At 47.6% G+C, this 70,138-nt stretch overlaps 15 protein-coding genes across 15 annotated transcripts; 10 read left to right on the forward strand and 5 right to left on the reverse strand.

Annotated features, from left to right (window-relative positions):
* Positions 1-1,824: 1,824 nt before the first annotated feature.
* On the forward strand, positions 1,825-3,895 carry B0H18DRAFT_959583 (uncharacterized protein; the record flags this gene model as incomplete). Its single annotated transcript, XM_048042824.1, has 5 exons — positions 1,825-1,883; positions 2,172-2,657; positions 2,811-3,024; positions 3,096-3,326; positions 3,380-3,895. 5 exons carry the CDS (start codon positions 1,825-1,827, stop codon positions 3,893-3,895), a joined length of 1,506 nt encoding a protein of 501 aa, XP_047886811.1.
* Positions 3,896-9,550: 5,655 nt separating this feature from the next.
* Positions 9,551-9,961, reverse strand: B0H18DRAFT_849609 (uncharacterized protein; the record flags this gene model as incomplete). The annotated part of the gene is made up of 1 exon (XM_048039590.1): positions 9,551-9,961. A coding segment is annotated over one exon (411 nt), but the record flags the coding sequence as incomplete, so codon positions are not given.
* Positions 9,962-11,122: 1,161 nt separating this feature from the next.
* B0H18DRAFT_959585 (uncharacterized protein) lies at positions 11,123-13,196 on the forward strand (the record flags this gene model as incomplete). Its single annotated transcript, XM_048042825.1, has 6 exons — positions 11,123-11,596; positions 11,823-11,881; positions 11,976-12,225; positions 12,326-12,505; positions 12,565-12,882; positions 12,957-13,196. The coding sequence occupies 6 exons, from the start codon at positions 11,123-11,125 to the stop codon at positions 13,194-13,196; spliced, it is 1,521 nt and encodes a 506-aa protein (XP_047886813.1).
* Positions 13,197-13,495: 299 nt separating this feature from the next.
* B0H18DRAFT_959586 (uncharacterized protein) lies at positions 13,496-14,427 on the reverse strand (the record flags this gene model as incomplete). The annotated part of the gene is made up of 4 exons (XM_048042826.1): positions 13,496-13,654; positions 13,705-13,989; positions 14,040-14,141; positions 14,188-14,427. 4 exons carry the CDS (start codon positions 14,425-14,427, stop codon positions 13,496-13,498), a joined length of 786 nt encoding a protein of 261 aa, XP_047886814.1.
* Positions 14,428-14,720: 293 nt separating this feature from the next.
* B0H18DRAFT_959587 (uncharacterized protein) lies at positions 14,721-16,552 on the reverse strand (the record flags this gene model as incomplete). Its single annotated transcript, XM_048042827.1, has 6 exons — positions 14,721-14,984; positions 15,126-15,353; positions 15,406-15,709; positions 15,778-15,902; positions 15,963-16,319; positions 16,418-16,552. The coding sequence occupies 6 exons, from the start codon at positions 16,550-16,552 to the stop codon at positions 14,721-14,723; spliced, it is 1,413 nt and encodes a 470-aa protein (XP_047886815.1).
* A 644-nt stretch (positions 16,553-17,196) lies between these two features.
* B0H18DRAFT_959588 (uncharacterized protein) lies at positions 17,197-18,174 on the forward strand (the record flags this gene model as incomplete). Its single annotated transcript, XM_048042828.1, has 3 exons — positions 17,197-17,318; positions 17,382-17,901; positions 18,034-18,174. The coding sequence occupies 3 exons, from the start codon at positions 17,197-17,199 to the stop codon at positions 18,172-18,174; spliced, it is 783 nt and encodes a 260-aa protein (XP_047886816.1).
* A 6,756-nt stretch (positions 18,175-24,930) lies between these two features.
* On the forward strand, positions 24,931-25,670 carry B0H18DRAFT_886508 (uncharacterized protein; the record flags this gene model as incomplete). The annotated part of the gene is made up of 3 exons (XM_048041128.1): positions 24,931-25,056; positions 25,353-25,482; positions 25,543-25,670. Coding segments are annotated over 3 exons (384 nt in total), but the record flags the coding sequence as incomplete, so codon positions are not given.
* An 892-nt stretch (positions 25,671-26,562) lies between these two features.
* On the forward strand, positions 26,563-27,323 carry B0H18DRAFT_1125239 (uncharacterized protein; the record flags this gene model as incomplete). Its single annotated transcript, XM_048034970.1, has 2 exons — positions 26,563-26,703; positions 26,760-27,323. 2 exons carry the CDS (start codon positions 26,563-26,565, stop codon positions 27,321-27,323), a joined length of 705 nt encoding a protein of 234 aa, XP_047886818.1.
* A 7,735-nt stretch (positions 27,324-35,058) lies between these two features.
* On the forward strand, positions 35,059-36,168 carry B0H18DRAFT_959590 (uncharacterized protein; the record flags this gene model as incomplete). The annotated part of the gene is made up of 5 exons (XM_048042829.1): positions 35,059-35,217; positions 35,272-35,486; positions 35,863-35,891; positions 35,963-35,997; positions 36,052-36,168. 5 exons carry the CDS (start codon positions 35,059-35,061, stop codon positions 36,166-36,168), a joined length of 555 nt encoding a protein of 184 aa, XP_047886819.1.
* A 6,245-nt stretch (positions 36,169-42,413) lies between these two features.
* On the reverse strand, positions 42,414-43,576 carry B0H18DRAFT_1125241 (uncharacterized protein; the record flags this gene model as incomplete). The annotated part of the gene is made up of 3 exons (XM_048034971.1): positions 42,414-42,698; positions 43,273-43,347; positions 43,394-43,576. 3 exons carry the CDS (start codon positions 43,574-43,576, stop codon positions 42,414-42,416), a joined length of 543 nt encoding a protein of 180 aa, XP_047886820.1.
* Positions 43,577-43,960: 384 nt separating this feature from the next.
* On the reverse strand, positions 43,961-44,918 carry B0H18DRAFT_1125242 (uncharacterized protein; the record flags this gene model as incomplete). Its single annotated transcript, XM_048034972.1, has 2 exons — positions 43,961-44,695; positions 44,739-44,918. 2 exons carry the CDS (start codon positions 44,916-44,918, stop codon positions 43,961-43,963), a joined length of 915 nt encoding a protein of 304 aa, XP_047886821.1.
* A 3,037-nt stretch (positions 44,919-47,955) lies between these two features.
* On the forward strand, positions 47,956-48,772 carry B0H18DRAFT_1125243 (uncharacterized protein; the record flags this gene model as incomplete). Its single annotated transcript, XM_048034973.1, has 2 exons — positions 47,956-48,219; positions 48,281-48,772. 2 exons carry the CDS (start codon positions 47,956-47,958, stop codon positions 48,770-48,772), a joined length of 756 nt encoding a protein of 251 aa, XP_047886822.1.
* A 5,604-nt stretch (positions 48,773-54,376) lies between these two features.
* B0H18DRAFT_959593 (uncharacterized protein) lies at positions 54,377-55,950 on the forward strand (the record flags this gene model as incomplete). The annotated part of the gene is made up of 9 exons (XM_048042830.1): positions 54,377-54,409; positions 54,493-54,506; positions 54,533-54,612; positions 54,681-54,820; positions 55,035-55,058; positions 55,182-55,218; positions 55,272-55,300; positions 55,359-55,410; positions 55,712-55,950. 9 exons carry the CDS (start codon positions 54,377-54,379, stop codon positions 55,948-55,950), a joined length of 648 nt encoding a protein of 215 aa, XP_047886823.1.
* A 2,273-nt stretch (positions 55,951-58,223) lies between these two features.
* B0H18DRAFT_1125244 (uncharacterized protein) lies at positions 58,224-59,779 on the forward strand (the record flags this gene model as incomplete). Its single annotated transcript, XM_048034974.1, has 3 exons — positions 58,224-58,244; positions 58,300-58,335; positions 59,528-59,779. The coding sequence occupies 3 exons, from the start codon at positions 58,224-58,226 to the stop codon at positions 59,777-59,779; spliced, it is 309 nt and encodes a 102-aa protein (XP_047886824.1).
* Positions 59,780-67,442: 7,663 nt separating this feature from the next.
* On the forward strand, positions 67,443-69,273 carry B0H18DRAFT_959595 (uncharacterized protein; the record flags this gene model as incomplete). The annotated part of the gene is made up of 8 exons (XM_048042831.1): positions 67,443-67,565; positions 67,638-67,832; positions 67,859-67,974; positions 68,043-68,358; positions 68,411-68,673; positions 68,759-68,849; positions 68,899-69,000; positions 69,133-69,273. The coding sequence occupies 8 exons, from the start codon at positions 67,443-67,445 to the stop codon at positions 69,271-69,273; spliced, it is 1,347 nt and encodes a 448-aa protein (XP_047886825.1).
* Positions 69,274-70,138: the final 865 nt, after the last annotated feature.

Here is a 70,138-nt window from a genome sequence, read left to right on the forward strand (position 1 = left end):
CAAGATGGATATCGGCCAGGAAAGATACCTCAGCTGATGCTCGGCTCATGCATTGTCTTGGGTGAGACAAGACGGTCGGCTGAATCAAGACGGTGGTCGGCTACAGATTTTCTCCAGCCGAGAGTCGGATAGTGCATTGTCTTGGGCGAGACAAGAAGGTTGGCTGGATCAAGACAGTGGTCGGCTGCAAAGCTTTTCCAGCCGACAGTCAGATAGCGCATCATCTTGGGTGAGACAGAATGGTTGGCTGGGCGAGAATGTCTGGGTCAGCCAATCATCCCACGCACTGCCTTGCCCACCTTGTGCCGCCTTGCCCGCCTTGTGCTCGGCCGACTCAATCACCTTCCATGAGACAGTTGCGGTCGGCTGAGGTCAGCCCATCCCATCCCATTCCACGAGACTGCACGTCGGCTGTACCATGGTCATCCATGAGACAGCTGAATGGGCTCCATGCCATGGGTATGGGTTTTGCATGGGTATCATGGGTACCCTTGGGTATGGGTACTATCATGGGTAGATCTATGTGCAGTTCATGGTACTCATAATTTTGCATGGTATGGGATGTGTTTGTCGGTATCATACTGGCCAGGTGAGTTTCACTGACTGCATGGTCAATCACAACATTGTTGGAGCTTCCACTTTTGCAAGCCAGGACACATTGCTTAGATGGGAGTCACTTACATGAGGGCAGTTACTGTACCTATATTTCCAACATATATGGATATTCAGGTGGGACAACCACAACATTTGGGGAATAGCAAGGCTGTATACACAAATAAGTCTTACACATCACAACACAAAATGTATAGTGATACCATGGGCAGAACCCTCTAAAGCTCATCATATTGGATCACCCAGATGTAGTGGGATTACAATGGTCAACATTGAGCAGAACAAATGTATCTCAGGGTATACAAAAATTGAACTGAAACACAGACAAGATGTTGCATTGTGTCATGAATATGATAATGTCTGTCAGACTAGCCCCTGAGAAGAGGATCATATTAGAATTATTTGAATTTATTTCTTGATCATCATCACTGAATCCTGTCTTATGTCACAGGCTTCCACTAATATATGATAAGTGGGGCCAGGGGATGAATGTGACCAGCCAATTATGCAATTACTTTCATTCAAGCCTAGTTAATACATTGCCAGGTGATAAGTGACACAATAAGGAGCATGATGTCTTATAAAAAGCATGATCATAGACCTACTGTATTCAATGGCCTGCCACCTGCATGTAACTGTGGCCACTGGTCACTCTGCTGAAATCCTGGATTTAGAAAATTAACTAACAAGGCATCTATGCTAAATGTAGTGCTGGAACTGCAGGTCTAGGCTCACCTCAAGGGGTCCATGACCAGTATTCATACTGATTTTTCAAAATTCTAGAGTGGCCCTGTCACATGTACCTAGCAAGAAATTAAGTATACAGTATTACTGGCTGTTCAGCATGGACAATTGCATGGTAAGATTCAGTATGATAATATTTTGTGCCAGTATAGTATCTCAGCTGCACTGGGCTACCAAGCGCATGGCACTGCATTTAATTGAGCATAATGGTACATACACTGTAATGCACTTGTTGTTGTCAATAGGACAACCTCAATAGTCTGTGTATCATTGGTTGGAGCATAACAATAAATGACAAAATCTGTCTTCTGGTTACTTATAAGAAGACAGGATGTGGCATAGGCAGGTCTTGCACAAACTTGGTTCCAGTCACTCAGGGTATTGCTTGGGTCAGGAGAGCTAGATAGGTAGATGAGATGGACAAGGAGAGAGTTAGGTTAGAAAGAACAGTGCATTGGTCTAACTACAATGTACAGAGTACTGTGGTTGTTAGTTGTGGGTCAAGATAGATGGTTTGTGGAGCAAAAGTGTGTCTTCCATGAGCAAGTTGACACTCCTTATATTCCTGCAGGTTGGCCTTGCTGAATCATCCTCATAATCATAAGTTGAACATTATTGAATGTTTGAAAATGGACTCAAATATATAATGCAATTCTAGCAAGTACCAACTGTATCTTGAAGGCTGACATTACGGAAAGGGAACACTTGTCAACTTTCCCATACTGCTATTGCAAAGTACTTTGAAGCAAGCTTCAGGATCACCATATAGCTGTTGAACTGTGAGAGAAACATAGCACAGACTATCTAATCAACAGTTGCCAAATTTTACCACAGAATTATTACCACAGAAGTCCATGGGTTGCATGGGTACATGGGTCAGATTTTGGCTACCCATACCCATACCCATGCATACCCATACCCATGACCCACATGGGTTATCCATACCCATGCAATGCACTAGTGAAGGTTATCTTTGCTCTACCGCGCAAGCTCCCTGCGGTGCAAGGCGGAGGGCCTGCACCTCCATGGTGGCCACGGGGTCCGCTCGCGTATGTAGAGTGGTACACTCGCTTCGCGCCTGCGGCTGACCCCTCCCACTTGATGTATTCGGTGAAGAAACCGCCGTCCTCAAGCAATGGTCTGCTGCAGGGGAAGATTATTCCCCTGTCACAGATCCGGCAATCCTGTCAGCTTACACCCATTTTCCCTGGCGGTCCTCGCGGCACTGTTCCCGACTCCTGGTCATCGGAAAATGTGTTAGAAATGGCTAGTACTTTCTACGTTAACAACTGGGGTGGATTGTATGCATACCAAACACTTTGGTAGCCTCTAATAACAAGTACAGTTAATCCCATGGTATCCGGCGCTAATCGCACTGCGGGCGTCACACACGTTGTTCACAAGCCTTATCAAAGACCACGTCTCTGCATAGAGTCTTCAAACTGTTTGGCAAGCTCTCTGCTTGGACTCTGCTCCCTCGATCTTCCGCACCACCCCGTCAACCTTCCACCATGCCTGCTCTCACCTCCGCTACAGTCTTCTACATGTCCACCTTCCTTCCATCTTTCCGCGATGTCTGCAGGAATACGGTGGCTTGTCGTAACGCCCCTCGGCCAGGTTGCGCCAATCATATCACTCTCGTCGCTGTATCCCGTTCAACCGGGCTGGGTACGCTATGGTGCTATGTACATTACACAGCTCTCTTGTGCTGCTGGATACTGACACCATCATACTGTCAGTGCCCCTTATCTCACGTATGCGGCACCCCACAGAGCTTGCCAGTGCTGCAGCCCGACCAGGCAGACATTGTGATCTCACAACCCTACATCAACGCAGAGCTACCGCGAGACTGGGAAGACGGGTACATCTTCCTCGGAGGGGTTCACGCCTGGCACCGAAGTGTGGGGTTCCCGCTGTGTCTGCGGGAGGAGGGAAAGAAGGCGGTTGTGGAGGTCTTTCTCTACTATGAGGTGTGTCATTATTTCTTCCCAAATGTTCCCCGACACTCAGGGCGAGCACACAGAATTTCCATGGGCCGATGATCCTGCCCCTTATGTGCCGCATGTACGACAACCACATCGAGTTTCCGTTCTGGCAGCCAGTTACGGAGCAAGCCCTCCCTTGCCTCAATCGCTGGAAGCGCGATCCTGACGTGTTCCCCGTCCTATTCAAAATGTTCAATGCCGAACAACGCAAGTGGCTGCCCATCCCTTCCATCAACGAGCTCATCTGCATCCCCCTTCCCTTGACCAACGTCATCATGATCAAGTACGCACAAATCTCTGCGACACCTTGGCACCACATGTACGGCTTCGGAATCGGACCCCGGGCTTCACGCCCATTGAGCAACCTGCTCGCCCGGATGTACGGCCTTCGGTACATCTGGCCGACAGGCTTCCCCCTCCCACGCAGCCAGATTACTTTGGCGCCCACCATAGTTACGCGCGGCGCATGCAACATCCGTCTCCTTGTAACCCTGTCGGAGGGCGAGCCGGGTTACACCATGGAGAATGTGGAGGGTGCTGAGACCGAGGACTGATCATGGGTATTGTAGTGCCGTCTCTTTAGCGATGTACTGTACCATATGTGTTTGGATATACATTCTATTGAATTACTCTACTCGTTGGAACCGCGCTGTTTGAAACCGTGCGTCTCCAGTGCGGGATTCTACGCCTACAAAATTGGGGCCCGGGGGCGCCAATGGGTCCGGTGTTCGGCGCTAGTGGTAAATTAAAAACTTCTCACGCCTTGTTCAACGCTCTCGCATCGCTTTCAAACTCTCTGAAAACGCTTTCTCTTCCTCTTATCCTCTTCACCATCCACCTGTCCACCATCATGGCTTCTTTGGATCCTCGTGTTCAATTCCACATCTCTACGCTCATTCCTTCCTTCAGCGATGTTTGCAAGAAAGTCAAGCGGTGCCCCCATGTGCCGAACGGTTCCCTCAACCACCTCACGGTGGTTGAGATATCGAGGACAGGTCTGGGGACCCTGTGGAGCCATGTGAGTGACAAATTCCATGATGAGTCTTGTTGGATACTGACAGAAACATACATAGTGCCTGAGGACTGTTGTTTTTGTTGTTGGTTCCCTTTATTGTCACTGAGGGCGAAGCCCTATGTAGACATTACATGCGAAGGTCTGGTCTATGTATTCGTGTCCGTTGTCGCGTAGCATCGCCGTCCGCCGAAGCTTCGGGCTGGTGGGTTTGTGTACCGTAATATATGCAATGAAATGGACTGGTGGGGAGAGGGAAATGGAAAGTTCGGAGTCCGAGGTTTGTGGTCCGTGCGCTGCGCGCAATCTCTGCATTAGCGTGTCCGTCCATCTCCAGCCTTTGCGGCCTTGTCCGGGTCCGAGTCCTTCAGCGTCAGGTCTCCGTAGGCGGCCGCGAAGCGGCCGGTGTCATGAATGTATCGGAAGAGGTGTGTGAGCAGGTTTGGCGCATTGAGAAGGTCTTTTATCGAGCGAGCTGCAGGACCTGCGTCGCGTGCTAGACGGTCTCTATGTTCGTTGTGGGCCGGACACTCCATGAGGAAGTGGTACACCATCTCGCGCGTGGTACGGCAAGACGGGCACAAGGGTGAGTCTTCCTTATGGATCCTAAACAGGTATTTCTGAAGCGGAACATGCTCAGTGCGAAGTTGAATGAGAATACTCGCCTGTCGTCGGGGCAGTCTTCCTGCCAGTTTTCCGTATTGCTTCGATGGCATCTCTGGGTCTATCCGATCCATCCTCGCCGCTCGGGGCGACTCCCTCCACTCCGCCTTTGCCAGTCGTGTGAACCTCTCGTTATGCATCTGCCGCACTCTGGCAAGACTGGCCGGGAGCTTCTCCTGCAGCCAGCCTGGGAGGTCCTTGACTGGGCTGCTGTCTCCTCGCACCGCTTTCTTCACCTCCACATCCGCCAGCTCATTCCCGTCAATGCCCTTGTGTCCGGGGACCCATCTGAGTGTTAGGTCGATGTTAGGATGTCGTCGTTCGAGTCGCTCGATTGCGCCCAGGAGTCTGTCGAGCATGTAATGCGCCGGGTGAGGTTTCCTATTCTTTGATGCGTGGAGGCATGCCAAGTTGTCTGCCGCCGCGGATGCTTTCGCGCACGAAATCTCCCAGTGTAACAGCGCGATGCCCAGGTTCAGTCCCACGATCTCTCCCTCGTAGACTGTATGTCTCGCTGATGGCCCGAGGTGATATCGCAGGACTTTGGGCTCGCCGTTTGGTACTACCAGTACCGCTGCCGCTCCGACTCCATCGTCAATGTCCGAGCCATCTGAGTATATCCTCCATCCTTCTTTCCTTGCCCAGATCTCTTCGTCAGCTGCCGCGTCTTCCTTCGAGGGTGCGATTGAGACTCTGAAGGGCGGCCGCCAGCTTGGGGGAGGCGTACTGCCTCGATCGTCTCCACGTCCTTGGGGTCAAGGTCGTATGCGCCCAGAATCTCGTGGAGAGGGCTGCGGTGTCGTTTGACCCATCGCGCAGCTTGCTCGACGTGACGGTGGAGGGGTGAGAGGTCGGTAGTGTGCATAACCTGGTAGCTTCGTGCATTATCAACTTATCAACCAACAGATGGAAGGGGAGAAGGTTCAGGTGCGCAGTTAGGGAGTCAGTGGGCATTGATCTCATCGCGCCCGAGATCATGAGGCAGGCTTGACGGTGTACACGCTCGAGCTTTCGGATTACTCCGACAGACCCGTAACGCTGTTTGCGGCCTTCCATTTGTCGCTGTGGGACAAGCCATACACTCGCCGCGTACAGCATCGCAGGTATGAGCATCTGCAGGTACAGGGACTTCACATGTCTCATCGGGATCCCATGTTTCGGGCGTGCAAGGTGGCCGAACTGCATGAGCCATGTCGTGCCCTTCTTCAGGGCATACTCGGCTTGCTTTTTGAAACACAGTTTACGGTCTATCCAGACCCCAGGAACTTAGCGTCCGCCGAGGGTTGCACTGACCCATCTGAGAGGTCCAGCGAGGGACCCATGTCGTCGTTCGCAAGGCTCGGGTCAGCGTGCATGAGGCATAGCTTCGAGATCTCGAAGCGAGAGTTCCGCGTGCGGGACCACTCCTTTGCGCCGCCTGCGCGCTCCATGTAGCTCCGTAGGGTCGAACACGTCGCGTCCAAGTCCTTGCCCACCGCTATTGTGGCTACATCATCAATGAAGCCCAGTGTGAGCTCTCCCCTTTTCTTGTCAGCACATTCCAGTAGCACCAGATTGTAGACTTTGTACAATAGGACTGAGAGTGGGCATCCCTGATCTATCCCACTTAGGATGACGAACAGGTTCAAGACAAAGTCGTCAAACGACAACCATGTCTTTCGGCCATGGAGCTTTTCTCGTAGCCAGTCGACGACTGCTTTGGGTACGCCACGCATACGGAGCTCATGGAACAAGCGCTCTGGGATAGCACTGGGGAATGCTGCCTCCACGTCCAAGAACAGGACAGAGGCGACCTTCTTTGCCCGCCAGGCATCTCGGATCGTCTTGGTCAGTAAGTGTAGTGAGTCAGTCGTTGTACGCCTGGCTCGTCCCCCAAAGTGGAGATTGGGGAACAAATTGAGTCTCTCGAACTCGTATTCGACAGTCTCGGCGACGCATGACGAGAGGATCTTGGCCATGCAGCTCATGAGCGCTATGGGCCTATACGACTTCGCAATCGAGTAGTCGTTTTTCCCCGGTTTTCGTAACACAACCGTCGTGGAGAGTTTCCACTCCTCGGGTAGTAACGCAAGTCGAATGTAGCACGGAATAGGGACCGAGAATTGGGACCAATAGATCCGCGCACCTTTTGTAAACCTCGTTAGGTATTCCATCGGGGCCTGGGGCTTTGAATTCCTTGAGGCGGTTACACGCTGCGTGGATTTGGTGGTCCGAGATGTGCGCAAATTCGAAGGCGGGGGCGGGTAGTGCTCAGTATTAGGGTCTGGGAGTTCGAGGTCAGGAGGGGCTGTGGGAAGAACATCTCATAGAGGACGCGACTCTTCTCCTCGTTCTCGTGTTCAAGGTGGGCGCTGCCCGGGCGATGTAGCGGCGGTACCCTACTCTTGCTGCTGTCAGACGATCCTGCGCAGATGAACTTCCCTATCGTCCAGACTGACTTTGCGTCCGCCTCTTCGAGCCACGCCTCCCAGTGCGCCTTCTTGGCTGCGCGTACCTGGTCGCCATAGCGGTTCCGTATTTTCCGGTACTCTGCATGTATGGGGTGCCTAGGGAACTCGCGTTGCTTGAATGCGCGTCGTCCCTGTCGCCCGACCTCTTTCCGCATTGAGTTGAGCTCCTTCGAGTACCATCGCTTGGCGAAGGGTGGCGGTTTAGTCCCGGGACTGTCTCCTGGATTGTTTCGGTGAGTGTACTCATGAGCAGCGAAAGTGTCTCATTGAAACTCTCCTTCGTGTTTAGGCAGCCGTTGGGGATAGGTACATCCTCCAGCCGGATTGCGAGCTCTGTTCGGAACTCATTCCAGTCAACTCTCCTAAAGTTCCGGAATGTGCGGGGGCTGATCGGGGATGTCGAGTAGGAATGTCGTGCGGATGGGGAAGTGGTCCGTGTTGGGAGGGCGCAGGTCCGCGGCAACATCACATGACAAAAGGCAGTCCTTCAGGCCTTCCGTCGCAAAGACATTGTCTGGGCGAGTAAGGTTTTTAGTACGCGAAGCTACGAGGGTGGGGATACCCTGCGGGAGGAGCATATGCATATCAAAAACACTCAGCATGTCAATAAGCTTGTCTGCTTGGTCCAGGGCTTGGTTCGTGAACAAGTGGGAGTTCCGCTCATCATCCCAGCACGGGTGGTGACGGTTGAAGTCCCCGAGCCAGAGTATGTGGCGCTTGGGGTCCTCGTCCTCGTCTTGCAGCAACTTTCGCGACTCCCTCGACAGGACGGCTTGCGCAAGATCGCTATCCTGGGGGTTGTACACGTTAAAGATGTGGATCGTGGACGTGGCTAGGCATAGGGTGACAGCTGTGATATCAGGGGAAGCAACTGGGATCGCTGTCCAAATATTAGTAGATACGCGTTTATTGATTAGTATAACAGATCTGGACGTAGCCTTATTATCCTTGTGTCCAGTAGGGTATGTCACGATCCAGTCGGAGGCAGCGCGGGTGTTATTTTAGTGATCTAGGTAGGGTTCTTGCAGGGCTACAACATCGAAGTCGGTGATGTCATGGAGCAGGGCCGACTGGGCAATGTTGGACTTGTTCACATTCGCCTGACAAACCCTTAGTTCTCTAGGTTGTTCCATCATCGTTTACCTTGTCGAAGTAGTCCTCACTTGTCGCCGACACGCGCGAGCCGGGGCACGTCGGCGGCAGGGAGCGGCTGGTGAAGCCGCCTTCGCCAGTCAAGGTGGACTGGCGACGACCATCCGCCGTGCGGAAGCTGGACGTTCGCGGCCGGGTTGGGCCAGCCGCTACACCTGGGTTCGAGCCCTGGCCGGCTCGGGTCCAGCCCTGGTCCTGAGTACGCTGACTCGGGCTGTCGCGACGGTGCGGTGGAGGGTCACGCAGACGGGGGTCGCGAGCTTGGGGATCAGGTAACGGCTCGTCGCTCCAGTCACCTCCAAGGCGGCTCGCCCTCGACGGGTGCATGTGTCGGTGAGTCGCGCCAGATGTCTCTGCACGTGGGGCCTCCGGAGGTCTCTGGGGTGCTGCAAAGTCGCGGAACGGGAATGTGGGCACGTCGGGCACGTAATGCTGCTCCCAGGATGCCGGGTCGTCAGCGATGGGGAAGAATCGATACTGCTCCAGCGTGTTTGCACGCTGGATCTTCCGGTTCGCCTCGATGAAGGCGGGGCAGTAGCGGGACCAGGAGGTGTGGCCCGCTTCATTACAGTTGACGCAGTAACACTGGAACGGGCCTGCCGGAGTGTCGCACTTTTGTGTCGTGTGCTCGGGGACGTGCACATTCCGCACTTCGGTGTTCCCTTGCAGTCGAACGCCATGTGGCCTGGTTCCAGGAGCTGGCACTTCATGCAGCGCCGGGCCTCCTTAACCAAGCGCCACACATTCATCTTCCGTCCGAGGTACGTGAGGCCATTGACGATCACGTCATTGGCCCGTCTTGCGTTGCTGAACTTCGCAATTGCATAGGCCGTTCTCTGATTAAGCTTTCTTTTGTCAATAGGTTTAATCCAGTGTACGACCATGAGGTCGCGTTCTTTCCATCCGTTCTCTTTTTTGAGCTGTCTGTACGCCTGTTCGCTCGGGACGAACGACATCGGCATGCCCTGCCAGACGACCGCATAATAGCGGGCTCGTACTGTTGCCTCTAGGCCAAACTTGCCAGTGAAGGCCGCCAGATGCTTCTCCAGCCTCAGCCAGGTTACCACCTCTTTGGAGCTTAGCTCATACAGGATGCCCCCGTTCTTGAGCTTTTGCGCGGATACGAATCTCGCGCCCCCTGGCGCAACCATTTCTCCCTCGTTCGCCATCATATCAAGAGCAAGGTTGGCCTTCGTGACCAACTCCAGTTCTGTGAGTGGAGTTCCATCCTCCCTTGTCCTCGACTTCACATCAATCAGCATCTGACGCCCTTTGACGCTCTCCCGCGCCATCGTCGTAGCATGCGTGATTGGCAGTTGGTGCTGGATTGCGGCCGCATAAGTGGGCCATCCTCCAGTACCAACTGGCTGGGCACCTCCCGAGTCCATCGGAGCAGCATACTCCTGGACAGGTGGGGGTGCCTTCCATGCCTCTCGTGTCTCTCTCAGTACGTCCTCCCATTCTCCTCGTCGCTCATCCACCATCTCCAAGTCCTTCGCCAGCTTCGTCTGAGACACAGCTAATTTGCGTACCTCCTCTGTCAACCTCCCCAACGTTCCATTGAGCTCCGTCGTCCACTTCGTCTGCTTGTCCGCCATCTCCTCGAGGCGGTCGATCTTGCCCTCTCCTAGTTCGCCCGGTTCACCATCGTCCTTCTCTGCAATCCGCATGAGGATGGGGCGTATGTTGTCCAAGACTTTGGCCGCCGGGCGGTTGTCGCGGATAGCCTCTGCATAGGTGGCGAAGGCGTATATGGCCGCCCGTACAGTCGCCTGATTACTTGTCTCTGCAGCAAACCTCAGTCCCTCCACCAGCGCGCCCAAGGAGGGCTGCGACTCCTTTGCAATCAGGGCTCGTCGTAGTAGGACCTCCTTCGCTTTCTCGTAGGTGTCTACTGTCTCTCTCTCTGGCTGTGTATCAGTCTGCAATGCTGAGGGGGTCGACCTCATATTCGGTCGCTCGCCGGCGCCTTTCGCGACTGTCGGTGACGCCGCTGTTTTCGCTGCCTTAGACGTCAGTCCACTTCTTGTGGAGTTCGACATTGAGTCTCTACTGTGTGTAGAGTTCTAGATTTATTGCCTAGAGAGCCTGTAGTGGCTCTTGCCGCTGTCCTGACGTCCGTTTACCCCTCCCGTCAGAGGTTCGGACCGTGGGAAAATTGCCAGAGTATGAGCGTTAGAAGCAAAGAGGGATCCCTGAGGACTGTAAAACCCTGCCGTACCTTGCCCAGCAAGTTGCAGCCGAACGACGATGATGTTGCCGCGGCGCGCCCATCCATCAACGCTGTACTGCCGGAGGAGGGCCCAAACTGATTCATTTTTGTCGGCGGCATCGAGGTGTGGCACAAGAGCCCCGAATTCCCAGAGTGCCTTCGAGGGACGGACGAGATAGGAATAGTGGAGGTATTCTTCTATTACCGGGTGAGTTTGTCAGTCTCTGCGCGTATGTTTACAGGGCTCAAAGTAACTGGGCAGGATCATGTTGCGCCCATCAAGCTGCCCCTCATGTGCCGTGTACATGGGGACTTGGAGATAGAGCTGCTGTTCCGCCAGCCGGTCACCGAGGAGGTCATTCCATGCCTCAATGGCTGGAAGAGGGATCCTAAGGAGTACCCGGCACACTTCGAGATCTACAACGTCCAGCAAGCTAAGTTCATTCCCCTCGGGTCCGTCAACGAACCCATTCACATCCCCCTACCCCTTCGGCACATCATCCTCGTTAAATACAAGAGTATCTATGACACCGTGTGGCCCCTCTACTGGGCTAAAGGGATCCACCCTTCTGGCGCTCTGGGCGGAATCCTCGCCAACATGTACCTCCGCCTGTCCATCTGGCCGGTGGGCTTCGCTTTCCCTAGGACCCGCATCAAAGTGTTGTCCATGGTCCGGGTTGAAGGCAACCACCGGCCTCACGTCTTCACGCCAGCAGAGGGCGATCCGGACTGTACCGTGGAGAGGATGAACACTGGAGAAGATGAGGTCTCAGTGGATGCGGACTCTGATGTGGACACGGATGTGGACTCGGATGCGGACACGGATGTGGACTCAGATGCGGACACGGATGCGGACACGGATGCAGAGGATTGGGATGGTGAGATGGCTGTCAGCGACTGAGGAGATCTACATACTTGTACATCCCAGTTCCGCCTTCTCTGTACCCTTTTTTGTAACTACCTGTGTATTGCTTATCATGAGGTCCATGTAGTATTGTTTTTTGAACGATGTCCTAGTGTACAACTACGAGAATGCAAAAAGAATACATGTGTATAGTTGAACATGTATTCTATTCATGCCGCCATCGAAACACCCTTTTGAAAGCTTTGTGACTTTCTTGTAAATGCCTGCTATTAATCTGAAGCTTAGCGCTGTGCGTCTCCAGAGAGCCGCTGTACACTGTCAAGCGTCTTCTTGTTCCCTTCTCTACTTCAACCGTTGCTCAATGTCTTCACCGCTTCACTCTGAACTGTGCTTTCTCTTCTCCATGTTCGTACCAAGCTTCCGGCAGATATGCAAGGCGACAAGGACATGTCCGTGGCACAGTCATCAATCACATTACGGTGGTTCTGGTGTCTACGGAAGGGAAGTATCTAGGGACATTATGGGACTTTGTGAGTCATATTTATATTACTCTGGCCATCAGTACTAACCCGCGGTCAGTGTCCGGTATACAATAAAGACCGCTGTGACACCGTACGAAGTCTGATCCAGCCACGTCCCAATGAGTTGAAGGCTGCCCGTCCTTACCTTGCTGTGTTAGAACCTTCCGACCGCGAGGACCGCCTGATCTATGTTGGGAGCATTGAATCGTGGAACCGGAGCGTTGGATATCCAGTGTGTCTGCAGGGAGAGGTGAGAAAGGGAGTGGTAGAGGCTTGCATTTACTACGAGGTGCGTTACAATCATTTTTGCCTACTAGTAATCGTACACACAGCTCACCAACGTTATAGGACCGCCATTCACCTATGACCCTACCACTCATGTGTAGGATATATGACGAGGAACTTGAGCTCCTGTTTCACCAGCCGATTACCGAGCAGGCATTCCCTGTGCTCAACCCTTGGAAGCATCATCCGGTGCAGCCCAAGTTCGAGGTCTTTGACGTGGAGCGTGAGGCTTTCGTTCCGTTCTCCCTGTGGGAACCACTCCGTCTTCCTCTCCCCCTGCGCCGCATCCCAGTGTTCAAGTACGCCAGCGTCACCAACATACATTGCCCGCAAGACATTGCCCTAGATGTTGGTGATCTCGGCCCTATTTCCAGCATGAAGGTTGAGATTGGCACAACCTTCCGTTCATATGGCCGACAGGCCTTCCTACGCCCCGCACCTGCATGCACTCCAAGAATGTTGTGAAGAGCCGCGGGTACCCGTTTCCGGACGTCTTGGAGGGCCCCTTGCAGGGCCAGAAGGTATATGGTGAGGAGACCATGGAAAGTGGAGAACTAGCGGTGGAGGAGATGCCCAATGGTGGCGAGAATGGCACTGAGGAGCGGGACGAGGTGCAGATCTGGGAGGTAACCTCCACCGGCAAAGAAATTCCGTACGTTCCTGACAGTGCTGGGGGGTACACTCGTGGGGCTTGAGATGCATTAGATCCACTCTGTGACACTGTATATATCATCATAAACCTGATCATGTTGAATCTTCATTGTGAAAAATGAATGGACGGCTGGTGCTGTGATGGCATTTTTGTGTTGACGTGAAAATCACACCAATGAGATATGAAGTCCAGAGTGCCTCATGGAAAAACTCTTTTATTAGATATGAGCTATGGCCACGAATAAGCTAAAGGGGTGGGCATCTACAGAGTGTCACAATAGACTCTCAGCAGGGCCAAAGCCGGTCTCAAGTGTTTTTTAAGACTCAAAGTGCATTCCGATACTTAAGAAAGAATCAAAGTCTGCTTATTGGTGCTTTGAAACATGGGCGTTTGCTTGGGCAAAAAAGGGTTTTTCCTGATGTCCCAGGCTGAATGCAGTACCTCGAGGACTTCTGTGTAGAAATTGTCCACAGATTCCCTGTCCATGACAATCTTTACTTTCTGCAAAAGACATACATGAGTATAGAGCACAGAAATTGAGAAAGACCGACCATATACGCTGTGCAACGCTTAATGATCTCCGCAGATGTCAAATGACTCGTCACAGCTTCTTCCAATGTGTGATACTGAAGGGGACGGTACAGGATGATGGTGACAGACGTGTCACCATGCATCGTAACGCCGTTGAAAGAGACGGCAGCCGATGTCTTGCCAGGTGGTGCAACAGCTACCCCACCGTTCATCACGTCACTGATGGGCGTGTCCAGCGGATCTGTCCTCTTTCCCTTCCCACTGGGCCCCTGTTCCAGGTGCGGCAGGCCCATGAGCCCCACTCCCTAGGGTTTCGGGGATTGTTTGCGATGGCGCAGCCCCAGGCAGCCAGTACCTCTGGGCTGGGTTTGGAGTTGCGCTGATGGCGATTCTCGTTCACAATGCCAATGATGTAGCCTAGGATGGGAGTGTCGCCCTGCGTGACCATACAGCCGCACTGTAAAGTGTTCAATTACACCGAATGTAAAGATATATCAACTCACCTTTCTTGCGGCATTTGGAAGGGTTTGACACACACAAATTTCCTGGCATACAATGGGACGTAGGGCAGATCCCATATACATGAGGTATTCGGCATCACTACGTAGCCCCTTATTCGCCGTATACTCATCGTAGACGTAGAACACCTTGCGGAGGCCAGACTTCTGCCCTAAAGCCTTGAAAGATGGTGCCAAGATGTCCTTGACACCGCTGTTAACACCGTCATGGATGCTGCTGGGCATGGTGTTGAGAGACAAATATTAGGATGCCATGAACGTATGCACCTCTGGTCTCTTGCCGCCGCTGTGCTTCTATCTACCTGATAAGCACCACATACCCAGGGCAAGAAGTTGCCTCTTGGTCAGCAGTTCCATCCAGTACGTTAAACACCGTTCACTTGAGCGTCTGGCTTCCTTATTTGGGTTCGCAACTCATTGCAAACCCTTTTATGGAAACTCGCAACATGGAACATCAAGCGTATATGGGATATCCTTGGAAGAAGTACATACATGAGTTGCAAATAGACGGCGCTACACTATGTATACAGCACACTGCGGAATGTACCACCCGGACCATATGGCCCAGATCCTACTGCGAGGTTCAAGACCCCCCGCCGCTCACGTCTCCACGTCATGTTGCCCGCGACCCATCTGACATTGAAATACACACGGAGAGCAATCTCGTCCGGCAACTCTTCGCGGCGAGTCAACACAGCTTCCTGTGTAGACAGGCGTCCAGGGCCCTTACGCTTCCGGAAGAAGCTCTCCGGTGGTTCACGCCCGTAGATGCGTGCGTGGTGCTGCACCATTGAAGAGATGGTCTCCCTGTAGAGCTTCTATCTCCCATATGGTAGACCCTGCACATCATCATCACGATCTGTAAGCCACTTGATGAATCTATCAGTACATGTACCAACATTGAAGCATGCCTGCATACTTACCATGAAGTGATCGTCTTCTTCCCACTGCCTCAACGTCATACGGCTTCCGGCGTGTTGTACAAAGCTCGTGAAGTTGTCGCGGGTGTATACGAGCATGCAGCTTTGCATGCGCTCACCAGTACCGGGAATCTTCAGAACACCATAATCATCGTCTCCATGAGTTGCTGGAGTGATCATGCTGAGGACGAAGCCATGCAGCACAGGGAGGTGAGGGAGAGCCTCCAAGAGCTATGTTTCACGTCAATCGCAACATCCCATCTCCACAAATTGAAATACACACCTTATCTATGTTGTACATGAACTCCTTCACGCTCTGTGCCACAAGGCAACAAAAGACCATGGTTTCCTGGGCATCACCTTGCCCAAGTGTGTTAGCGGCATGGACGGATGCGTACTTGAGACAAAAGCAAAGACGGGGTGTTGTGACCGTGCAACTGGGGGATGTTGTCACTCGTGAAGAGACGGTATCTCCCTCCGCTTCACGTAGCACGCGACTCATTGCACTTGTGATGCCAAAAGTGAGGTCTTCCTCAAAGGTTGGTGCTATCACGGTCGCCGTGTCACGCAGCCGCCACCAGTCGATCCTGAACGTACGAAGATCTCACACATTTAGCAGTGCGTCCCCTTCACAAAATGTGTATGGCCCACTCACCTCACGCAACATAGAAACACGCCCCATCGTTCAAGCTCCAGGTTGCCTTTAGCCTTATACTTCCACGTCAAATCGACTGTCAACTGCAGCAGATCGTAGGTCGTCTTGTCCATCCTGGCGAGGTCCTGAACGGCATAACCACCTGAGTTGGATGTGGTAACCGACCTAGGTAAAGTTGAGCTTACCTCGGTGATGAAACCATCCTTGTCGGAGCGGTCCCACTGGGACTGAAGCTCGTGGATCTGCGCAAGACAATGACAGAGATGATTGAACTCGTTGCCCTGTGAACCAAGAGTAGTCTTGAGCCATTGCAAGAATTCTGGGCGCACAACTTCTATTGTTGGCCTGGGAGTGATGGCGGCCAGCGATGAGACCATGACACCGTGCTTCGTATTCGAGCCAAGTGGCTCATCTAAGCCTGCATAGGAATATGGCACTTGAGAGCTCTCTCCCGAGATGGGGGATTGAGGCTGCGCGATCCTGTGCCTGTCGGGGAGGGATTGACCTGGGGATTGTATCTTCACTTGCGTGTGGTGATGAGCCTGGACAGGTGTGCTCGGTCAATTAGAATCGCCGGAGTCCGAGCCGCTCCCAACTGGTGTGTGCAGTGGGTCGTCTGTGTCCGAAATCAGCTCGGTACCGTCACGGCGTATTGAGCGCGTATCACATGCAGGGTGTCGGACTGGCCTATTCTCGTCGTCGAACAGCATGGTGTGGAGGCTGGAGGGTCGACGTTAACTGGTTCGGGGGGATGTGGAAGCTGGGAGTGAAGCATTATGTTAGCCTGAAGGGTGAGGTCATGGGAACAGCATTCAGACAACAGCGACAACTTGAACTGACCTTCAAAGATCCCACTACATGTCTTTGGCGGCCTTCGTTCTCAATGTCCAGAGTCCACAAAACTGGAGAGACGGTGACTCCTCACAGGTCTGTCGATCTCATAAATGACGAAATACTTGCCCCCTGCACTGAATGTCTGCAACTCTTAGAATGTCTATGCCATCCGCGTATGCGGGCTACACCCTTGGCTATGCCTCTGGACATAGGTGCCAGGTTCGCAATGTGTTGTGAACCCTCCATATTAGGGAATCTAAGCGCCGGAGTAATTGGAGGGCGTTCAGCATCTCAGTCCTGGGGGGAAACTGCTCACCGACTCAATCCTAGCAACAGTGATGCTGCACAAGCCCTCAGATTATCAGTACAAGATGAGTGAACGGTGCTGTAAACATGTACACTAGTTGACGCTATTGAATGAGGCGTGTTACATACCTTTAAAACAGTCTATGCTGGAGTTTGACTGACTGTACTGCATTCACCGTCTGAAATAATCGTCAAGGTGTGCACCATGAGACAGTGAGGTGTTGAAAGGGCAGTCTCAATGTAGCGGATAGAAGGCAAGTGCCCTTTACCTCATCTGTCATGGAAGCACTGTCAGACTTGGTTGCGAGCCGCTCAACGCCCGGTTTAGTGCACTCTGCACCAGATCTGTGCCATCTCTACGCCCACTTGCCTCAGTTTTTTTACAGGCAACCCCCACGTAGGTGAGTACATAAACTATTCACGGTCATGGGTCAACCGTTAAAACACGAACATCATTTTCACAGACGTCGTTTGCCCAGACCCACAGAGACCATGAAACCCTCCTTGACACTGTTTGTACGCCCGGGTGGTGACAACGACCGAACCTGCCCAGCATGCGACAAGGAGTTCCACACAAGTCAGGGGCTCATGGCTCACTTATCCAGTGCAAGGTTGTGTGCTTGGTACCGCAAGGGCAAGAATCGAGAGCTCAACGCGTTCAGCCTTCCGAAGGTCGTCGAGTCTCCGGCGCAAGCGGTCGCCAACACGCAGGTGGTGGATGGGGAGGTCAACGACTGCAAGGACATCCTAGAGGACAGAGATTTTTTCCGCTTTGAGCTTCCTGATGCGCCGCCGCCACCTGCCGACACTGATGCTGGCTCATCAGGCCAGCCATCCTCTAGCATGCGAACGGCAGGCAACTCACGGCGCAGACCTTGGACATTCATACTGATCCTCGACAACAATGAGGATACAAGGCTTTCCGAAGAGAATAAAGATGCAGGGGCGGTCATCAGAATAGACAAAAGCATTACGATCCCTGAGGTACGAAGGTATCGTTCTTATGATGGACGGGCCTGAAACGCTTCCAGTGGCGCCCAATGTGGCAGTTTTTTCCCACAGGTACAGTCATTTGCCCCCAGCTTACCATGTATAGTTAACATTTGTTATGGTCAGTTAGCGGAGTTCAAAATTTTCAGACTCCCAGATGACGCGACTTGCACCAACACCACCAAACAAATGCTGTGGCTCAGTGCTTTGTCCTGGGGTGAGGGCCCAAGAAACACTTCGAGTGGCACCCAATATGGCAACTGGTGAGCATGTCATGTGACTGGCAGCCAGGCAGCTCACTGCTAGCGCTCACACTTATAGGCTGCCCCATAGCCCTAGTTAGTAACAATTGTGAATGGACTTAGTATACTGATCTGATAGCCCTTCATTCAGAGAGTATACACTATCATTATTGAGTAGCTAGAGTGGCTGGCTGGTCCAGAAAATGCAAAATAAAAAAATCCACATGTGCCTCTGCAGATGTCAAAGTGCCTATTTGTGCCTCAGATGTGTTCCATATGTCTGTAATGACATACATATGTGATTCAGACACTGTACAACTCAGTGGGTGCTGCACTACAGCCAAAATCAGCCACAATGAGCCATTTGACCCTCTTTTCACATGTTGTAGTCCATCTACATGGTGTAGTGATGTCTATGATAATCCCAAGCACTCAGATTCTCCTATTGGGTACTTCTGTATATTTGACAGATTTTCTGCATTTTTGTGACCTCCATGGGCACCACATCTTGTCCTACTTCCTCTTTGGGCAGGACACCTACTCTATATGGTAGTTGTGGCATGTAGCTGGCATATAGACACATAGACACAATCTGGGGATATATAATGGCCATCCATACATATGTATCCATGCTACTATGATGTCAGGCTTTGTATGCTGCAGAGACACTGTCTGAAGTGTGATCATAGGCTTATATGAGCTCCCTGAATGTGAATTTCACTGTGTTATTGAGTATACTGCCCTAGTTGATGCAACAATTGTATCATGGAAGGCTATAAGGATTTGACCTCATTCATTCTGAATATCTTCTGAATATTCCGCTTTTTTTTTCAAGTCTATACAAGCCCTCTTGACACAGTAACAGTCTGCGCTGACACCGCTTACTAAGCGCTCATTAAGCGCCCATTGCCGAAGCGGACTTGTATACAACTGCAGCCCTGCATTTCTCTGCAACTCAGGTCACCCAAAAGGGATTTTGGAGCAATGTCATTGGTTGAACCACTGGCAAACCTTGCCTTCTAAGGGAATCATTCAATCTCAGCCGAGTTTTTTGATGGCTTGCCCAATGTGGTCAGCAGCACTGTCTAGACTCTGACTAGAGCACATTGAATGTGGAGAAATCTCGGAATATTGACTCCCATGCAATGCTCCTTGCACACAGGTATGGAGGTCCATATTAGGTATCCCAGTGCTTGTTCACAGTGTACTGACCAAGGCAAGTGATGCAGAGGCATATGTACAAATGTTGTTTTTCATTTACTGCCCTTACTGGAGAGTCCTACAGGCTGACAATCTTATGCAGGGGTCTATGGCTACCAGATATGAAAATCACCATATATGGTAGATCCTTGCCTGTTTGGGAAGTTGATGATAGATCACCTTTACAGTGTTGCATAAATGGCAGGAAAATGAGCAAACATTAGATAACACTATTGTCCCATTGTGGGTTGATAGGACTTATGTGTGATGCTGAGTACTTGTGGAGGAGATGGATAGCAGAAACACAGAGTCTGGTGCAATAGGCTCAGCCACATGCCATGTGAGGTTCACTGTCCACAGGTCAAAATTTTGACCTGTGGACGAGTCATCTTGCAGTGTAGTCTCCCAGACTCCACTGAAATATGCTGTTTAAGGGAATTAGCCTCTGACTGGCCTTGCTGTATTTGGCCAAAGGCTCTCAAGTCCATGTATCTGCTGTACTGTAGCCTTCACAAATACAACAAATCCCCAAAATATTCTCTCTGATAGGTATGATGTCATAGAGTCTGTAGCTGCTGTGACTTGCCCATCAACTTCAGTGGTTATGGCACAATTCACAAAACTCAAAAACCCACATATGCCTCTGTACACATGAGTGCACTGCTTTTAACCTTCAAAGTGACTCTATCAAAGCCTGTAGACTGCCCATTGATTCTCTGACATCTGGGATCTGCTATATAGGGAAGCTGGCCTTCCAAAAATGGCAGTTTCCATTCAGCTGCTCAGTCTGGGCTCAGAAAATGCTGATAAAATCTGGGAATATTATGTACAATTGAATTAATCCATGATGCCTGCTGTATGTAAGAAATTGATTCTGTATAGAGTCCTCAGAGTCTATAACCAGCATGCCTTGCTATATATTCATAATCCAGAAAAGAGAACCTCTGTGGACAATTGCAAAGTGATTCCAAATATGAATAGGTTGTTGTCTCTGAAACACATTTGATATGACCTGTATAGACCATGCACATAGTCCACACAGCATGAGTGTGTCTGGAATGTGCACAGCACTGCTATGAGTGGGGAAATATTGTCATAACATGCCTGTGTTGACTTCCCACTACTGAATGACCATGTATTGAGGTTCTCTCTATTTTTAAGATGCTTAGGGATATTCCACAGATCTTCTAGAACATTATCCGATTTTCTGGGACTTTCTTGAGCCCCAAACAAGTCAGTTTTGCTGCAGAAACAGTGCACACTTACATCGCTTACTAAGCGCGCAAATAAGCGCCCGTTGCCGAAGCGGAGTCGTCGACAGGCCGGAATTCCCGGCCTGTCGACGACTCCGGTCATTCAAAAGGGATTTTGGAACATTCCCATTGGCTGGGATGCTGACAAATATTCCCTTTTAAAGTAATCTTTCAATCTCAGCTCTTCATGCCGAGTTTTTTGATGGCTCTCAGCCACACTAACTCAGCTCTTACTAGAGCCCCATTAAATGCGCAAAAATACTCAAATAAATACCCAAATATTCCTTCTCCATGGGATACTTCATGGATACTGATGGGTGTCCATATTAGGTATCTTTGAGGGTACTGACCATGAGAAGTGATACTGAGGCATATGAGCAGATCTTGGTAAGCATGTTTACTAGAGAGCTCCACAGGTATGAGGGGAGTCTGAAGCAGACATGGAAACCTGCCATATATGGTTAGTCTCCTGCCCATTTAGGAAGTTGGCCATTGATGGCCTCTGCAGTACTGGATAAATAGCAGGAAAATCAGAGAAAAATCCAGGAGTACTATACATTCATATTGTGCTCACTATTGAGGCTCACATGTGGCAAAAACCCTATGATAGTGCAGAGTTTCCCATGCATGGCCTGATATAAGCCACTCTTTCAGTGAGTCTTTGTATATCTTGTAACCACCAGTATCACCTGGAATTGTCAGGAACTGGCAACTCCAAACAGGATCCTAAGCTGTTGTGTTTAGTTCAACAGCTCAACAGGCCCTGAACATGCAGGCTGCCAAACTTGGGAGTTGAGCTTGAATGCCAGCCACAAGCTCATCAGTGACACTGTATTTGCTGTGCTGTGGCCTCCCAAAAATGAAAAACCCGATTGGGTATATTCTCAGTCACATATGATGTGTCATAGAGTCTGTACATAGTATGCCTTCCCATACTTTCATATAAATATAGCCCCATCCAACAAAGAACAATAAAAAGCACATGCCTCACACTTATTCTTTTACATTGTTTGTGTTTCCTGTGATGCTTACCAATTACCTATGAATTATGTGAATAATATGTAGTAGCTGACCTGGAAAGTTTGAATTACTTGTTGAGTCTGGGCTCAGAAAATGCAGACAAAACAAGGAAATGTTATGTATGATTCCAACCTTGTACTACTTGCTGTAACTAGTAATTGGCTTCTCAGCCCCTTATGTGGACCATGATCACTCAACAATGAGTACCTGCAGCACAAAGGTACCATTCAATGCTAGAAACACTCATAACATTGACTTTGCTTTGCATGTCCCTTGTATAATGGCATAGCCATCACAAATATGGGTTCACACTGTACTGATCCTAGAAGTGACACAGAGACACAGTACTGTGCCCTTGCTACTCTTACTAGAGAACTGTATACACTACCAGTGTCATGAGGTGAGCAACTAGACATGCAGACTTACCATACATCCCAGCCCTTCATAGTTGCTGCAGTGCTGGACAAATGGTGGAGAATGAGATGACATCAACTCTATTCCCTCATGTGATAATTGCTTGGAGCATATCTAACCTCTACCATCATATTATAGGCTGATGTGTTACCAGGTCCTATTGTTCAAGTTATGCAATGAGCCTTGGGTGATATAATTGGCAGCTCTTGGCTTGCTCATATGGGCAGGGAATGATTGTACCATGTATTGATGATGTCTATTTGTACAATGTCTACTGTCACTCAGACTGCCACTAGGCAACCAGCAACAGACCATACTTATAGTGGACTTCTAGGCAAATATCTGACTGTCCTTTTCTAGATCTCGAGTCAATAATAAGTGACTTTGGATCACTCTCATTGGCAGCAACATTTCCCTTCACATGTTAGCATAAAATGTCAGCTACTCATGCTGGATTCTTTGATGGTATATGGAAAGTCACACAATAACACCATAGACCCAGGAGTGAACACGTGTGCCATTTTAACAGTGTTGTATATATCATGGGAGGGTCCAAGAAGCAGGTATTATTACACATGGTGCATTGTGGTAATATCTGGTGGAGTACCTGCCATTCCAAATAAACAGTAGAGAATCTGTATATATTGAGAGGGTGGTTGAACAAGAGCAATATGGTGGTGAATTGTGCATGCATACAAAAGAAGTAAGTGTCAGCCAGCAGATGAAACCAAAAGTTATCTCACAAAGGTTGAAAACCTTTGTGTTCATGGGACTTATGACTGGATACCATGACCATTGAGTAGGCATTTCTGGAATACTGAGCAAAGGCAATAATGATTCCATGTGCAAGTCTCAGTGTAAGTATGTGCTCTTCACAGACAGTTTCCTATGAATATAGCAATGACACACAACACATAGTGGCTTACTTTCTCAATTGTAATATTGCTCATGATGGAGCACTGAAATCAACAATGTAGATAACCAGGATGCATAGAGTATTTGGGCTGTCAGGCAGCAACTAGACAGTGAAAATGGGCAATAATGAATTCTTCACACCTCAATGTATCTAAACCAATGGGATCGTACTGCCAGCCATGGCCCTCTCCCCAGCAAGTAGTGAAGACGTGGAAGGCATACTTTGAGGTGGACAACCCAAGTGGAGAGGACACCATGGACGTGGACGGTCCTGAGGAAGACAGGATGGATGTTGATGGGGAGCCAAACAAATCCGACAATGGCCAGAAATGGCGGCCTTTTGCGTCAGAACTGGACTGGCAAGTCGCTCATTGGATCGTTCTCGAGGACGTAGGCCAGAACTCTATCAATAGATTTCTGAGCATACCGGGGGTGAGTACACCCTTCTAATTGAGACACTAGTCAAGCTAATCATGAGGGTTTTACGACAGGTTGTGGATAAGTTGGGTCTGACATTCAAGGACATCCACCAGCTATTCATCAGGTTGGACACCATTCCTGAACGAGCCGAATGGAAGACCACAGCACTGACGTTCCCCGACCACCTGGATGTGACACACCTGGTATGATATTGCGATATTCTTGAAGCCGTCAAGGCGCTGCTGGGAAATCCGGCGCATGCCAAGCACCTCATTTATTGACCGCGGCGGGTCTTTGCTGATCGCTCGAGGCAGAAGAGGATATTCTCAGAGATGTGGACAGGGGTTTGGTGGAACTCCATACAAGTACGCTACACGCTTGATGCCTTTTCACTCATCACTGACCAACGGTACACCTAGCAACTCCTTCCAGAGGGGGCAACCATCGCGCCAATCATCATCTCCACAGACAAGACACAACTCACTCAATTCTCCAGACACAAGACAGCTTATCCAGTGTACATGACACTGGGCAACCTTCCGAGAGTGTTGCGCCGCAAACCATCGGAGCATGCTTGCATCCTGCTGGGGTATCTCCCGGTTCCAAAGATCAGCAAGGTGAAGCTCACCAAACGCGAACGCAAGGCTAGATCGCAGTGTCTGTTTCATGCAGCTATGAGTATCATTCTGCGCCCGCTCCTTTGCGCTGGCGTGGATGGTATGGAGGTTACCAGTGGTGATGGCACTGTGCGCCGAGTACACCCTATCTTGGCTGCCTACGTGGCCGATTACCCGGAGCAGTGCCTCGTCGCCTGCTGCAAGTATGGCATGTGTCCCAAGTGCAACTGTCCATCAGACAAGCTCGGCAACAGCCATCCCAGTGAAACACGCACCTCCAAGACGACCGCGACAACCATAACCGAGGCCTGGGCGAGCGAACGTAGCGCTTCTGCTGTGGAGTCCGTCTGCATGGAGCAGAACATAAGTGGTTCAGTCAAGAAGCCCTTCTGGGAAGGCCTACCCTACACCGACATCCATATGGCGATCACGCCCGACGTCCTCCACCAGCTCTATCAAGGCATCTTCAAGCACCTTGTATCCTGGTGCCAGGATCTCCTTGGTCCTGATGAGCTCAATCGGCGGCTACGCTGCCTTCCACCCACCTTCGGTGTTCGCCATTTCAAGCATGGCATCTCCTCATTGGCGCAAATTACAGGAAAGGAACGGAAGGACATGGCCAGGGTCCTTCTAGGCTGTCTCATAGGCAAGCTCCCTCGCCCTGTAATCCTCACGTTTAGATCGCTGCTGGACTTCATCTATCTGGCACAGTATCCTATGCACGATGACGCAACACTCCAGTATCTAAAGGACGCACTCAAGACATTCCACGCGAACAAGGATGTCCTCGTCAGGCTTGGTATAAGGGAGCATCTCAATATACCAAAATTCCACTCGCTAATGCACTATGTCGAGTCCATTTGCCTCTACGGTACAACCAACAACTACAACACTGAAGCCTTCGAACACCTGCACATTGACCTCGCAAAGGATGCTTGGTGAGCCAGCAATCATCGCGATGAATTTCTGCAGATGGTGAGGTACATCTCTCGCCGCGAGAAAGTCACGCTGTACGAGGTGTTCCAGAATGAATGCCGTGCAGACGAGCAGCACGAACATGTCATTGCGGTGGATGATGAAGAAGATGATGATGACTCGCTGCCTAACGTACCGGATGTGAACGCACAGGACACAAATCTTGAAGGAAGCACCATCAAAATCGCTAAGTTCCCCCTTCCCCCCAGCTGCACTTGTCCAGGATCCAGGAATGCCATTGAGCTCCCGGTTTCACAACCGCCCTCGTACACCTCATCAACAACATGCAGCCAAATGAACTATGACTCAACCGCCAGGACCTAGCCCGTACTTGGTTACCGTTTGACCGCCTTGACGTGTACCACCAATTCAAGATTGATCATGCGGAGCTTCACGACGGCAAGGTGGACGTAGACGTTGTCAAGGCCGCACCAAGCACAGGAAGACAGGGGCGCAAGAGTAGGTTCGACACGGTTGTTGTCTTGGAGAATGAGCAGGCAGAATCCACCGGGGTATTAGGTGAGATTCTGTTTGCAGTGTGATTGCTGTTCAGTTGCGTATAACCAAGTTGCATCCCAGGTACATGTATTGGACGTGTTAAAGTGATCTTCAAATTACCAAATAAACTGTCAACAGTCCGCGGAAGCAGCCCTGCACCTTCATGGTGGCCTAAAGGCCCACTGGCTTATGTCGAATGGTTCACGTGATTCCCCCGCGCGGCCAATCCGGCACATATGATGTATGGTGTTAGTAAACCGACTCCCCTGGTGGATGGCCTGCCACCAAGCGGCGGCAAGCACCATCATTCCCCTTTCACAGATACGCCAATCATACCAGCTCATACCGGCCTTTCCGGATGGCGCAAGGGGCGAGGTTTTGGCGGACTGGATGACAGAGAATGTGCTTGATTGTGCGCATAAGTTCTGGCTGAACAACTGGGCTGATTTGTATGCATATCAGACCCTGTGGTAGACAATCATCCATTTCTTTGACCTCTACGCACAACAGACAGTAGCAACGTATCCTCCTCACAGCGGCCCTTGGTACACCAAACCCAAACCCATTCAAGCCCTCAAGATTTCACGCAGCTTGCCCGCAGACCGTATCAATCTACCGGCACTTCATTGGGATCTAGACGTGTGGCCGTTCCCACACGCTTCAACCAACTCTCAACCACTCTCAGAACACTCTCAGACCGCTCCCAGCGAATTCTGGCCGGCTCTACTCAACGCTTCATCATGGCAGCCTTCTCGCGCATCGACCCACGCCTCGTGAACATTCTAGTCAAGAATGGCATGCCATCATGGCCGCAGCTAGCCGGAAGCGGAACCACGCTATGCCCTTACAGCAACGGTATAGCGCACGTCACCATTGTGTGTCTTGAGAAGATACATATCAGGGAGTTTTACGAATGTGAGTGCTAGGAATCTACGTACAGGTGTCTTGCTAATGGTGTTATTTGTAAAGTGTCCTATGTCTGAGACGACCGGCTGTGCCACGCGGTGGGGCCCGGATTGGATGGAGCCTCGGCGAGAAGTACAGCGGACGATCTTGGATCAAGTGTGAAGCACGGGTAAGGGGCCTGGCAGGCCTATCAGGATGGGAGGATGGGTCTTTGCGGGCGCAATTGGCGACTTCTACCAGAACTGGGTGATTGTCCCGCGTCTCTTGCAGCTGTACCGGCCCGAGGATGCAGTCGCTCCGAAAACGGCTGTGGTGGAGGCCCTATTCTTTATCTCGGTACGTCCCTTACAGTCAGTGTTGCAATCATGCTGACGAGCTGTACAAAACTACAGGATTTCAAAGACCCCATCTCCATCCCGCTCCTGTGCGAGATAGACAAGACGTGTCTCCAGATGCTGATACCCTGCATTATGGAGCAGCCGCTGCTGGGCCAGATCTTCCCAGGTCTGAGCCCATGGAGGCCGTTGCCCCAAAAGGGCCTTGGGGACTCGGGATTCGATTTCTACAACTACGAGAAGCAAACATTCATTCCCACCACCATGCTTCCAACCAACCCCCTTTCCCTACCCCTCCCACTGCCCCACATCCCCACATTCAAGCTCAGACACGTCCGCGTCATGCTCTACATGAGGGACCATGCCAGGGGCACTTGTTTTGAGCACCCTCTCTGCTCCATGAAACATCAGTTCATGGACCAGGAGTACGTCTGGCCGGCGGACTTACGAAAGCCACGGACGTACGTGCAGGGCCAATGGAAGATCACGGGCCCAGGATCCCCACTGGGCATCATAGCGGTAAGGCCCATGCCTAGAGAGGAAGGATGTATGGTCCTACCAGGGGTGGAACACGGCGGCAATGGCAAGGATACGGATGCCAGGATGGCCTCCGAGGCGTAGTAGGATTCGACCGGGATGAGTATGATTAGTACATTGTGCAGCAGAATTGATTGTTCACGTCTTGCTATCTAATGTACTACTTAGTATCAAAGATTGTTTTACGCCCACTCACGCATGTCGGCGAGTCAAGCATTAACACATCACGGTTACATCTGCTCATTACGATCCCTGAGGTACGAAGGAATCATTCTTATGACTGGCGGAAATGTAACACTTAGCATGGAGCCCAATGTGGCAGGTTTTTCCCACAGTGCACGTGACTGTTTGAGTGCCAGATAAGCAGAGATAAGTAACACTTACTATGCTGTCATTAGCTCAGTTGCAATTTTCAGACTCTGAGACAACGTGACTTGCACCAACACACCCAAACAAATGATGTGGCTGACAATTCCCCATGGACTTGGGCCTCCTGTAATGTCTACCTTGGAGCCCAATATGGAAAGTGGTGAAGATGGCATGTGACCTAACCAGCAGCACTGCACTCCAATATAATCAATCACTTTTTGGAACAGTAAGCGCTCACAAATAGATATGGCAAGTATATAGTCAACTTGTCGCCCTTGTTTCGTAGAGTCTACAGTAATTTTGTTGTGCCCCAATAGTGGCTAGTTAGGCCAGGAAATGCAAAATACAAAAAAGAACAAGAGACTTTGCAGAATTCAAACTGCTCATTTTCACCCTAGATATGTAGCACACAACCCATACAGTATAGCCATGTGTGTCAGACATCATGAAAATGCTTTATGATACCACAACAGAGCTCAAAATGGGCAAGGACTGCTCATTTCATGCTTGTACATGGTATTATTGCTCACCTTCCATATATGGTAATATGTCGTCAACATCACAGACCTCATCAACATGCCATAGTGCTCTATGAATATCTTCTGATTTATCTGCAATTTATGAAGCATTGGACATCCACTTTATTGAGAATTACTGGATTTGGAAGGTTTCTCACCATTTAGGGCAATGTGAGCTTTGTGATACTTCTTGTGCAATAAGCCCTCCCACAACTTGCCTGAAATGTACATTTCCATGGTTCACATTAGCTACACATCACTGTCTTTGTATACATGTTGTACCAGAAAAGGCACAATGGCCACTGGGTCTGGCCAGTCACATGATCAATGACGTGGGGTCACAGCAGTTGCAGCGGTGTTTTCGCTGCATCTGCTGCGACCGCACGTCTTTGGTCATGTGACTGCAGAAATGCGGTCAAAAATGCGCAGAATATTCATTCCCAGTACAAAAACCACTGTTTTGGGGCCATAAAAATCGCATAAATCCCCAGTAAATTGCGACAACCTCAGTACAGCTATCCTAGAGTATTTTAAAGTCATTTGAGACCAACATCATCTCAATTGAAGGCCACAAGGCTGCCAGTTGGCTTTCAAAATACAGTGCCACATTGGGTTGTTACCTGTAGTCACTCCATGGTATCTGGGAGTGATTTGCTTATGATGAGAGCAAAGCTATCTGAGCATTCAGCCAATGTGACATTGAGGTATCCAGTACATACATGGCTTGGTGGGTTAGAGTATGCACATTATGATCCCTGAGGTACGAAGGTATCGTTCTTATGATGGACCACCATGAAACACCTTAGTGATTCCTCCGGAATGGCAGTTTGTTCCCACAGTGCACGTGACTTGCAGCCACCCTGATAAGCAGAGATAAGTAACTGTTAGTATAGGTTGCTTATCTGAGTCTGAAATTTTACACTCACAGACGACGCGACTTGGACCAACAGATACAAACAAATGCAGTGGCTAAGCACTCAGTTATGGATATGAGGCCCATGAAACACCTTAGCAGTTCCCCCAATAAGGAAACTGGTAAACATATCATGTGACTGGCAGCTTGGTGGGCCATTACTCCAAGCGCTCACACACTGTAGGGCCTATATAGCCTCAGCCAGTAACAAATCATAGTATACATAGTATGCTCATCTGATAGCCCTTCATTCAGAGAGTATACAGAAATTCTATTGAGTGTATACAATGGCTGGCTAACCCAGGAAATGCAAAGCAAAAAAATGCACATGTGCCTCTTCAGATTCAATCTGCTTGTTTATGACTCAAATATGGTCTATATGTACACTGCAATGTATATGTGTAGTTCAGACACTGTGGACTACTCAGTAGCTTCAATAATACAGGTAACAAGGACTATAATGGGTAATCTGTGCATCTTTTGCCATATTATGGCCCTTGCATACAATGTAATGGTAACCATTGCAACTCAAGGCAATCATACACTTGTCTTTGATGTGTCTGTATATTTCATAGATTTTCTGCATTTTTCTGAGCCCTACATGCCCCTGTTTGTGTATGATTCCTCTTTGGGAAGGTCACATACTCCATATGGTAGTTATGCATCCACTGCTGGCTTTGTCTTGCTCACAGACACGATCTAGGGATACATACCTGAATGTGTACTTACACTATGATCTTATAGGGTTGTCCAGTACATGAGCAGTTCCAAGAGTGAAGTAGCAGGCTTATATAAGCTCACTGGGGCCACAGCAACCATCTTACCAGGTTATTGAGAATGCTATCTTATCTGATGTCAAACCCATGCCATATACAGCTTTATTCACATTGCCTGGATCATTTTGAATATTGTCTCAATTTTCCGCTTTTTTCTGAGCCTATACAAGCTCTCTTAAGCACAGTAACAGTCCGCACTTACATCGCTTACTAAGCGCCCAGATGCCGAGCTGCTCTGATTGGTGCAACAAGCCCTTTTCTGCCCTAATCAGGCAGGCTGCCGAGGTTTTGAGCTGAGTTTGAATCTCAGCCACAGGCTCCATAGTGGCACTGTACCTGCTGTACTGTGGCCTCACTAAAATGCGGAAAATTCCCAAAATAATCTCTGTGATAGGTATGATGTCATAGAGTCTATAGCTGCTGTGACTTGCCCATTACCTTCACTGGTCATGGCACAATTCACAAAACAAAAAAACATGCAAATGCCTCTGTGCACATGAGTGCATACATTTTCACCTCAAAAGTCTCTCTTTTGAAGCCTATATGCTGCCCACAGATTCTCTGACATCTCAAACCTGCTAAATAGGGTAGCTGACCTTCCTAAAATGGTAATTTTGCTTAACCTGCTCAGTCTGGGCTCACAAAATGCAGATAAAATCAGGGAATATTATGTGTAATCAGACTCATCTGTATTGCCTTGTATATGAAGGCAATTCATCTTGTATGGAGGCCCCCACAATATATCACTAGTATGACTTGCCCAGTTGTTTGAAATTCAGGAAACAGAGAAACACATGCATGAATGTGTGGCATTTGACTGGGATACACTGACTGAAATCTAATCAACTCCTATAGAGGTTATAGAGATGATAAACTCATTTGATAGCCCATCATTTCAAGGGTTAATCATACATTGGAGGAATGAAGAACAAAGGACAACATTTAGAGAATCACAAGTGACTGTGCAGATATGAATGGCTTGTTGTCTCTGAAACACATTGCCTATGACCTGTATAGATATGTGCATAGTTTACAATGCATGGATGTGTCTGGAAGTTGCACAGCACAGCTATTGGTGGGGAAAAATGGTAATAACATGCATGTTTTGATGTCTCAGCACTGAATGACTATATAGGGAATGTTCTCCACTTGTAAATATGCTCAGGGATGCTCTACATATATCCTGGAATATTGTCTGATTAATCCGCATTTTCTTGACCCCAGAACAAGTGAGTTGTGCTGCAGTAACAGTGTGCACTTACATCGCTTACTAAGCGCTCGACTAAGCGCCCGTTGCCGAAGCGGAGTGTCACTCAAAGGGGATTTTGGAGCACTCCCATTGGCTGGAATGCTGACAAATGTTACTCTTTAAAGTAATCTTTCAATCTCAGCTCTTCATGCCGAGTTTTTTGATGGCTTCAAGCCACACTAACTGAGCTCTTACTAGAACCCCATTAGATGCGGAAAAATCCCAAAATATTGCTTCTCCATGGAATGCCCCTTGAGTACTGACAGGGGTGCCCAGATTAGGTGTTCTTGTTGTTTTTTCACATAGTACTGACCTTGGCAAGTGATACTGGGGATATAAGCAAATGTTGGTGTGTGTATGATGCTTGTACAAGACAGTTCCACATGTATGGGCTCTGTGAGGTGGAGGATATCAAATATACAAAACTGCCATATATGGTTAGTCCCCTGCCCATTTGGGAAGTTGGCCATGCATGGCCTCTGCAGGACTGGATAAATAGCAGGAAAATCAGAGAAAAATCAGATAGTACTATGAATTCATATTGAGTTGACTGTTGAGGCTCCAATATGGCAGAAAACATATGATAGTGCAGAATGACCCATGCATAGCCTGATACAAGCCACTCTTTCAATGAGTCTTGGTCCATCTTGTAAGCACCATTATCACCTGGAATTCTCAGGGACTGGCAGCTCTAGACAGGATCCTAGGCTATTCTGTTCAGTTCAACTCTTCAATAGGCCCTGCAAAGGCAGGCTATTGAGCTGAGTTTGAATGCATGCCACAAGCTCATCAGTGACAATGTATTTGCTGTGCTATGGTCTCACAAAAAACAAAAACAATTGGGAATATTTCCAGTCATGTATATGATGTCAGAAAGGCTGTACATAGTATGCCTTCCCATGGATTCATATAAACATGGCACCCGCCATACACAAAGCCAAATAAAATACATATGCCTCTGTACACACTGGTTCTTTCACTTTGTTTGTGTTTCCTGTGATGCTTGCCAACTGCCTATGGATTGTGTGGCTATATGAGACCTGAATGAAACATGCCATATGTGGTACCTGACCTTCTCAAAATGGAAAGTCCGAGTTATCTGCTGTGTCTGGGCTCAGAAAATGTGGATAAAACAAGGGAATATTCTGGATGAGTCCATTCACCTTGTACTGCTTGCTATAAGTATTGATTGGCTCATGTCTAAACCCTTTGGCAGGCAATGGCATATGCAGAAAATGGTGAACACCTGTGGCACAAAGGCCACAGTTAATGCTGAGTATGTTCATAATATTGGCTCTGTCTCACATGTGAATGGCATAGCTATCAATATTATGGGTTCGCAGAGCTTTATGACACTGTACTGATCCTAGAAAGTGATAGAAAGACATTGTACAAGTTGTGTTGTGCATCTACTACTGTTGCTAGAAAGTCTATAGGCTAGCAATGTCATAAAGTAGGGACACCACACATAGGTGATCAAATGCTTTGATGGTCTCTGCAATGCTAGATAAATGGTAGGAAATGAGATAAAATCAGATGATCCCATGACATCATATTGTGCTGACTGTTGTAGGCCAATGCATGACAGTACATCTCAGATGTGCTAATGCAGAGTTCACAGCCTGATGTCTGCAGCTCTATTGTCCCAGTCCAGTATAAGCATGTCTTTGACTGATTGTATCAATATGAAGCAGTGCCAATTATACAGTATGATGGTGCTATGCTTGATTGTTAATTGCTCATATAATTTTTGCCTGGAGCATATCTAATGTCTGTATGCACTACCATCATCCTATTCTCATGCAATGGCCCTTGGTATGTGAAGATAGAATAGGCAGCTCTTGGCTTGTTCATATGGGCAAAAATGTATTGACAGTGGTGTCTGTTTGTGCAGTGTATGCTGTGATTTCTTCCTGATTGGGCTCAGAAGAAGTCATGGTTGCCATGGAAATAATGCAGACTTGCATTGCTTACTAAGCAACAGTGAAGAGGCCATATTACAATGGATGTCTGAGCCAATATATGGCTGTCCTTTTATAAATCTCTAGTCAATAATATGACTTTGGGAGTACTCTCATTTGCTGCAACTGTTTCCTTTTACATGTGATGATAAAATATCAGCTACTCATCTTGGGTCCTTTCATGTTATATGGAAAGTGGAAATATAACACTTTAGACCCAGGTGTGAACATGTGTGATATTTGAACAGCATTGGAAATTTGTGGCACTGTGCCTACCAGTACACCATTTGGCAGTTGATCCTGGGTGGTATCTGCCATGCCCAAGGAATGTCAACATAAAAATATAGTGTCTAATCCAAATATAGTACCATACATTGTATGTGCACACAAAATAATGAACAGTCAGCCAGAAAATGACACTGGTGATTATCTTGGGAGTATGTCTGAATCCTTGGACTTATGATCAGAGAGCATGACCATTGATAGTATGCATTACTAGAATACCCAGGAAAGGCCCATGTGCAAGTCTTAGTATGCAGTCTGTTGTTAGGACAAGGCATTGAAAACCCTTTTTTTTACAAGAAATTCCATAGATATGGTCTTTGACTAGGGTAGGCAGCAGGAATTGTTATCACTCCTGGGCTTTGTTATCTTTATTCTAGATTCTTTTAATGGACTTCATTTGGGGTTCACAATGCTTTCTGACCAGATTTCAGTGATCTTTTTTCCCCACATTGTTATTCTTTGTGGCACCTATTGGTGTATGTTCTGACTGGACTATTACCAAGCTTCTAGTGCTCTCCTTAGACCCCTTGTGACCAGATGCTTTGAAAGATATTACTGGGGTTCTATTAGCTCAGACTATGTTATCTATTGATATATTATCTCAGCTGGTAGGTAATCTATGAGTGACTTGACAAGCTGTACACTATTTCTGAGTGTTCATAAGGCTGTGCTAGTGTTTCAGGATAACATGCAAGTGGTGTGTCATGAATCACAGAGCACATCCTTGATGATCAGTGAGAATTATTGGCACATCTACCCTTGCCTTACAATGAGCCTGTGAGCTTATTGTGCATCTTGAATGGCCTTGGAAAGTGGTGTACTGAGTCTTCTACTATTTTGTAGGATTCTATGAAGTATTTTATGTAGCTAAAAGGCTGTGCATGAATGCACAAAAGGAGCATCCCTATGAGCAAGTCCAAACATTTATCTCATCTACCACTTGCTTCTGTACTCTTTCTTATGCCAGTGTACCTTCAATTCATCAGTGATCAATCCTGCCCATGACTCTATCAGTCTTGATGGCACTTACTATGGTGATACATTGCTTCACATTGTACTACATGAGCCCATTACTATTGACTCAGGAGCTGAGCTCCAATCCAGTAACATACCTTAGTATGGCTTTGTACTACTGGTCAGTGTCTGGTAACTGTTCACTTATGGTGAGAGCAAACTGCACATTCTTTGGTTGTATTCCTTGTATAACACATCAATTCTTGACAGGCCTTTTTCAGAATTCCTTACTGGTATACTTCTCCTCTGTATATTGGTTCCATCCTCCACTGTTACTTGGTTTGGACTTGGGGAAGTACTGTTAACAATCTACTGAAAGACATCCTTTGGTATCAGAATTTCTCTGATCAAGGGCTAATACTTGTACAACAGCACTGACAGCAAGTCCCAACTGAGTAGTGGTTACTGTAGTCAACCCCCCAGATTCCCCTTCCTTGAGTTCTAGTTGATCTAGAGGCTCTCCTTACTTCTTTGCAACATTCCCAAGCTATTTGCTCTATGTTACTATCAATACAAACCAGTAACACTGCTCATTAGTATTCAGATCATATTGATAAGCAACTTGGCAATTTACCAAGTAAGAAACAGATCCATAATGTCTGTTGCTCATGATTGCAAGCTATGATCCTCATATTACAACAACCTAATAAATTAGCAGGCTACTCTGAAGTGCAAAATGTGGAAGATATGGCAGTACTCTATGCATAGACAATATACTAGCAGTCTTGCCAAGCATGACTTCTGATGCGGGCAGCATGAAGTTGTTCATAAATGTTCATAAATTGACATATCTCCTACCAAAGGGATCATACTGCCAGCTATGGCCCTCTCCCCAGCAAGTGGGTGACAGTTGCCTCGGAGCCCGCAGATTCAGTGCACGGAATACCTGCTGGGTGAGCGGTTATTGAAGAGGATCAAGTTCAACCGCATCACTCTGCACTGTGCAGATGAGCGGAAGAGAGATGGGCGGATACACATCCTGGAGTGAACGTGAGGTAGTAAGACCTACAAAACTAAGTACTAGGCTGGAGCCACCTGTGAAGCTGGGAGGATGGATCCTAGCCAGGTCCATCAAGGAGTTCTATGCGGCAGAGAGCACAGTGCCACGGTGTCTGCAGGGACCCAGAGTCAAAGCTGTTGTGAGGTACTCGTATTCACTGAGGTGTGTTGCCACAAGTTCCTATCAATCATCGAGTGAGCAAGGATGTGTTTGTTGTATGGGATTTGAATGTTGCATAGTTGTGCCGGGCAGCACAACATATCATGCATGACACACTGGAACACCCAGATGTCCTGTGAATATACTGTAGAGACAGTGGACAGGTACTCACATAGTGGAAAAGTACGCCCAGGTTCCCCCTCTCCAGGCAGACCACGGTTGCGAGGTTGCCTTCGGACTGGATGAGACATGATCTTGGGCGGGACAAGGCTTTTTCATAAACCACAAGAAGTGGCGCGAGGATGGCGAGGACACAAAGATCAGTGAGAGCAGACATACAAACTTGGGTCGGTGGATGAGGCGGTCAAGTTCTGCGTAGTCTGGGTGGTGATGAAAGCACTTTCCAAGGTAAGCACTCTCTGTTGCAACTCCGTGCCTCACTTGTCATAAACTCTAATAAGATGATCATCTTATTGTAGATATATGTGTGAGTGCTCTACTACCAGAGTGTCTGGTATGCGTACATGCCCGCCCAATTATTGAGGTAAAATCTATCTGCGATGTCAAGGACACTGTCCAAACTCCATTCACTAGGTACCATCCCGCAAGGGCGATCAGGAAAGGAGGGAATCAATTGACAGGACTGTCTGATTTGACTCAGCGGGATTATGGCCCCCTGAGGTAGGCCATCACCGCGCCTGGGGGCTTTCTTCAGTGAGTACATGAGGTGGACTGGATCTGCTTGCGGGGCGAAGCGGGTGTACCACTCCACGTATGCAAGTGGTGTTTGCGGCCAATAAGACGGTGCTGGCGCACCGTGATATGCATTGGACAGTTTTTTGGGGAGGCAGAATATTATCTTGACCCGCCCTCCCCTTGTACCTAGGATATCGTAGTTAGAGTTGGGACTTGTAGTACGTAGGACCGGACAGAATGATATCTTACCGAGAACTCCAGTAGACTCACTTAGTCTCAGCCTCCCCCTTCTCTATCACAACTACTGTGTCAAAGTGGCTCATGCACCTGACGCGTGCCGTGGTGGGTATTGTTGGCTGCAGTGCACCTCAGAGCGATTCCAAAGGCCTAAGTCGAGCTCTGTAAAGTCTTTTTATTCAAAGAAGCAAAGATACACACCTAAGACGAGCTCTGTAAAGTGTTAGGGACTCAGAGCTCGACGAGGCGGACTGTCTACGGTGTGCGTTACATAAGGTGACCATAAGTGTACAGTAGAAACAGCCACAAAGTCGAACTCAACGAAGCAGTGAAAAATCGGATCAGTGCAGGGGTTCAAATCCCTGAAGATGCAAACATTATGGAAAATGGTAGACTGAAGGGAATGACGTCGGAAAAAGTACAATATGCACGGTATAGTGATGGCGTCCATGTAGAATAAAGGAGAACACACCAGGACGTGTTCCACAACTTGGACAGGGCAATGGAGCTCAGAATAATTCGCAGAAATGCGGAATAAATTCCGAGCTCAACACTCCACCCTGACCTGTCAAGTCCCCAGCCCAAGCATCTTCACCATCTCCAGCACCTTCGGTTTAGCCAGCGACTTCGTCAGGATATCAGCAGGCATGTCAGAAGTGCGAAGGTGTATGATCTCAATTCGACCTTTGGCGACTTCGTCTCTGAGCCAGTAGAAGTGCAAGTCGAGGTGCTTCATGCGTCCGTGGTGCTCGGAATTTTTCGCAACGGACAGCGCGGGAAGATTGTCAATTCGAAGCTTGGAGGCAAGGGAAACGTCGAAACCAAGCTCTGTGAGGTGATTGCAAAACCAGAGAATTTCCTGGCCTACTGAGACCGCTGCAACGAACTCTGCCTCTGTTGTAGAAAGCGCCACAATCGTCTGAAGATGACTCGACCAAGAAATCGCACCTGTACCCATTTTAATGACGTATCCAGAGGTGGATCGACCAGTGTCAGGGCAGCCAGCATGGTCAGTGTCGGTGTAGGAGGCGAAAATCTCGGAATCGGACGAAGGGGAATAGGTGAGCGTGTAGTTGAGGGTTGATGTATCGGAAGAGGTGCCTGACCACTTTCCAGTGCGTCATGCCAGGGTTCTTTGTAAAATGTGCCAGGTTGCTCACAGTGCGTGCAATGTCTGGACGAGTTGCCACAGCAAGGTAGAAAAGCGAACCCACTGCCTGATCATATATATGGGATGTTCTGCATCTCCCTGACCTCGGACGACATCTTGGGAGCCTTGTCTGCACTGAGACGAAGGCCAGGCTCCATCGGAGTGCCCACAGGGTTGCAGTTTGCGAAGCCATAGTGCTCCAGGATGTCGAGAGCGTACTGCTGCTGCGAAATCGAAAGCGAATGCTTCGCTCAATCACGCTCAATATTGACTCTTAGGATCCAGGACGTCGGCCCAAGGTCCCTGAGCTTGAAGTGTGTACGAAGGTCGTCCTTGACGCGCTGGATTGTGGTTTTCGACTTCGCTGCAATGGTGATATTGTCGACAAAGACAGGGATGATGCTGCGCACTCCATCTCGCAGGTAGACCCAGACACTGTGCTCACAAATCAGCCACGAAAATCTGAGTTTTGTGAGTACCTCGTGCAGCTTTTCGTGCCAGCAGCGTCCAGCCTGCTTCAGACCGTAGAGGGCCTTCAGAAGACGCCATACCCGGTTCGGAGTTTTCTGCTCAAAGCCCTCTGGCGGCTGCATGTACACCTCCTTCTTCAGTTCGCCGTTTAGATAGGCTGAGGAGATGTCCACAGACTCGAGCTCGAGGTCCTCCAGGGCTGCAAGCGCAAGAATGGCTCGAATTGACGCCCACTTCGGTGTAGGAGCGAAGGTCTCATTGTAGTCGAAGCCAGGACGCTGGGAGAACCCTTTGGCGACGAGGCGGCCCTTGTACCGCTCAATTGAGCCGTCAGCATTGCGCTTGACACGGAAAACCCACCGGGAACCAATGGCTTTGCATCCAGGAGGCAGCTGAACGAGCTCAAAGGTCCCATTTTCAACGAGGGACTGGATTTCGTCCTGAGGAGCCTTGAGCCACTTCTCTCGCTCATCTGGGGGTCGCTTCATCGCGTCTGCAAAGGTCCTAGGCTCGCCGAAGTGCTCCTGGTGCGCCTTGAACGCATTCTGGGCCACAGGCTCGAACGCAAAATCGAAGGCTTTGTCGTAGGACAAGAAATCCTCGCTTTCAGCGGAGTACACGTGCTCAACGCCTGCGATCATCGCGTCAAGCGAGCAGCCAAAGGTGTCCTCATGTCCATCTCCACGCAGGAAATTGAGTTCGTCATCGCTCTCCGGAGGTAGGAGAGGGTGGATAAACAGGCTCTGGAAGCGGAGCAGGTGCAGCAGGTGGACTCAGTGGCGCTTCAATGAGAGGATCAGGCGACGGAGAATTGCGCTGAGGCGTTTCGTCGTGTTGGCCAGGCTGGGGCGTCGAGGCAGGGGACTGAGAGTCGACTCTAAAACACTGGGGCAAGAGATTTCGCCGCTGCAAGTCGTCATCATTCAGGGAGCCTTGAAAACACGTAGAACGAGCTGGGAGTTGACGTGAAGGCGCAGGATATGGCCTGTATCTGTCATAGTTGTCAAGTTGACAATGAACTGCGGGACACTGTGGTGCCAGCGGAGGTGCAGCAGGTGCTGGGCGAACGTGCTGGATGGTCAGGGGAAGTTTTGTGGAATCCTGGGGTGCAGGGAGCTGATTTGGCGGTGGAGATGCAGGAGGTGCAGGATCATCAGAGTCGTCTCCCCCCTGATCATGCAGCTCTGGCGCATCAGGGGCATCTTCAGCGGGTTCGCTGTCGTCGAGAGGGAGGCCGAAGACATGTATGAAGGACGAATTCCTGGGAAATAGCATTCATCAAAGACAGCATGCGACGAAATGATGAATTTCTTCGCAGCAGGGTCCCAGAATTGCCAGGCCTTGGTGCCCTCAGGATAGCCGACAAAAATACACTTTCTCATGTGCGGCTGCATCGCGTTGCGGTCCCTCTTTCGTACCAACACATAGGCAAGGCAGCCAAAAATGCGGAAGTAGGAGACATCTGGCTTGCGCCCATCGCCTTTCCAGGCAGCCCAGGGCACACCTTGCAGGGACAACGTAGGCATGTGGTTCCTCATGTGGACGAAGGTGGAGAAGGCATGGCCCCAAATCGACGGAGGGAGCTTCGACTGAACAAGGAGGGCAGTCCCACCCTCAGCAATTGTCCTATTAACTCGCTCTGCAACACCGGGGTTTGTCTGGTTCAGTGTGCTGACGCTGGATGCCATGCTGAGCGCAAAAGTCGACGAACAGCTTGCCCATGTACTCCCCACCCTTGTCATTGTGTGTAGCCTTCAGGACGAGGCCTAGAGCGTTTTCGGCGTACGCCTTGAACGCCTGGAACACAGAGAATGTGTTGCTTTTGCACTTCAGGAAGGCCACAACCCAAAACCTCGAAGAGTCGCAGATAAATGTCATCCAATAAATGTGCCCCTCCGGCGTAGGCGTTGGGAGAGGCCCTTGAGGTTGGTGTGGACGAGGGTGATGCAGACAAAGTTTCTGGACGCAAAATGAGGGATACAGTGTCGATGCAGCTTAACAGCTAGGCAAGGCTTGCAGATGGGATCAGGTGTACACTTCGAACGGATGGTGAGGCCGGAAACGAGCTCCTTCGAGTGCGCCATTCGGAGGTCGTCGAGGTTGACGTGTGAGCAATGCTGGTGCCAAAGCGCGAGGTCCAGATCGCAAGTCGTCGAAGCGGACAACACAGTCTTCGTTTAAGACACAGTCTGGCCTAGCAGGTAGCCGACGTTGTGCTCGTTAACTCACGCCTCAAAGCGGAGTTCTCTCTCCTGGTAGAAAAACGCGTTCGCAGCTTGCAGCTCGACGACATAGCCCTTCTCGTGTGTGAGGTGAAAAACGGATAATAAATTTCTGGCAAGTGCAGGGACATGAAGGACGTCATGCAGTACAACAGCTGGCAGTAGAACTCCGTCCCTCTCCACAGGTTGAACGACCACAGACCCTAGTCCAGCCGAATAGACTACGTGTGAGTTGGCGAGGCGAATGGGGATGGAATGGGGAGAGTAGGAGTGAAACCAGTAGAAAGCCAGGAGGCACAATCCGAGGTGGATAGGAGGGCAGAGGCGCAACCAGCACTCACAGTGGCCGCTCCAGCGGACTCCTGGGACACATCCTGCGCATCCTGGACGGTTTTCGACGCTTCCTTCGCCTCCCTCGTCTTGTCCTTGCCCTTTCCAGGGCGAAACTGCGTGTGCTGCGACACCTTCTCCTTCGCTTTGAAGCTAGCATCGCGTTTGGAGAAGTACTGCTCCTCGGAGTGGCCAGAGCGGCTGCAGAAAGCGCAGATGATGGCGGCAGCGACCTGGGATAGGACCGGGATTGTCGATAACACACCAGGCTGATTTTCTAGGGCGACAAACATGTCCTGGAGCGTCTCAAGCATGAGGGTGTCGTCCAGCAAGAGGGTCTGGCGAATTTGGCGGGCAGGGCGCGGATTAAAGCCATCAGAACGAGCTCATCGTTGAGTTTAGCGATGTTGAAGTCCTGGGGACGAAGGGCTTTCATCTCGGACTTGAGCTGCGAAGCTCGCGTCGAAAGCGTCGACAGGGACTCATCCTTGGCCTTGGAGAGGCTCAGGAGCGCATTGTAGGTGTTAAAAGGATCGTCTCTAATCGCCTCCAGATGCATCTGCTGCTCCCTCTCCACACACCCCCAGATCTCCCCAGCTGCCAGGTCCCTCCTGTTCTCAAAATTGCGCCTATCTCGGCGTTCTGAGGCGTCCAGGGGCTGAGTGAATGAAGGCCTGGTCTCTGAGCCCTTCTGAAGACAATGCAAAGAGCTGCAAGAGTTTGAAGTCTGGCCTCCATGTCAAGCCTCCCCATATCCATGCATTCTGTTCTCGGAAGGGCCGCAGGTGGTGCCTCCCCTTTCACACCGCTATCCTGTCCTCCTGCATCATTGTCATCATCTTCATCCCCGTGAGCTTCTTCTGTGTCCTCCCAATCAGCTCCATGCTGGAACTTCTTGTACATCACCATCTTTTCGTTCTGCAACACCCACTTCATCATCTGCGGGAACTCATCATGATGGTTTGATGTGCGCCACGGATGCTCCGGCGAAGTCAATATGCAGGCGCTCAAATAGCTCGGTGTTGTAGTTGTCGGTTGCACCAAACAGGTGGATTGACTGGACGTAGTGGAGTAGAGAATGTATCTTGGGTATATTGAGATCTTCGCATATCCCAAGGTCGACTAGAACTTGCTTGTGCTTGTGAAACATCGTCAAGGTGTCTTCTAGGTATTTGAGAGTGGTGTCGTCGTGAGTCAGGTACTGGGCAAGATAAATAGAGTCTAAGAGTGAGCGGAATGCGAGTAAGAGCGGCTTGGGTATACCACCTATGAGGCAACCAAGGAGAATGCGCGCCATCTCCTTTCGTTCCTTGCCAGATATCTGTGCCAGAGAGGAGATCCCATTTTTGAAATGTTGGGTGCTATGGGCCAGGGGAAGGCAGCGGAGGTGATTGTTAAGCTCGGATGGCGTGAGGAGCTCCTGGCACCAAGTGACCAGGTGCTTGAAGATGCCCTGGTACAACTGGTGGAGGACGTCAGGTGTTATGGACATGTGGATGTTGGAATAGTCCAAGTCCATCCAGAAAGGTTGTTTCACCATGCCACTGACGTCTTCCAGCATGCACTTGGCCTTGGTCGCACCCGCACCGAGGCCCTCCTCCCAAGTGTTGTGAATGACATCCTCTGTGTGCTCGGACATGCATTGATCACTTGCTCGCTCAGCCTCCAGCTTGTCTGAGGGCACTTGCACTTAGGGTGCATTCCATACTTGGAACAAGTGACTAGGCACTGCTCCGGGTAATCAGCCACGTAGCATGCTAGGATGGGGTACAAGCGCTGAACTGCACCATCACCAGCAGTAATTTCCAGCCCCTCTGTGCCAGCTCAGATGAGAGGCTTCAAGATTATGCGCATGGCGGCATGAAAGATCTTTTGCCCTCTGGCTTTGCATTCACGTTTGGTGAGGTTCTTCTTTCCGATCTTCGAGACCGGAAGGTACCCGAGCAGAATGCATGCATGTTCCGAAGGTTTGTGGCGGATAGCTCTGGGAATGTTGCCTAGGGTAAGGTAGACAGGGTATGCAGCTTTGTTGCCCAAGAACTGCGTAAGTTGTGTTTTGTCTGTCGCTATTATGATGGGTGCAACAGCCGCACCCTCCGGTAGATAGCTCTGAGAAATTCATGGCGAAGATATGTTAGCTATGTGCGCCAGCACAGTCCCGTAATCTTTGGCTTACCTGGATTGTGTTCCACCACAGTCCAGTCCACATTTCGGTGTAGATTTGGACCGCTCAGAACAGACCTGCTTTGGACGATAGACAATGTGGCTGGCATGCGAGGGATTGCCCTGTTGAGCTCGGAATTTATTCCGCATTTCTGCGAATTATTCTGAGCTCCATTGCCCTGTCCAAGTCGTGGAATGTGTCCTGGTGTGTTCTCCTTTATTCTACATGGACGCCATCACTATACCGTGCATACTGTACTTTCTCCGACGTCATTCCCTTCAGTCTACCATTTTCCATAATGTTTGCATCTTCAGGGATTTGAACCCCTGCACTCATCCGGTTTTTTCACTGCTTCGTTGATTTCGACTTTGTGGCTGTTTCTACTGTACACTTATGGTCACCTTATGTAACGCACACCGTAGACAGTCCGCCTCGTCGAGCTCTGAGTCCCTAAGACTTTACAGAGCTCGACTTAGGCCTTTGGAAATCGCTCTGAGGCGCACTGCAGCCAACACAAACCTCCTCCATGACCTCGTGTTCCGGTTGCACCTCGCTCAGAATGGCGGGGCACTCTGTCCCGTGGTAGGATGGACACTAAAGGGTGTCAGTAGTAGTCAAAAGCAAAGATTAAAAGACTTACGTAGTCAAAGACCTTGCCAAAGTTGCTCCTGCTGTTCTCCAGGCATACGACCGCGAGATGGTACACCTCCAAGCTTTTCTCTAAGCTGGGGCATATGGCGGTCAACTTTGCAACCACTGGAAATGGCGGGAGTACGGGCGGGAGTAGGCTGATGAGTCTCTTATCAAATCCGAGACCAGCCATTGAGACGAGAAGCGGTTGAGTGTGGTGAGTGAAGCGTAAGTGTGGTACGCAAGTTGAAGGAAAGCAATCTTTAAGCGCTAAAGAAGCGGTGACTAAGACTGTTTTGAGGCGCCCACGCTCACGCAGCACGGCTAGTAGGTGGTACAAACGATGTTATTGTGTATACGGGCTCAAACACAATACAAAAATGGTACACAGCAATGAAGACTAATAGTACATTTGAACAACTCCACGTAACCTGAATCTCCCGGCAGTCAAACGTGAATGTACTCGGACATCTCCCAGTTGTAGTACGGGGCCCGACACACCCCGTATCCATTCTCCCCAGGCCCGGGACGCATCACTACAACACCCAGCGGCATCCCGAAGTCCCTCACAGTCCAGTCAGCTGCCACGCACTTGCGCAGAATCTGCCGCCCAGATGTAGGGCTGCTGCGTGAAGCTGTGCTTCATGGGGCACGTAGGGGCCGAAGCAACGGCACCCGTGGCGCGGTCGCTCGCGCGGAAGGTAACACTGACGTTGGTCAGCTTGAAGGTGGGGATGTGGCGGAGGGGGAGGTGTAGGGTGAGGCGTTCGTTTGGGAGTGTGGCGGTCGGGATGAACGTCTGCCCTCTGACGTCGTAGAGGTCAAATCCTGCAGCCCCGAGGCCCGTGTGGGGCAACGGCTTCCATGGGCTCAGCCCCGGGAACATCTGCAGCAGCAGAGGCTGCTTGGCGGGACCAGGAATCTCCATCTCATGTCCTGTCTCATCCACCTTGCACAGGAGGGGAACGGACACCCGGTCATCAATGTCCTGGTAAGTTCCATTAGAAACAGAGGTGACATGAGGTGTAAGGGATGTACCAAGACGATGACTACTGTCTCCACTACCGCCACTCTGGGAGCCTCCTCCTCCGGGTGGTACACCCGCAACAAACTGGGGATTCTCCCCCCCATCACTCCGGTGGAAATCCTCGAACGCCCCCACGTAGACCCACCCACCCATCCTAAAAGGCCCCTGAAGCCCAAAGTATGACTCGTGGACTTGGTCCAGGATGACCCTCTGCATCTCCAGCGAGGGCTGCCACCAATCCGGGCACCGTACCATGGTACAGCCCATACTCTCATGCATCATGCACTGTAGTACATCAGCCACGTCGCACCTGTACATAGAAACGGACACTCGCGAAATCAAACAGCTCTCCAATGTGCTCCCTCTCCAGACACACAACCGTGACATGGTTCAGACCGCTTCCATGCGGGCATTGCCTCGTGCAGCCTCGGGTTATCTTTTGATAGGACGGGAGGCCATTTTGCACCAGTATGTTGATCAGGTGCGAGTCGATGCGCGAGAATGCCATGATGAAGCAGTTGGGAGTGACTAATGCATAGTGGGGGTGTACCCATGGGTGTCTGAGGGCATACCCATACCCATACCCACATGGGTTGCATACCTATGGCATGGGTATGGGTTTTGCATGGGTATCATGGGTACCCTTGGGTATGGGTACCATCATGGGTAGATCTATGTGCAGTTCATTGTACTCATAATTTTGCATGATGGGTAACATAATTGGCAAGATATGGGGTGTGTTGATCAGTATCATACTGGCCAAGTGAGCTCAGACCAGACTCACAACTGGCTTGCCAATTGGATGAATAACACCACAGAGCTGACACTGGGCCATGGAGATGGATGTGACTAGGGGCTGTTCTCTCAATGATGGGGTGGCAAGGCAGGATGTCATTATGGCACACATTTACTGCTACCATTATGAGAACAACCCCACTGACTGCATAGTTAATCACAACACAGAAGTTGGAGTTTCCAGTTTTGCAAGCCAGGACATATATCAATTAGATGGGAGGCACCTGCATGAGGGCAGTAGGCTGTTATGCAAGCAGCTTATATACATGCAAGAACAATGGAGAGGAGAGGTCAATTAAATGGGTCAAAGCAAAGTAACATAGGACAAATCCATCCAAGATGTGACAAAGGATTAAAGAACCTGATAAACAGTGACTATACCTTTATTTCCAGTACATATCACTACTTAGGTGGGGAGACCACAAGATTTGGGGAATAGCAAGTCTGTATATACCCCTTTACATGTGTTTGTTTTTGTTTGTTTATTTTCTTTTGCATCACTGAGGGTGAAGCCCTATGTAGACAGTACATACACTAATCCCAACATGTGTCTCTCGGGCTGTGGTCGCTTAGCATCACTGTCCGCTGAAGCTTCAGGCATGTATAGGAAGGGAAATGCAAGGATGGTTGATCAGATCAGGGGGAGTCTCCACCATTTCAAGGCCCATCTCCTGCTGTCTCGACAAGATCATTGCATTGCGCCTATGTCAGTGCCACTTTCGCCTTTCTCCATCCTTCGCTTTTACATGTGATTATAAAATGTCAGCTACTCATGCTCAATCATTTCATGTTATATGGTAAGTGGGAAATAACACTTTAGACCAGGGTGTGAACATGTATGAATAACATTGGAAATATTTCCTGCCATTTGTGGCAGTGTGCCTACTAGCACCCAATTTGGAAGTTGATCCTGGATGGTATCTGCCATGCCAGAGGAATGTCAATATCAACATATGGTGTCTAATGCAAATATAGTACCATTGTATGTGCACACACGGTCCCCCAGAAAATGACACTGGTTATTAAATACCTTGGGAGTGTGTCTGAAGATATAGAAATCCCTAGACTTATGACCAGAGAGCATGACCATTGTTACTAGGCATTACTAGAATACCCAGGAGAGGCAACAATGACCCCATGTGCAAGTCTTAGTATGCAGGCTGTTGTTAGGGACAAGGCATTTTTACAAGGAATTCCACATATGTGATCTTTGAATAGGATAAGCAGCAGTTGTTATCATTCCTGCACTTTGGTATCTTTATTTCATTTCCTCTTAATGGACTTCACTGTAGTATTCACAATGCCTTCTCACCACATTCAGGTGATCTTTTGTTTCTCACATTGTTATGCTTTGTAGCACTTGATTGTGTATGTACTGACTGGACTATTACCAGGCTCCTAGTACTTTCCTCAGGCCCCTTGTGACCAGATGATCTGAAAGCTGTTACTGGGTGACTATTAGCTCAGAATATTGATGATAATATTCCAGCTCATCAAGCTGTACACTATTTCTGAGTTTTCATAGGGCTACACTAGTGTTTCAGGTTATCATCCATGTGGTCCCTCATGTTTCACAGAGCACATGCTTGATGATCAGTGGCAATCATTAACACACATACCCTTGCCTTGCTTTTTCCCTACTTTTTGAGCCTTATTGTGCATCTTGAATTGCCTTGGAAAGTGCCATGGTGTACCAAGTCTTCTACTATTTTCCAGGATTCTAAGAAGTATTATATGTAGCTAAGAGGGAGGGAGTGCACTTGGGAAATTCAACAAAAGGAACATCCCTAAGAGCAAGTCCAAACATTTATCTCATCTACCACTTGCTGCTGTACTCCTATGTACCTTCAATAGTCCCTGACATCAGTGATCAATCCTTCCCATGACTCTATCAGTCTTGATATCATACATTAGCCCATTGCTGTTGGCTGAGCTCCACTCTAGTAACATACCTTAGTATGGCTTTGTACTACTGGTCAGTGCCTGGTAATCATTTATTTCAGTGTACAAATGGTGAGAGCAAACTGGACAGTCTTTGGTTGTATTCCTTGTATAACATGACAACTCTGGAAGGGCCTTTTTTCAGAATCCCTTACTGGTATACTTCTTGGTCTACTGTTGATTGGTTTGTCCTTGGGGAAGTACTTCTATATCAGAAGTTCTCTCTGATCAAGGGCTAATAATTGCACAACAGCAAGTCCCAGCTGAGTAGTTGTTACTGTAGTCAACCTCCCAGATTCCACTTCCTTGAGTTCTAGTTGATCTACAGGCATACTTCTTTGCAACATTTCCAAGCTATTTTCTCTTTGTTATTAGCACAAACCAGTAATACTGTTCATTAGTATTCTGATAATGATGGTCATTGACTTGGCAATTCACCAAGTAAGAAACAGATTCATGTTCTCAATGGAGAGCCTCATATGAATATGCAATTACTTACTCAATTGGGACATTGCTCATGATTGCAAACTATGATTCTCACATAAAAACAACCTCATAAATTAGCAGGCTACTCTGAATGTTTATACCATGAGATGGCAACTGGATGGTGCAAGATGCGGAAGATATGTCAGTACTCTATGCAGACAATATACTAGCAGTCTTGCTGAGCTTAACTTCTGATGTGGTCAAAATGTTTTACTCACAAACTGACACATATCAAACAAAAGGGATCGTACTGCCAGCTATGGCCCTCTCCCCAGCAAGTAAAGGCGGCACACTCTGGTGGTTGGCATAGAGATTATGATTTGATGACCCAGTATATTGTCGACCAGCCATTCTTGCTGGTCGTTGTTGCCGAAGTCGTAAAACAACTTGGCTTCCTGGTTGGGAAACAGATTGTCAAAGCCTGCGCACGCTCGCACTTTGTCCAGGCCCTCCAGCCCCGTCCGACCTTCAGCCACCCATGGCTATTCATCGGCGGTATCAAGGATGTGTTCAAGCTGGACAACCTGCCAAAATGCTGGGAGGGTACCAGAGAGAAGCAACTGGTGGAGGTTCTGGTGTTTTACCAGGTGCACCATGTCATTCTGATCTCTCGCAAGATTTGTACTTACACTTGTGTATTTTGCGCAGGATTCGAACATGCCGCTTTCCCTGCCGCTGATCAGCGATGTTCAAGGCAACGAGCTCGTCGTTTGGTTCCAAGCCGATCACTGCTCAAGTATTCCCCGGATTCCGCTGGTGGAGTTGCGACTACACAGGCCCAAAGAACATCAATGTCAACGCGCAGACCTTCGTGCCCAACTACCTGCGGCCGCAACCCTATTGATTCCCCCTTCCCCTGTGCCATGTCCCCATCATCAAAGGCAGGTCGGTCACTATGGTCAGACCATTCACACCAAGAACTACACCCTCGGCAAGCATCGGGAGATCATCCCGATGTGTTCGATGAAGGCGAGCTTCATGCCGAACATGGAGTTCGTCTGGCCGACCAAGGTCATTCTGCCGTGGCTACGCTTTCGCGTGAGCTGGAGGGTGGGGCATGACCGTCAACTCGGTGCGACTACCACTGTGTGCCCTTTGACGGGCAAGGATGGATGTACAGAGGAACCGGTCAGAGGGTAGGGGCTGGAGGTCCGGTGTTGAGCTGTCAAAACTTTGGTGTGTAGTTACTTGTATGATCTGTATTTGTTGTGCGTCTCCTACTCCATGTGTACGCTAAGTTAATAGATGGTGAGCACCGCACCAAAAAAGCAGTCGCATAAAGAGGACCCACCCAGACACTTTGTCCATTGACTCTCTTTGTAGTTGGAAGTATGTGGGTGCTCCCTGTATCATGGGCTCAGAAAATGTATGATTCCACTGACCTTGTACTCCTTGCTGTAACTAGTAATTCCCCTTATGTGGGCCATGATCACTCAATAATGGATACCTGCAGCACAAAGATCCCAGTTAACACTGAGAGTTTTCATAAGATTGACTCTGGTTTGCATGTCCATTGTATAATGGCATAGCCATCACAACAATGGATTCCAGATTTTGTTCACACTGTACTAATATTACAAAGTGAAACAGATACATTATACAAGTTGTGTTGTGCATCTACTCCTCTTACTAGAAAATTCTATAGGATAGCAATGTCATGAAGTGGGGCCACCAGACATACAAACTTACCATACATGTATATCACAGTCCTTGATGGTGTCTGCAGTGCTGGATAAATGGTAGATAAGATCAAATCAGATCTCCCCATAGCTTCATCCTGTGCTGACGTAGTCTGATACATGACAGAACATCTGTGCTGATTCATGCACATAGCCTGATACTAATATAAACATGTCTTTGCCTCATCTTGTCAGTGTGAAGCAGTGCCAATTACATGGTATGATGGTGCTATGCTTAGTTGTTGATCCCTCATAGATAATTGCCTGGAGCATATCTAACATCTACCCCATATATGGGCAGATGTAATACCAGATCCTATTGTCATGCAATGATCCTTGGGATATGGAGATATAGTACTAGGCAGTTCTTGGCTTGTTCATAGGGCAAGGAATAATTGTACCATGTATTAATGAAGTTGTCTGTTTGTTCAATGTATACTGTCACACATAGTGCAGTGTATACTGTTATTTCTCTACTGATTGGGCTCAGAAAAAGCCATTGTTGCTCTGGCAGTGGTACAGACTTACATTGCTAACAAGGGGCCATACTATAGTGAATAATTCTCAGGAGATATAGGATGGTCATCTTCTAGATCTCTAGTTATGATCCCTGAGGTACGAAGGTATCGTTCTTATGATGGACCACCATGAAATGCCTTAGTGATTCCTCCAAAATGGCAGTTTGTTCCCACAGTGCACGTGACTTGCAGCCACTCCAATAAGCAGAAATAAGTAACTGTTGGTAGGGGCTGCTTATCTGAGTCTGAAATCTCAGACTCCCAGATGACTCCACTCAAGGACTGCATATCTTTCTGATATTTATATTGTACTCTTCAGGTGTTTTAACATAGCTATGTACAAGACTTTGGGACATTAAGGCCCACACAGAATGAGGAGAGCTTGTTGAGTGCTAAGATGGCCAAGATTGTGACCCAATGTAGTAATGCTTCCCAAATGGCACACATATTCACCCCTGGGTCCATATTGTTATTTTGCTGCTTTCCACATACAATCCAAGAAACTAGCATAAGTAGCCAACACTGACTGAAACAGATAAACTTTGTAGCCAATGGGAATGCTTCAAAGTTACTGATCAGTGACTGGAGGCATAGACACATATAGTCTCATGTTTGCCTACAAGTTCAATGTCAGAATGGCCTCTTGATTGCCTTTGTAAGTCTGCATGATTTCCAGCGCAACAATGGCTTTTTCTGAGTCCAGAAAGTAGAGACAACACAGCATACACATTTAGCCCAACTTTGAAACTGCAATACTAGCAACAGTAGACATCACACAAACAGACACCATCATCAATGCACAGTGCTGATGATACCCATATGAATAAGCCAAGAGCTGCCTATTTTGTCTGTACTTTGGGTCATGTTTCCACATATCAAGGGCCAGTGCATGGCATTGAATGACAATGGGACCTGGCAATACATCAGTGCATCATGTGTTAGTAATTCATATGGAGGTTAGATATTCTCCAAACTTGCTGGGGAGAGGGCCATAGCTGGCAGTACGATCCCTTTTGTTTGATATGTGTCAGTTTGTGAGTAAAACATTTTGACCACATCAGAAGTTAAGCTCAGCAAGACTGCTAGTATATTGTCTGCATAGAGTACTGACATATCTTCCGCATCTTGCACCATCCAGTTGCCATCTCATGGTATAAACATTCAGAGTAGCCTGCTAATTTATGAGGTTGTTTTTATGTGAGAATCATAGTTTGCAATCATGAGCAATGTCCCAATTGAGTAAGTAATTGCATATTCATATGAGGCTCTCCATTGAGAACATGAATCTGTTTCTTACTTGGTGAATTGCCAAGTCAATGACCATCATTATCAGAATACTAATGAACAGTATTACTGGTTTGTGCTAATAACAAAGAGAAAATAGCTTGGAAATGTTGCAAAGAAGTATGCCTGTAGATCAACTAGAACTCAAGGAAGGGGAATCTGGGAGGTTGACTACAGTAACAACTACTCAGCTGGGACTTGCTGTTGTGCAATTATTAGCCCTTGATCAGAGAGAACTTCTGATATAGAAGTACTTCCCCAAGGACAAACCAATCAACAGTAGACCAAGAAGTATACCAGTAAGGGATTCTGAAAAAAGGCCCTTCCAGAGTTGTCATGTTATACAAGGAATACAACCAAAGACTGTCCAGTTTGCTCTCACCATTTGTACACTGAAATAAATGATTACCAGGCACTGACCAGTAGTACAAAGCCATACTAAGGTATGTTACTAGAGTGGAGCTCAGCCAACAGCAATGGGCTAATGTATGATATCAAGACTGATAGAGTCATGGGAAGGATTGATCACTGATGTCAGGGACTATTGAAGGTACATAGGAGTACAGCAGCAAGTGGTAGATGAGATAAATGTTTGGACTTGCTCTTAGGGATGTTCCTTTTGTTGAATTTCCCAAGTGCACTCCCTCCCTCTTAGCTACATATAATACTTCTTAGAATCCTGGAAAATAGTAGAAGACTTGGTACACCATGGCACTTTCCAAGGCAATTCAAGATGCACAATAAGGCTCAAAAAGTAGGGAAAAAGCAAGGCAAGGGTATGTGTGTTAATGATTGCCACTGATCATCAAGCATGTGCTCTGTGAAACATGAGGGACCACATGGATGATAACCTGAAACACTAGTGTAGCCCTATGAAAACTCAGAAATAGTGTACAGCTTGATGAGCTGGAATATTATCATCAATATTCTGAGCTAATAGTCACCCAGTAACAGCTTTCAGATCATCTGGTCACAAGGGGCCTGAGGAAAGTACTAGGAGCCTGGTAATAGTCCAGTCAGTACATACACAATCAAGTGCTACAAAGCATAACAATGTGAGAAACAAAAGATCACCTGAATGTGGTGAGAAGGCATTGTGAATACTACAGTGAAGTCCATTAAGAGGAAATGAAATAAAGATACCAAAGTGCAGGAATGATAACAACTGCTGCTTATCCTATTCAAAGATCACATATGTGGAATTCCTTGTAAAAATGCCTTGTCCCTAACAACAGCCTGCATACTAAGACTTGCACATGGGGTCATTGATGGGTATTCTAGTAATGGTCATAATCAATGGTCATGCTCTCTGGTCATAAGTCTGAAGATTTCTACATCATCAGACACACTCCCAAGATAATTAATCACCAGTGTCATGTTATTATGTGTGCACATAAAATGGTACTATATTTGGATGAGACACCATATTTTGCATGTTGACATTCCTCTGGCATGGCAGATACCATCCATCAACTGCCAAATTGGATGCTAGTAGGTAGGCACACTGCCACATATTTCCAATGCTGTTCAAATATCACACATGTTCACACCCTGGTCCAAAGTGTCATTTTTCCACTTTCCATATAAAATGAAAGGGCCCAGCATGAGTAAATAACATTTTATAATCACATGTAAAAAGATACAGTTGCAGCAAATGAGAGTACTGCCCAAGTCATATTATTGACTGGAGATCTATAAAAGGACAGCTTATATTGGCTCATAAGTCCATTGTAGTTCTTCACTGTTGCGTAGTAAGCAATGCAAGTCTACGCTATTTCCAGAGCAACCATGGCTTCTTCTGAGCCCCATCAGGACGAAATCACAGCATACACTGCAATATGAGTGCTAGTAGACATTGCACAAACAGACACCACTGTCAATACATTCTATATGAACAAGCCAAGAGCTGCCTACTCTACCTCCACATACCAAGGGCCATTGCATGAGAATAGGATGATGGTAGTGCATACAGAGGTTAGATATGCTCCAGGAAAAAATCATATGAGGAATTAACAACTAAGCATAGCACCATCATACTGTATAATTGGCACTGCTTCATATTGACAAGACCAGTCAAAGACATGCTTATACTGGACTGGTACAATAGAGCTGCTGACATCAGGCTATATGCATGAACTCTGCATTAGCAAATCTGAGATGTACTGTCTGTCATGCATGAGCCTACAACAGTCAGCACAATATCAAGTCATGGGATTTTCTGATTTCATCTTATTTCCTACTATTTATCTAGCATTGCAGAGACCATCAAAGACTTTAATATACTATGTGTGGTAATGTGGTGGCCCCACTTCATGACATTGCTAGACTATAGATTTTCTAGCAACAGTAGTAAATGCACAACACAACTTGTACAATGTCTTTGTATCACTTTCTAGGAGCAGTACAGTGTGAAAAAGCTCTGTGAACCCATAATATTTTCACATGTGACATTAACTGTGGCCTTTTGCCACAGGTGTTCACCATTTTCTGCATATGTCATTGCCTGTCCAAGGGTTTACACAGAAGCCAATCAATACTTACAGCAAGCAGTATAAGGTGAGTGGAATCATACAGAATATTCTCTTGTTTTATCCGCATTTTCTGAGCCCAGACATAGGAGGTAACTCAGACTTTCCATTTTTGGAAGGTCAGTTACCACATATGGCATGTTTCACATCTCATATAGCCACACAATTCACAGGCAGTTGGTAAGCATCACAGGAAGCATAAACAATGTGATAGAACCAGTGTGTGCAGAGGCATATGTATTTGCTTTTGCTTTGTGAATGGTGCCATATTTATATGAATCTATGGGAAGGCATAATATGTACTGCATCTGACATCATATACATGACTGGGAATATTACCAATTGTTTTTGAATTTTTGGGAGACCATAGCACAGCAAATACAGTGTCACTGATGAGCTTGTGGATTGCATTCAAACTCAGCCCAACAGCTTGGCAGTCTGCCTTTTTGGGGCCCATTGAACAGTTGAACTAAACAGAACAGCCTAGGATCCTCTCTGGAATTGCTAGTCCCTGAGAATTTCAGGTGACAGTGGTGCTTACAAGATGGACCAAGATCACTGAAAGAGTGGCTTGTATCAGGCTATGCATGGGTCATTCTGCATTATTATATGTTTTCTGCCATATTGGAGCCTCAACAGTCAACTCAATATGAATCCATAGTACCATCTGATTTTGTTCTGATTTTTCTGCTATTTATCCAGTCCTGCAGAGGCCATGCATGGCCAACTTCCCAAATGGGCAGGGGACTAACCATATATGACAGTTTTGTATGTTCAATATCCCCCACTCTCATACATGTAAGAACTGTCTAGTACAAGCATCATATACACACCAAGATTTGCCTATATAGTATCACTTGCCAAGGTCAGTACTCTGTGAAAAACAACAAGAACACCTATCTGGGCACCCCTGTCAGTACCCAAGGGAGAAGCAATATTTTGGGATTTTTCCGCAGTTAATGGGGCTCTCAGTTAGTGCTGCTCGAAGCCATCAAAAAACTCGGCATGAAGAGCTGAGACTAAAATATTACTTTAAAAGGAATATTTGTCAGCATTCCAGCCAATGAGAGTGCTCCAAAATCCCTTTTGAGTGACCGGAGTCGTCGACAGGCCGGAATTCCGGCCTGTCGACGACTCCGCTTCGGCAGTGGGCGCCTAACTGAGCGCTTAGTAAGCGATGTAAGTGCACACTGTTACTGCAGCAAAACTGGCTTGTTTTGGGCTCAGAAAAGTGCAGTAAAATCGGACAATATTCCAGGAGATATGTGGAGCATCTCTGAGCATATTGACAAGTAGAGAGACTTCCCATATATGGACATTTAGTACTGGGACACTAACATATGCATGTTATGACAATATTTCTCCATTCATAGCACTGCTGTGCATGTTCCAGAATCATCAATGTGTTGGAAGCAATGTAAATGGCCATACAAGTTATATGGCATGTGTTTCAGATGCAACAGAACAAATACATATTCACACAGAGTCACCGCTGTTTTTTATATTAGCATTTTGCTACTCATTCAACCACTTCTCTCAGGAAACTATCATAGACACTCTGATTGAAGGTCAATTGGGTGAGCTTACTATCTCTAAACCAGTTGATCATACTTCAGTCATTGTATCACAGTCAAATGCCACCAAATCATGTCTGCAGAGGTATGTGTGTTTCTCTGTTGTCTGAATTGTGAATATGGGCAAGTCCTTCAAATCATAGCCACTGGGGGTGATATACTGGATTGATGTCTTACATACAGCAGGTAGTACAAGTGAGTCCAGTTGCACAGAATATTCCCTGATTTTCTGAGCCCAGACTGAGCAGCTGCATGGAAATTACCATTTGAGGAAGGTTAGCTACCCTTTATGGCAAGTTTCAGATGTCATAAAGACATACAGAATCTATGGGCAGTCTGCAGGCATCAAAAGAGTCACTTTGAAGGTGAAAACAAATGCACTGACATGCACAGAGGCACATGTGTATTTTTTTGTTTTGTGATTTGTGCCATAACCACTGCAGTTGATGGGCAAGACACAGCAGCTATATACTCTATGACATCATACCTATCCTAGAGAGTATTTGGGGGATTTTCCGCATTTTATTGAGGTCACAGTGCAGGAGATACAGTGCCACTAAGGAGCCTGTGGCCGGGATTCAAACTCAGCTCAAAACCTCGGCAGCCTGCCTGATTAGGGTAGAAAAGGGGCTTGTTGCACCAATCAGAGCAGCTCAGCATCTATATGTATACCTAGTCTGTGTCTATGTGCAAGAGAAAGCCAGTGGCTGGATAATTGCCATATGGAGTATGTGACCTTCCCAAAGAAGAATCCAACACAAACAGGGACATGTAGGGCTCAGAAAAATGCATAAAATCTCTGAAATAAAGAGATGCATCGAAGACAAGTGTATGATGACTTTGAGCTGTAATGGTCACCGTTACATTGTATACAAGGGTCGTAATATGGTAAAAGATGCTCACATTGCCCATTATAGACTAAATTTATAGTCCTTATTACCTATATTATAGAAGCTACTGAGCAGTCCACAGTGTCTAAACCACACATATACATTACAGTGTACACATAGACCATATTTGAGTCATAAACAAGCACTTTGAATCTGCAGAGGCACATGTGCATTTTTTTGATTTGCATTTCCTGGGTGAGCCAGTGACTGTATATACTCAATAGAATTTCTGTATACTCACTGAATGAAGGGCTATCAGATGAGCATACTATGTATACTATGATTTGTCAGTAGCTGAGACTATGTAGGCCCTACAGTGTGTGAGCGCTTGCGGCATTGAGCCACCAAGCTGCCAGTCACATGATATGTTTACCAGTTTCCTTATTGGGGGAACTGCTAAGGTGTTTTATGGGCCTCATATCCATAACTGAGCGCTTAGCCACTGCATTTGTTTGTATCTGTTGGTCCAAGTCGTGTCGTCTGGGAGTCTGAAATTTCAGACTCAGATAAGCAACCCATACTAACAGTTACTTATCTCTGCTTATTGGGGTGGCTGCAAGTCACGTGCACTGTGGGAACAAACTGCCATTCCGGAGGAATCACTAAGGTGTTTCATGGTGGTCCATCATAAGAACGATACCTTCGTACCTCAGGGATTGTACAATTACCATATGAGGGATCAACAACTAAGTGTAGCACCATCATCCTGTAGAAATGGCACTGCTTCATACTGACAAGATGAGGCAAAGTCATGCCTATACTGGTACAATGCACTCTCACAGAGTTTTTGCCATCAGGGTATGTGCATGAAACTCTGCCTTAGCACAGATGTCCTGTCATGTATCAGCCTACAAAAATCACCACAATATGCAGCTATAGGAGCATCTGATTTTATGTTATTTCCTGCCATTCATCTAACATGAAAGACTGGCAAGATTACCAATTGAGAATATGGTGAGTTTGCATGTCTGGTGGCCCCACTTCATGACATTGCTTGTGTAAAGAGTTCTTGTTGAGCCCAAATTTATTACACATTTCTGCAGATTATTCTGAGCTCCATTGCCCTGTACAAGTCATGGAATGTGTCCTGGTGTGTTGTCCATTATTCTACATGGACACCATCACTATACCATGCATACTGTACTTTCTTCAACATCATTCCCTTCAGTCTACCATTTTCTATAGGGTTTGCATCTTCAGGGATTTGAACTCCTGCTGTCACGGAGCTAGGTCCAACACAACTCAAAACAAAAGCAAACAAAACTATACTTGAACCTCCTGGTGTTGGATCATAGTCAACAACAGTCTAACAGTGCTGAACGCAATGCTAGCAACTCCAAGTTAGTATCATTGTACTGGTACTTAGTACAACAGTGGGTGCTTACTTAGCAACTCCAAGAGGATGAGCTGGAGTGCTAGGCAGCGTACAGGCTACTATATATACTGTCCAGGTTTAGGGCAGGTCTGCCTACACTGGCTACCAAGACTGAGGTCACATGTATGTATGAGTCAGAATGAGTTAGGCAGGCTAGGCACTGCCACAGGCCGATGATGCAAGTGAGAATACATAAGCAAGGGCACATGACGAGACAGGTCACAAGACAAACCCTAGCACATGATGTGTCACGTGACTAGTCAGAAAGTCGTTCCAGGTAAAGTCTACCATACAGCGTATAGTACAAGTCCGTAGAAAATGAGCAAAAATAGAATAAAACAAGGCAAAAATATTGGGCCTCCGTGTCATACCATGACACCTGCACTCATCCGCTTTTTCACTATTTTGTTGATTCCGACTTTGTGGCTGCTTCTACTGTACAGATGTGGCTGTATTACATAATGCATGCCATAGAAAGTCCACTTCATTGAGCTCTAAGTCCCTAAGATCTGACAGAGCTCAACTTAGGCCTTTGGAAATCACTCTGAGGTGCACTGCAGCCAACAGTTCTCTAGTAAGAACAGCAAATACACAACATGACTTACACACTCTGTGTCACTATGCCTATGCCAATTTACAAGTGACATGCCATTATTTGGCATGTTTTAGGGCCCTTGTACCACAGATGTTCACTGCTGGGACATAATTCTCTGATCATAATGTTTACACAGAAGCCAATCACTATGTACAACAAGCAGTACAAGGTGGGTGGAATCATACATAATAGTTCCTTGTTTTGTCTGCATTTTCTGAGTCCAGACTCAGCAGGTGAATCAGGCTTTCCATTTTGGGAAGGTCAGTTACTGCGTACAGGCTGTACAGCAGGTGCCAGATTACAATCCCTGAGGTATGAAGGCATTGTTCTTATGATGGACCACCATGAAACACCTTAGTGATTCCTCTGGAATGGCAGTTTGTTCCCGCAGTGCACGTGACTTGCAGCCACCCCAATAAGCAGAGATAAGCAACTGTTAGTATGGGTTACTAATCTGAGCCTGAAATTCCAGACTCCCAGATGATGCAGCTTGCACCAACAGATACAACAAATACAGTGGTTAAGTGCTCTGTTATGGATATGAGGCCCATGAAACACCTTAGCTGTTCCCCCAGTAAGGAAACTGGTGAACATATCATGTGACTGGCAGCTTGGTGGCCCACTGCTGCAAGCACTCACACACTGTAGGGCCTATATAGTCTCAGCCAGTAACAAATCATAGTATACATAGTATGCTCATCTGATAGCCCTTCATTCAGAGAGTATACAGAAATTCTATTGAGTATATACAGTGGTTGGCTAACCCAGGAAATGCAGAACAAAAAAATGCATATGTGCCTCTGCAGATTCAAAGTGGTTGTTTATGACTCAAATATGGTCTATGTGTACACTGTAATGCATATGTGTGGTTTAGACACTGTGGACTACTCAGTAGCTTCTATAACACAGGGAGTAAGGACTATAATGGGTAATCTGAGCATCTTTTGCCATAATATGGCCCTTGTATACAATTTAATGGTGACCATTGCAGCTCAAAGCAATCATACACTTGCCTTTGATGTGTCTGTATATTTCATGGATTTTCTGCATTTTTCTGAGCCCCATATCCACCAGTTTGTGTAGGATTCCTCTTTGGGAAGGTGACATACTCCATATGGCAATTATGCAGCCACTGGCTGTCTCTTGCACATAGACACAGATTCAGTTACACATACATGCATCTGTACTTGGACTATCATCTTATGGGGATGTCCACTACATGAGTAGTTCCTGGAGTGGTGTAGTAAGCTATATAAATAAGCTCACTGGGGCCACAGCAACTATCTTACAAGGTTATTGAGGATATCTGATGTCAAAATGATGGCATAGACAGCTTCAATCACACTGCCTGGGCCATTTACAATATTCTCTGATTTTTCCGCTGTTTCATGAGTCTATACAAGCCCTCTGCACAGTAACAGTGCTCACTTACATCACTTACTAAGCACCCAGATGCCGTTCAGAGGTGCATCTGTGCGGAAATTTGGCATGGAGCGCCACAAAGTGTTCATTGGCGGCAACAATATCAAATTGGGCCAGATGAAGCTCACATCCATCTTCACCTCATTCCCCATCAGTGCAGGCATCAAGCCATCCACAATTGCATGCTACAATAGCCACCTCAGCAATAATGACAGGCACAACTTCTCTGTGGAGCCGCAATTCAAGACCAAGGATGTCAGCAAGTGCAGCATCATCGCCTGACCACCTCACCACCAGTCATACCAAGTCCAAGGGTGTGTTGAGAAATGATACCTTTAATGTTCCTTTTTTGTGCGGTGAAAGCTCAGGAACAGGAAACCAGTTCTGCACATTTTCCCAACATTTTCCACACATTTTCCAGCTTGGAACAGGCAAGCTGGCTCCAGCCCAACTACAAACCAGGAAATGTGAGTATTTCCAACACTTTTCTGTACATGTTCTGGAGTGGACAAGGCAATCTCAACACAAGCAGGAAAATGTATGCAATATGGTCAGGAATGTTTACACGTTGCATACCATAAAAGGTTGGTAGCTGTGACTGTGATGGGAGACCAAGTACCTGCTATTTTTCTAACATGTTCTTTGTGGTAACATTCACCATTGCCTGTTGTGTAGCCTGCTATTGTGCAGTCACCTTAGTTTGGGCAGGCTCCATGGCCATGAGAGCTTTTTCCTGATTGGCAGGAAGAAGAGTCTGCAGGTGCTCAGTCCTTGGGCATGGGCTGGGAAGGGCCCAGGTACTGAGCAGCTCCACCCCATGTGATGCCGTGCGTGAAGCCACTGAAGTCATGCAGCAGCATGCAGCTCGGAGCAGATCCGGGCAGATTTTGATGCCACACGTACTCCAGGAATTTCTGAGTAGATGAATTTTTCATCAAGTCTCAACATTCAGCGCTAAATTCCTGCTTGTCTCCTAATAGCCTCCCCACCAAGCCTGTCACTTCATCTGTGAACAAATGGTGGCAACCAAACCTCAACCAAGCCTAGATTTTCCTCACAAGTCAAGCACCAGGAGGAGAGGAAGAGGCAGGGAAAGAGAGAAGGCAGAACTGCTTGGGACTTGCTGGGGAGAGGGCCATAGCTGGCAGTACGATCCCTTTGGTAGGATACATGTCAATTTATGAACAACTTCATGCTGCCCGCATCAGAAGTCATGCTTGGCAAGACTGCTAGTATATTGCCTATGCATAGAGTACTGACATATCTTTAACATTTTGCACTTCAGAGTAGCCTGCTAATTTATTAGGTTGTTGTCATATGAGGATCATAGCTTGCAATCATGAGCAACAGACATTATGGATCTGTTTCTTACTTGGTAAATTGCCAAGTTGCTTATCAATATGATCTGAATACTAATGAGCAGTGTTACTGGTTTGTATTGATAGTAACATAGAGCAAATAGCTTGGGAATGTTGCAAAGAAGTAAGGAGAGCCTCTAGATCAACTAGAACTCAAGGAAGGGGAGTCTGGGGGTTGACTACAGTAACCACTACTCAGTTGGGACTTGCTGTCAGTGCTGTTGTGCAAGTATTAGCCCTTGATCAGAGAAATTCTGATACCAAAGGATGTCTTTCAGTAGATTGTTTACAGTACTTCCCCAAGTCCAAACCAATCAACAGTGGAGGATGGAACCAATATACAGAGGAGAAGTATACCAGTAAGGAATTCTGAAAAAGGCCTGTCAAGAATTGATGTGTTATACAAGGAATACAACCAAAGAATGTGCAGTTTGCTCTCACCATAAGTGAACAGTTACCAGACACTGACCAGTAGTACAAAGCCATACTAAGGTATGTTACTGGATTGGAGCTCAGCTCCTGAGTCAATAGTAATGGGCTCATGTAGTACAATGTGAAGCAATGTATCACCATAGTAAGTGCCATCAAGACTGATAGAGTCATGGGCAGGATTGATCACTGATGAATTGAAGGTACACTGGCATAAGAAAGAGTACAGAAGCAAGTGGTAGATGAGATAAATGTTTGGACTTGCTCATAGGGATGCTCCTTTTGTGCATTCATGCACAGCCTTTTAGCTACATAAAATACTTCATAGAATCCTACAAAATAGTAGAAGACTCAGTACACCACTTTCCAAGGCCATTCAAGATGCACAATAAGCTCACAGGCTCATTGTAAGGCAAGGGTAGATGTGCCAATAATTCTCACTGATCATCAAGGATGTGCTCTGTGATTCATGACACACCACTTGCATGTTATCCTGAAACACTAGCACAGCCTTATGAACACTCAGAAATAGTGTACAGCTTGTCAAGTCACTCATAGATTACCTACCAGCTGAGATAATATATCAATAGATAACATAGTCTGAGCTAATAGAACCCCAGTAATATCTTTCAAAGCATCTGGTCACAAGGGGTCTAAGGAGAGCACTAGAAGCTTGGTAATAGTCCAGTCAGAACATACACCAATAGGTGCCACAAAGAATAACAATGTGGGGAAAAAAGATCACTGAAATCTGGTCAGAAAGCATTGTGAACCCCAAATGAAGTCCATTAAAAGAATCTAGAATAAAGATAACAAAGCCCAGGAGTGATAACAATTCCTGCTGCCTACCCTAGTCAAAGACCATATCTATGGAATTTCTTGTAAAAAAAAAAGGGTTTTCAATGCCTTGTCCTAACAACAGACTGCATACTAAGACTTGCACATGGGCCTTTCCTGGGTATTCTAGTAATGCATACTATCAATGGTCATGCTCTCTGATCATAAGTCCAAGGATTCAGACATACTCCCAAGATAATCACCAGTGTCATTTTCTGGCTGACTGTTCATTATTTTGTGTGCACATACAATGTATGGTACTATATTTGGATTAGACACTATATTTTTATGTTGACATTCCTTGGGCATGGCAGATACCACCCAGGATCAACTGCCAAATGGTGTACTGGTAGGCACAGTGCCACAAATTTCCAATGCTGTTCAAATATCACACATGTTCACACCTGGGTCTAAAGTGTTATATTTCCACTTTCCATATAACATGAAAGGACCCAAGATGAGTAGCTGATATTTTATCATCACATGTAAAAGGAAACAGTTGCAGCAAATGAGAGTACTCCCAAAGTCATATTATTGACTAGAGATTTATAAAAGGACAGCCATATATTGGCTCAGACATCCATTGTAATATGGCCTCTTCACTGTTGCTTAGTAAGCAATGCAAGTCTGCATTATTTCCATGGCAACCATGACTTCTTCTGAGCCCAATCAGGAAGAAATCACAGCATACACTGCACAAACAGACACCACTGTCAATACATTTTTGCCCATATGAACAAGCCAAGAGCTGCCTATTCTATCTTCACATACCAAGGGCCATTGCATGAGAATAGGATGATGGTAGTGCATACAGACATTAGATATGCTCCAGGCAAAAATTATATGAGCAATTAACAATCAAGCATAGCACCATCATACTGTATAATTGGCACTGCTTCATATTGATACAATCAGTCAAAGACATGCTTATACTGGACTGGGACACTAGAGCTGCAGACATCAGGCTGTGAACTCTGCATTAGCACATCTGAGATGTACTGTCATGCATTGGCCTACAACAGTCAGCACAATATGATGTCATGGGATCATCTGATTTTATCTCATTTCCTACCATTTATCTAGCATTGCAGAGACCATCAAAGCATTTGATCACCTATGTGTGGTGTCCCTACTTTATGACATTGCTAGCCTATAGACTTTCTAGCAACAGTAGTAGATGCACAACACAACTTGTACAATGTCTTTCTATCACTTTCTAGGATCAGTACAGTGTCATAAAGCTCTGCGAACCCATAATATTGATAGCTATGCCATTCACATGTGAGACAGAGCCAATATTATGAACATACTCAGCATTAACTGTGGCCTTTGTGCCACAGGTGTTCACCATTTTCTGCATATGCCATTGCCTGCCAAAGGGTTTAGACATGAGCCAATCAATACTTATAGCAAGCAGTACAAGGTGAATGGACTCATCCAGAATATTCCCTTGTTTTATCCACATTTTCTGAGCCCAGACACAGCAGATAACTCGGACTTTCCATTTTGAGAAGGTCAGGTACCACATATGGCATGTTTCATTCAGGTCTCATATAGCCACACAATCCATAGGCAGTTGGCAAGCATCACAGGAAACACAAACAAAGTGAAAGAACCAGTGTGTACAGAGGAATATGTATTTTATTTTGCTTTGTGAATGGTGGGTGCCATGTTTATATGAATCCATGGGAAGGCATACTATGTACAGCCTCTCTGACATCATATACATGACTGGGAATATTCCCAATTGTTTTTGATTTTTTGGGAGACCATAGCACAGCAAATACATTGTCACTAATGAGCTTGTGGCTTGCATTCAAACTCAGCCCAATAGCCTGCCTTTGCAGGGCCTATTGAAGAGTTGAACTGAACAGAATAGCCTAGGATCCTGTCTGGAGCTGCCAGTCCCTGAGAATTCCAGGTGATAATGGTGCTTACAAGATGGACCAAGACTCATTGAAAGAGTGGCTTGTATCAGGCTATGCATGGGAAACTCTGCATTATTATATGTTTTCTGCCATATGGCCTCAACAGTCAACCCAATACAAATCCATAGTACTATCTAATTTTTCTTTGATTTTCCTGCTATTTATCCAGTCCGGCAGAGGCCATGCATGGCCAACTTCCCAAATGGGCAGGGGACTAACCATATATGGCAGTTTTGTATGTTTGATATCCTCCACCTCACATAGCCCATACATGTGGAACTGTCTTGTACAAGCATTTTGCTTATATCCCCAGTATCACTTGCCAAGGTCAGTACTCTGTGAAGAACAACAAGAACACCTAATCTGGCACCCTTGTCAGTACTCAAGGGGCATTCCATGGAGAAGCAATATTTTGGGATTTTTCTGCATTTAATGGGGTTCTAGTAAGAGCTCAGTGAGTGTGGCTTGAAGCCATCAAAAAACTCGGCATGAAGAGCTGAGATTGAAAGATTACTTTAAAAGGGAATCTTTGTCAGCATTTCAGCCAATGGGAGTGCTCCAAAATCCCCTTTGAGTGACCGGGGTCGTCGACAGGCCGGAATTCCGGCCTGTCGACGACTCCGCTTCGGCAACGGGCGCTTAGTCGAGCGCTTAGTAAGCGATGTAAGTGCACACTGTTACTGCAGCACAATTCACTTGTTCTGGGGTCAAGAAAATGCGGATTAATCAGACAATATTCCAGGATATATGTAGAGCATCCCTGAGCATATTTACAAGTGGAGAAGATTCCCTATAGGGTCATTCAGTGCTGAGACATCAAAACATGCATGTTATTACCAATTTTCCCCACCAATAGCTGTGCCGTGCAACTTCCAGACACATCCATGCATTGTAAACTATGCACATATCTATACAGGTCATAGGCAATGTGTTTCAGAGACAACAAGCCATTCATATCTGCACAGTCACTTGTGATTCTCTAAATGTTGTCCTTTGTTCTTCATTCCTCCAATGTATGATTAACCCTTTGAATGATGGGCTATCAAATGAGTTTATCATCTCTATAACCTCTATAAGAGTTGATTAGATTTCAGTGAGTGTATCCCAATCAAATGCCACATTCATGCATGTGTTTCTCTGTTTCCTGAATTTCAAACAACTGGGCAAGTCATACTAGTGATATATTGTGGGGGCCTCCATACAAGATGAATTGCCTTCATAAACAAGGCAATACAGATGAGTCTGATTACACATAATATTCCCTGATTTTATCTGCATTTTGTGAGCCCAGACTGAGCAGGTTAAGCAAAATTACCATTTTAGGAAGGTCAGCTACCCTATTTAGCAAGTTTGAGATGTCAGAGAATCTGTGGGCAGCATATAGGCTTCAAAAGAGAGACTTTTGAGGTGAAAAGGGATGCACTCATGTGCACAGAGGCATTTGCATGTTTTTTTGTTTTGTGAATTGTGCCATGACCAGTGAAGGTAATGGGCAAGTCACAGCAGCTATAGACTCTATGACATCATACCTATCACAGAGATTATTTTGGGAATTTTCCGCATTTTAGTGGGTCCACAGTACAGCAGGTACAGTGCCACTAAGGAGCTGTGGCTGAGATTCAAACTCAGCTCAAAACCTCGGCAGCCTGCCTGATTAGGGCAGAAAAGGGCTTGTTGCACCAATCAGAGCAGCTCGGCATCCCTCTCGTGCCGTTCGGAGGTGCAACCGTGCCAAATTTCCGCATGGTTGCACCTCCGAACGGCATCTGGGCGCTTGATGGGCGCTTAGTAAGCGATGTAAGTGCGGACTGTTACTGTGCTTAAGAGAGCTTGTATAGGCTCAGAAAAAAGCGGAAAATTGAGACAATATTCAAAATGATCCAGGCAATGTGAATGAAGCTGTATATTGCATGGGTTTGACATCAGATCAGATAGCATTCTCAATAACCTGGTAAGATGGTTGCTGTGGCCCCAGTGAGCTTATATAAGCCTGCTACTTCACTCTTGGAACTGCTCATGTACTGGACAACCCTATAAGATGGTAGTGTAAGTACACATTCAGGTATGTATCCCTAGATTGTGTCTGTGAGCAAGACAAAGCCAGCAGTGGATGCATAATTACCATATGGAGTATGTGACCTTCCCAAAGAGGAATCATACACAAACAGGGGCATGTAGGGCTCAGAAAAATGCAGAAAATCTATGAAATATACAGACACATCAAAGACAAGTGTATGATTGCCTTGAGCTGCAATGGTCACCATTGAATTGTATGCAAGGGCCATAAGATGGTAAAAGATGCTCAGATTACCCATTATAGTCCTTGTTACCTGTATTATTGAGTAGTCCGTAGTGTCTGAACTACACATATACATTGCAGTGTACATATAGATCATATTTGAGTCATAAACAAGCAGATTGAATCTGCAGAGGCACATGTGCATTTTTTTGCTTTGCATTTCCTGGGTTAGCCAGCCACTGTATGCACTCAATAGAATTCCTGTATACTCTCTGAATGAAGGGCTATCAGATGAGCATACTATGTATACTATGATTTCTTACTGGCTGAGGCTATATAGGCCCTACAGTGTGTGAGCGCTTGGAGCAATGGCCCACCAAGCTGCCAGTCACATGATATGTTTACCAGTTTCCTTATTGGGGGAACTGCTAAGGTGTTTCAATGGGCCTCATATCCATAACTGAGCACTTAGCCACTGCATTTGTTTGTATCTGTTGGTCCAAGCCGCGTCGTCTGGGAGTCTGAAATTTCAGACTCAGATAAGCAACCCATACTAACAGTTACTTATCTCTGCTTATCGGGGTGGCTGCAAGTCACGTGCACTGTGGGAACAAACTGCCATTCCGGAGGAATCGCTAAGGCATTTCATGGTGGTCCATCATAAGAACGATACCTTCGTACCTCAGGGATCGTAAAACGGCACATACTTACCTGCATCCTCCCCTGTAACGCTCGAGCACAGTCAATCGCAGTGTTAATTGACGCTCACCTGTCGCACGCCAGTAAGTACTACATCCTCGACGTAATTTCATTTGTAGTGTCTCATTGTTGCTTAGCCCGTTAGATCCCCCAGCGTCGGCTTGCAGCACTCAGCACGCCAACAGATAGTTCGACGCAGCGCGAGGTAAGTCTTACCAACTTTGACTCAGCACCAGTAGGAGCTCGCCGCTCGCAATGTAGCGATCGATCATCATCGCGGCCGTTATCGGCACGCTAGCTGGCAGTGGCACGGAGTAACTCAAGTTACCTCTCCATACTGCATGATCCCACGGTTGCGGTGCAAAGGTGGCGCTAGGGTCCGTCTGGGTCCGTGTTACGTACATAAGCCAGGCAGCCCCCCGCTGCGAGGCGTGCGTCCGGAAGTTCCCCCCAACATGTCGAGTCGCAAGTCCCTCTCGTCTTCCAGACTGCTGCCTCCCCGTCCTGGTCTTCGCAATGCCACCTCTCTGATGGGTTCTTCGTCCTGTCCTCGCAGCCCTCGTAGTCCCCTGACAGACGTAGCTGAGCTCTTTCCAAAACATACGGGCGAGTCACGATTACTAGAACTGCCTTGATCTTGCTGACCATAGGAGCACTCAGACCCCGATCCCGCTGGAACTGAGCCTTCGACCTCAGACAGCGAATCTACGACGTCTGAGAATTCACTTTTATCTCCACGCTCCTCTTCGGCCATAAATCTTCCTCTCAACCCGCTGATTCGCAAGGCCTTCGGAGACAGAGCCACCAAGAGCAGCCTTTGGCCTACGCTTTTCGATTTCGAACGTGTGAGTGTGCTTGATCGTATCTCGAGTGCAAGACGGGGCGTGAACTGATAACTGAGGCTCAGGAGGTCGAGATCTCCCTGGACGAGTGGAACACCCTAGTAGTCTACCTAACCGAGCACGTTATTCTCCTCAAAATCTTCAGGTGAGCTGATTATACCGGATGTCGAGATAGCGGCGCGACTCACACTTCACACGTGCGCACACTTTCAGTTTCCACTACAATCCCCAAACCCTGAAACTCTACATGTCGTCCGTAACTGGCATCCACCAACATCTCATCCTACTGTTCTGCGCATTGACTGGGAAGACATTGGGAGATTGCGTCTGCAAGATCGGCGATTACGAGATCTTTTTCGGTAGCGACCAGTTGAAGTCCGTCGCGGGCCCAATCGTGGACCCTTACCAGACAGTCTCCACCATCCACATTCCGGACATTGTGGTCAAGATCACGTACAAACGCGGTGAATACGAGGTGGGGGTGATAGAAGTGGGGTTCACGGAGCCGTATCCTCATTTCATTGACCGCGTAAGCACCGTTGTCCTTCAGTACTGACATTGGCTCATTTTCGCTCATCTAGATGCGGCAGTACCAATTTGTCTGCACCCGGACAGACGACCCACTTGATTGGCCGGTATTCGTGGGTGGCATCAAGATCTTCGAGCACACGAAGTTCAAGAGGCCCAAAGTAACTGGAAAAAGCTCGCGCGAGTTAGACCAGTGGAGGCACCTGCCGTTCTCAGCCCTCACCGAGCTTCCTGAGGCGGAGCCTGTGCCCTCGGCTGGCGATGTCGACGAGGAGGACGTGGACAAGGTAGCAGAGCCCACTCCACAAGGGCAACAGTACGTCTTGACACGCTGCATCATGGAACGGACACATTTGGTGTGGCGAGCTTTCTGCGTGGTTCGTCTTGTTCGACATCTCGAGACATGTGTCGGAACATGAGCGCGCGGTCACGGACCATGGACTGATCAACGGTAAAACCCTCCAGGAATGGGCACTGTTGGGCATGGCTTTGGTAAGTGCGTGTTGTCGGGTAGGTTCTCGGTTACTTACGCCGTCCTCAGCCCATGCTTCCCAATTACGACAACTACCCCAGGGGGCCTTACAACATGTTCTGCTCGCGATACCGCCGGGTCTTCTCCAGGGCACGCTTTACGATCCCTGAGGTACGAAGGTATCGTTCTTATGATGGACGGGCCTGAAACGCTTCCAGTGGCGCCCAATGCGGCAGTTTTTTCCCACAGGTACAGTCATTTGCCCCCAGCTTACCATGTATAGTTAACATTTGTTATGGTCAGTTAGCGGAGTTCAAAATTTTCAGACTCCCAGATGACGCGACTTGCACCAACACCACCAAACAAATGCTGTGGCTCAGTGCTTTGTCCTGGGGTGAGGGCCCAAGAAACACTTCGAGTGGCACCCAATATGGCAACTGGTGAGCATGTCATGTGACTGGCAGCCAGGCAGCTCACTGCTAGCGCTCACACTTATAGGCTGCCCCATAGCCCTAGTTAGTAACAATTGTGAATGGACTTAGTATACTGATCTGATAGCCCTTCATTCAGAGAGTATACACTATCATTATTGAGTAGCTAGAGTGGCTGGCTGGTCCAGAAAATGCAAAATAAAAAATCCACATGTGCCTCTGCAGATGTCAAAGTGCCTATTTGTGCCTCAGATGTGTTCCATATGTCTGTAATGACATACATATGTGATTCAGACACTGTACAACTCAGTGGGTGCTGCACTACAGCCAAAATCAGCCACAATGAGCCATTTGACCCTCTTTTCACATGTTGTAGTCCATCTACATGGTGTAGTGATGTCTATGATAATCCCAAGCACTCAGATTCTCCTATTGGGTACTTCTGTATATTTGACAGATTTTCTGCATTTTTGTGACCTCCATGGGCACCACATCTTGTCCTACTTCCTCTTTGGGCAGGACACCTACTCTATATGGTAGTTGTGGCATGTAGCTGGCATATAGACACATAGACACAATCTGGGGATATATAATGGCCATCCATACATATGTATCCATGCTACTATGATGTCAGGCTTTGTATGCTGCAGAGACACTGTCTGAAGTGTGATCATAGGCTTATATGAGCTCCCTGAATGTGAATTTCACTGTGTTATTGAGTATACTGCCCTAGTTGATGCAACAATTGTATCATGGAAGGCTATAAGGATTTGACCTCATTCATTCTGAATATCTTCTGAATATTCCGCTTTTTTTTTCAAGTCTATACAAGCCCTCTTGACACAGTAACAGTCTGCGCTGACACCGCTTACTAAGCG

The sequence above is a fragment of the Fomitopsis serialis genome (assembly GCF_022376445.1).
Source record: "Fomitopsis serialis strain Sig1Antser10 chromosome Unknown B0H18scaffold_148, whole genome shotgun sequence".
Lineage (NCBI taxonomy): Eukaryota > Fungi > Basidiomycota > Agaricomycetes > Polyporales > Fomitopsidaceae > Fomitopsis > Fomitopsis serialis.